The following is a 72,089-nucleotide window of genomic DNA, read 5'->3' as shown; positions in this document are numbered from 1 at the left end:
TTAAGGAGTCCTTTTACCAAATGGCGGTAAAAGGTGGCCCGCAGTGGCGCTGGGGTCACCTTTTAGTGGCATGGGTAAAAGGTAATTTTTTTAAAGGGCCAGTTAATGGCGATGTGCTAACCAAACAGACTGGTGCTCAGTCATTTGCTGGGGGGAGCCCTTACCACGTCCTGTTTCCTAGCGCCGGAAACAGCACATGCCGGAAGCTTGAACTAGTTCCGGGCTCCTGAGCAATCCCAGCGGTAGAGCTGATTTCCCGCACGCAAACCTGCTGGGTAGTAAAGGGGCCCCTAAGGGACCTGAACAACAAAACCCATACTAAAACATTTTAATGTGAATGCACCAAAAAATGAAAATGAATGCCAAAACACTAATTAACATGCTATGTAAGGAGGTTTTTCATCAGGATGTTATATTTTGCCACACTGGTATGGCCATGGCAGTGTATTCCTGATAGACCCCACAACACTACTGTGTATGCTGTTATCATTTGAAAGCTGCACTGCTAATCAGCCCAAAGTCAATGGGCTACTTGGGAGTGGGAAATTGCTCCATCTTTCAATCCATCTTTCTCATGGCAACATTCAACACCCACTTCAGCATCTTTCTCCTTCCCTCCCTTCCACTAACCCACAGTAAGAACAACATTAACATTTATATTCCACCATATGTCTCTTGGTTCAATGTGGCTCACATTAGCAAAGAAGCTGGACATTTCTAGGAATATAGGACATTTCTAGGAAAATACACGAACTAGTCAATATCATAAAATAATAATATACTGTATGCTGACAAAATAACAGTCTTACTAACCATTACCATTCAAAACAAATTTTCTAAATAAATAAATAAGTTTTTATATGCTTACAAAACTGAACGTAATTGGTTACAGAAAGCAGTAAATTGCGAACATGTTTGTCCAAACGAGTTGCCTGAAGTGAGAAAAGAATATCTAATAACCTAGTTCTTTTTGAATTCTTTAGGGGAGGATAAGTGAAAATAGGCACTTTTCTTGTAGCTCTAAGCTTTTATTTAAAAAAATGATCCAACAGACAAAGAGGAGCAAGGCCATGCAGTAGCTTAAAAATGAAACAAAAAAAATCTGAACTGCACCCTGGCATGCACAGGAGGCCAATGGAGCTTTATATAAAACATAGAAAAACTGCCAATTTTTTTCAATGAATAAATCAGACATAACACCACATTTTGAATCATATGCAGTTTCTTCAACATTTGTTTAAGGGGTCCTAGATAAAATATATTACAGTTGTCCAATAGACTCATGACTAAAGACTGCACCACAAGTCGAATGTGATCCTGGTCAAAGTATTTCCCTGTGCATCATAAATTACGCATCATTAAAAAAGAGTTTTGAGAAAAGGACCCTTTGCAGTAAAAAATGACCTGCGGTAGTGTGGGCACGTCTTTTAGGCGTGCGCTGGGCCGGGAAATGGGCCTGTGCTAATATTAAAACTATCATCCACCTAATTAATGCCTGAGCCCTTACTGCCACCCATTGACCTAGCTGTAAGGACTCATGCACTACCGACACCAGCGTGGCTGCACTTCCGGTTACTGTCAGGAATGTCCCAGCGGTAGAAAATACAAAATTATTTTCTACCACGGAATTTGGCATCTGCCAAAAACAGAATTACTGCCAGGTGCATGTGTTACCCCAGTGGTAGTGCCAGTTGGACACACACTACCCACGCATTAGCCATCTTGCATCTTTGTTAAAGGGCCCCTAAGTTTATTAATCTAATAATCTAAAGATAACTTATTGTCTAGCAGGACTCCTAGTATTCTTATGTAAGGACAGAACTGATACTGCGTCTGATTGAACATTACACTAGTTTCATTCTCATCTATGGAATGACTAACCAACAGAAATTGTTTTTTTTTTAGAATTTAATTTAAGTTTATGCTTTTTCATCCATACTTCTAAGGTGCCCTTTTACTAAGCCACGTAGGCACCTACACCATTTATAAACATTTCCAGTTATTCCTATACTATTTGGTATTTGAAGAAGAATGTCATGATCAAAATTCAAATGCACTAGAAAGGTCAAATTGAAGCACCAAGGCTCTTTTATCTTCAGAGAGTAATATACGGATATTATCAACAAGTGAGCCAATAACAGTCTCCATGCTAAAATTTGATCTAAAGCCTGAATGAGAAAAGTATAGTACATTATCTAGCTCATTTTCAAAAGAGAAGGGTGCCCATCTTTCGACACAAATCGGGAGATGGACGTCCTTCTCTCAGGGGCGCCCAAATCGGCATAATCGAAAGCCGATTTTGGGTGTCCCCAACTGCTTTCCGTCTCTGGGATGGCCAAAGTTCATGGGGGCGTGTTGGAAGGGTAGCGAAGGCGGGACAGGGGCGTACCGGGGCGTGCTTAAGAGATGGGTGTCCTCGGCTGATAATGGAAAAAAGAAGGGCGTCCCTGGCGAGAATTTGGTCCACTTTATTTGGTCCCTTTTTTTTCAGGTCCAAGTCCCAAAAAAGTGCCCGAACTGACCAGATGACCACCGGAGGGAATCGGGGATCACTTCCCCTGACTCCCCCAGTGGTCACTAACCCCCTCCCACCCTCAAAAAAACAACTTTAAAAACTTTTTTTGCTAGCCTCAAATGTCATACTCAGGTCCATCGCAGCAGTATACAGGTCCCTGCAGCAGTTTTAGTGGGTGCAGTGGACTTCAGGCAGGCGGACCCAGGCCCATCCCCCCTACCTGTTACACTTGTGCTGGTAAATGGGAGCCCTACAAATCCCCCCAAAACCCACTGTACCCACATGTAGGTGCCCCTCTTCACCCCTTAGGGCTATGATAGTGGTGTAGAGTTGTGGAGAGTGCATTTTGGGGGAGATTTGGGGGGCTCAGCACCCAAAGTAAGGGAGCTATGCACCTGGAACCAATTTTTGAAGTCCATTGCAGTGCCCCCTAGGGTGCCTGGTTGGTGTCCTGGCATGTGAGGGGGGCCAGTTCACTATAAATGCTGGCTCCTCCCACGACCAAATGCCTTGGATTTGGCTGGGTTTGAGATGGCCGGCATCGGTTTCCATTATTGGCGAAAACCAATACTGGCCATCTCAAACCCGGCTATCTCCGACATTTGGCCGGCCCCAACCATATTATCGAAACAAAAGATGGCTGGCCATCTTTTTTGATAATACGGTTGGCTCCGCCCCTTTGGGCCAGCGCCGTTTGATTATGCTTCTCCACGTTGATCCAAGTAATCAGCAAACTGGGAAGCCACAACTCCCTCCATGAATTTATAGAACAAAGGGATGGAGGCAATAGGTCTATCATTTGTTATCAAATGATTGGATTCCATAATGTTCTTAATTATTGGAGTAATAATAATCTCTTCCATGAAAGAAGGAAAAACACCAGATTCTAAGGAGGACTGCAACCAATTTAATAGCAGCATTTTAAATCTGCTGGATGCTGCCTTCATAATGTAAGGAAGATATGAGTCTAAAATACAATATGATGAAGCATATTTTTTAAACAACAAGTTTACAGAAACCCAAGGAACAACAGAAAACCCTTGCCATATTTTATCTACCGGTGTAGAAGTAAAGATAGTTTCCAGGAGGTCCTGATCTGAGCTGCTAGTCTTAAAAAGATTTCTAATAGTAGTGATCTTTTCACTAAGATAATTTGCCAGCTGCGTGGCTGATAGTTTGTTAACAGCAGTCGAGATTGTACAAGGTTTAGTATTTGTAAGACTAGAAAGTATTTTAGAAAGCATCTTAGCATCAAAGATCTTACCACTAACTAATTTAGAATAATAGCCTCTATCAGTTGTGTCAACTTTCGCCATAGCAGAGAATGTCCCACAGAGTGAATAGCACCCCTCCCCACACACCGCTAATTTCTCAAGTTAATGGAGCTCTCTAAAATCTCAGAGATACCAGTCTCCTTATTCAATAAGCCACCTCCTCCCAACCATTACCTAAGTCACTGCATCTGTAAATCGACAATTCACCTCCCACTTTGGCATCAAATACTCCTAAGTTAAGCTATCCATTGATCCCCCTCTGAGCTCCTCTGCACCATTCTAGTGGTGAATTCATCCTTCTTCTGGAGCCCTGGTCTTCAATGACAAGAGTGAAGGAAAATTCCTCTTGCTCACAGTGTTGCTCAGAGTTGAATGGTGCCGCTAAAAGTCATTACTTCACCAAAATGTATTTTAAAGAGTCTATGACCCAGGTCACAAAATACTCTAATATTTAAGGAGACACCACAGTTTAGACTGTCGAGGTTAATAACATTGACTGAGTCAGAGGGAAGGGAAGGGAGAATAATTAGTATAGGGGTAGGGTGGGTGAGAGAGAGAAGGAATGAGGAAAGGGGATGAAAGGGTTAAACATTAAGCCTTTGGAGGGTAGCAACAGGAGCAGAAGTTTGATTGGAAGCTTGAGGAGATGTGAGGATTAGTGGTGGGCATGGGAACAGCTTAGGGTAAACAGAGAGGTTTTGGCAGGTTAAAATAACATAACCTTGAATCTGTTCTCTACCAGATTTGGCAAACGCCTTACAGTACTGTGTAAGCCACATTGAGCCTGCAAATACTGTAGGTGGGAAAATGTGGGGTACAAATGCAACAAATAAAATACAGTTATTATTTGGATGGGCAGGAGCAGGTGAGTGTGCATAAGGAGTTAGGAAATTTGTACCCTTCCTACCCACCCTTTGTTGTCCAGTGTGTCTTTTGTAATGGTTTCTTATAGTTGGTCAGGTTGTTGGGGAATTGTGTTGTTTGGGTTTTGTGGGATGGTTGTGTGGGTTTGCCTGGGGTCGGTTGCAGCTTTTAGTGTTGGCCGGATATGTGGGGATAAAGAGGCACCAGATGTGGTTAAGTAAATATTTCATTAAAAGTTTGATTGAAAAGAGTAACTTGTGGGCGGAACTGCCACAAGTGAGCTGTGGCTTGATGGTACCGTGAGTCATATGGACTGGAGGGAGAGAATTTTGGCTAAGGTAGGGAGCCAGTTTCGTTACCGAATGGCTCCGAATTGTTTAAATCCACTCTGGGGATGCCAACATTGTTCTGGAAGAATTGAATGTATTGGGTGAAAAGTAATAGCAATAAGTTGTATATGGTTAATAAAGTTGCGTCCAAATTTGATTCCAATAAAGAGTAGTGGTTAAAATATTAGGTTGGATGTAAGAAAGGTATTTCACCATGTACAAATGTCAATGTTATGTAAATGGCTCAGTGTTAATTCATTGCCAATTGCCTGTTCTGATCAATTGTGGTGTAGGAGTGTCATTTGCCATACCATAGGTATAAGAAATTCAAATGGGTGTGATTTTTCTAGCTAGATGTCCCCTCAAGGTGAATGTCAAAGGAGGAGCAAGAGACATTAAATTATAACAAAAGGATTTCTGGAGGCAACAACAGCCTGTTTATTAAAGTGCAAAAACTGTAAATATTAATATGTGAAGATAACACTAATACTACAGGGCACCCACAAAAAGCGTTGGTTATGGTGTCTATTGTAAGCATATTCTATTAAAAAAACAAAAAGTAGATATCTATTTTTCTTCATACAATACTGGTGCACATGGTCATAAGTGAATGTACATTAAGGTGAATCATACACACCAGCCCTATAGTTAGTGTAAATGCCTGTGCCTTGATATTAACAAGTATAACTGATAGAATTCTACAATTTATGTCCATGACTGTGAACTCAGCCCATGCTCTACCCAAACTCCACCCATGCACATGCCCAGCAAAGTATGCACCATTAACCCATGGCACATACTTTTCCAATATTATTACTACATAATTATTATTACTACAGTCTTATTACCCACAAAAATACCAAAGGTTCACTGCGGATAACAGACAAAAGCTGAACAAACATCAGGAATTGCAATATTTTGAACCAAATTATACAATAATTTTGAAAAATATACCATTACAACAAATTAGTAAGTTGGCAATTCTGTGCAAGTTATGCACCATTCACATGCACGAAAAATAAACACCAGGCTGCCCAGAAGCTTAGAATATGTTCAGTGGTATTCCAGAACAGCGAATTCTTAATCTAATTGGGATCACGGCCTGGTTTGGGAATGACCACAATTTGGGTACCTATTAATCAACCACCCTCAGTGAACACATGTGCAGTATGTTACATATACGTACTGTACATGCTCTGAAAGGGGGTGTGCTTGGGGCAGATAGTGGATGTGAATGTAGGACATATTCTATAAATGGAGTAGAGGAGTAACCTACTTACAGTACAGGGGGTTAATAACATGGGAAATTGGGTTAAATTCCCACTGCAGCTCCTTGTGACTCTGGGCATCTCAATTAACCCTCCTTTGACCCAAGTACAAAAACTTAGAGGTCCTGAGCGCACCCCCATGCACTACCATGAGGCGCACTCAGGCACCCTTCAAGTAGTTCAGGCATCTGCGCACACTTTCCCAGCATCATGAATTTTTTAGCAATGGGGGTGTGTTGGGGGTAGAAAGTAGGCGTGCCTAGTACTAATCTGATAGTGCAGGTACATTGCCGCACTCCAACTGATTAGTGTATGGTTAGCGTATGAGCCCTTTCAGCCTACTAAATAGGTGCCAGTAAGGGCTCACATGCAAATGGCCACATGCTAGTTTAGAAATTAGCACCTGGCTATTAATAGGAAAAATGGAAATGCGGCCATTTTACAGCTGCGCTAACCCCCAGATCCTATATAGCGCGCCTAGATTTACATGCAATTCTGCACGTAAATCCAGTCATATTCTATAATTACAGACAGAGATTAATTGTTTTAACAAGGTGTTAAGCATTGTTAACAGCTTTTAACAAGCAATAACTAGCACTAATTGACAAAAAATTGATTTTATATGAGTACATTGCTAAGCGTATTCTATAATGCACTGTGCCTAAATTCTAACACACACAGGCAAAAAGGGACGTGGTTAAAGGTGTGGAAATAGGAATTTTGTGGGCATTCCAAAATCTGTGTGCATTGTTATAAAATATGGGCCAGTGTGCATAAATCTATGTGCAGGGATTTATACCAGCTTTTTGTTGGCGTAAATTGACGTGTGTAGATTCAGTCGCATAAACTATGCTTAAGCATATTATAAATACCCTGCATAGATTTACACATGGTATTTAGAATACGCTTAGGCGTAATTGCTTACCACGCATTAATTTTAAGCGCCGTATATACAATCGGGCCCTTAAAATGGCCTCAGCATGCAGGGAAACCCACACGCTAAAGCAGGCTACCTTTTAGCACAGCTTAGTAAAAGGGCCCCCTTAGACTGTGAGCTCAATAGGGACGGAGAAAGCACCTGCATATAATAAATGTAATCTGCTATTGGTTGTACTACAGAAAGACAGTATATCAAATGGCATGTAAAAGATGTCCCCAAATGTACATCTCCTATAAATAGCAATCAAATGGAAGAAAATACATCTTTTTTCTTTAATAACATTTGAACATAATATACAAGTAGAAACACTAGTTTGAAATAATAAAGTTGAAAAAGGAAATATATGCTTATTCAGCTAGTGTTGATTCACATACAATAATAAGGAAAATTATTTTAAACATCAGCCTTATTATTAAAGTCTACAATATACTACTACTTATCATTTCTATAGCGCTACTAGACGTACGCTGCGCTGTACACTTGAACATGAATAGACAGTTCCTGCTCGACACAGCTTACAATCTAATTAGGACAGACAAACAGGACAAACAAGAGGTAAGGGGATATTAAAGTGAGGATGATAAGATAAGGGTTCTGAACAAGTGAATAAGGGTTAGGAGTTAAAAGCAGCATCAAAAAGGTGGGCTTTTAGCTTAGATTTGAAGACGGCCAGAGATGGAGATGGATATGGAGGTAAAGCATATAATAGGAGAAAATAATAGGAAATAAACAAAATGCAATAATAGAAAAAAAAAAGGATACTGGACTAGATGAGCCATTGGTCTGACCCAGTATGGCTATTCTTGTGTTCTCATGGTGCCGATAGAACTGATGCAACATATCATCAAAGCAGATTAATCTGACACAACATTTTACGAAACTACAGTAAAAAGTGGCCTTAGTGCACCCTTTACATGGGTCCTTCTCCTGCGCTAAAGCCATTCTTACTGCAGGGGTAAAATGACTCTATTTTCAGTATTACTGGTCATGTTCTAATTTTCCCATAAGCGTGTGAGCCTATTTTGTAGGCTGTAAGGGCTCACGTGCTAACCACATGCTAATCGGTTAGCACATAGCAATGTAGATGTGCTGATTAGCACAGAATACACCTACTGTCTGCCCCCCCAGCACTAAAAAAATGTTTAATGTGTGGATATCACAAGCACATCCAAATATTACTGCGGGATGCTCCAATGTGCCCCACAGTAAGGCGTTTTTTGCTGTGGTAAGCACCTGTTAGTGCTTACCACAGATTAGTAAAAGGATTCCCAAGTTTTTTGTACAGTAGTTGTGTTATTGATATGTTAGCCCCTGAAGCAGCTCAAAAAGGGTGAAATTTGGTCAAGTTGAGCATATGTATGTATGTTTACTCCCCAGTGCTGTTGTTTGATCAATAAATACTTCAGTCTGCATTTTTGGTCTGCTCATCTGTTTGCTAGCATTTTATGTTGTGCACGTGCAAATTCTAAATGTGATGACCAGATTGGCAGATAAGGTGCAGGCTGTGTTCTAATATGTCCTTCCTTTCCCTATACTTCCCAATCTAGCAGTGCTGACTAGAGGTGTGCAGATTTCATTTGGTTAGATTCCCATATCTATTAGGGGATTTTTCTATTTTAAATTTTAGGGGGCACTGGTGTGCCCTATTGTACACTAATGCATCGATTGCTAAACAGTGTACATTATACTGGGCCTAGCTGGGCAATAGTACACACAACTGATGACACAAAATCAACTCTTTTTCTGATTGTTTTGGGTTAAAAACAACATGAAAGGGCCCTTTTAATAGAGTGTTTAAGCCTAATGCATGTTTAGCATGTGAAAAAAAGGTTTTTGTTTATTTATGGGAGAGAGGGTATCATGAGCGGGGAATGGGTGTGGCAGCATTAGCCAGCAGTATGTTCTCAGCACACACTAACTGGTTAGCACAGACTTACTGAAGGAGCACTTAGTGCTTCCTAAAAAGGAGGTGGTATGTTACCCCTGTTAATGTTTTTGCAAGTCCAATACACTAATGGGAATACGCTAACAAAACCTGCAAAAAAAAAATTTAATTAAAAGCCCTAAATACTGCTGAATTAATTCTGGACTAAGCATTCAGGAAACTCCTGCATTAAAACACATTGGGCCCGATATTCAGACCATGGGAGTTAACCTGGCTAACTTCCATGGATGGCGCTCAGCCCAGATATTCAATGCCGGGCCATTTCCAGTGACCGGCATTGATAGGGTTACCATTCGTCCAGATTTCCATGGACATGTCCTCTTTTTGAGGGCACCATCGGGAGTCCGGGTGGATTTCAGCATTTCCTTGATTTGTCCGGGTTTCTCGGGTCATCACACAGTGTGATGACCCGAGAAACCCGGACAAATCAAGGAAATGCTGAAATCCGCCCTGGACTCCTGACGGTGCCCTCAAAAAGACACACACAATCCTCCGACGAGTCCAACCACCTCACCTAACTCCTCTGATGCATGCGCGGCGGCGTGGGGCTGACGCAGGCAGGCTAGAGGCAGCGTCTGTGCTTGTGTGTACCAGCCAGCACCTGCCTGCTGATCAGCATCAGCTGCAGTGATGATCCTGCATGCTGCACGCAGGCGCAGCGGCTTACTGCTACTGCAGCCTGCCACCTTCTCTTCAGCTGCCATAATAATAACCGGTCGACGTCAACGAGCACGAGGCTGCAGCGTCTGGACAGTCTGGTCTTCTCTTGTGCCCCTTGCTTGCTGCCCTTAGCCGCCACCATAACAGTGAAGTAAGAAGATTAACTGATCGACGCGACGACGACCTTAAAATTCCGATGTTATAATTCGGAGGGGGGAGGGAGTCAGGGACCCTGGAACTTGAAGAAGGGAGGGAGAGAGGGGGCGGGGGGGCCTGGAACTTGAAGGGAGGGAGGGAGAGGAGAGGAGGGGTTGCAACTCAGAGGGAGGGGGGCCCTGGAACTCAGAGGGAGAGAGGGAGGAGGAGGAGGAGGGGGCCTGGAACTGGGAAGGACGGAGGGGGGGCTGGAACTGGGAGGGAGGGAGGGGAATGCTGCATCACCTGTAAAAAAAAAAAAAGTCAGCACCCCCCCCCATGCTGCATTATCCTAGAAATAAGAAGTGGATTTTCCCAAGTCCATGTTAAGATGACTTTCACCTGCCAGGCAGTACCGATTCAGCATTCATCCTTTCCTCACCCTAGTTCTGTCTAGTTGCGCAATGGAAGTAGCTTATGTCTGTGAGTGAGATAAATAGAATCTGAATACCCAGCCAGAAGTAATCACTGTCCTTCTATCCCTTTGGTCTGTGCTTGGTCCTGTCGTAACTTGATAGCTTTTACCACAGATCTCAAAAATGAACAGGAAAAAGGTATGTGTGTGTCAGGGTGGTCTGGCAGTAGGGTTACCATGAGGCTCATTTTCAAAGCACATAGACTTACAAAGTTATGTATGTTACTATGGAACTTTGTAAGTCTATGTGCTTTGAAAATGAGCACCCATATGTCCAGTTTTACCTGGACATGTCCTCGTTTTGAGAACACGGCCAGGCATCCGGGTGGGTTTTGCCAGCCTGCCCGTTTGCCAGATTTGCGGATGAACGGGCAGGCTGGGGGGCAGACAGCTGGGTGGTCCTCAGGGTGTCCTATCCTCCCCTCCTCTCCTTTACCTTACTGTGGTGCCCTGGTGGTCTAGTGACCTCTTCAGGGCAGAAAAGAGCCCCCTCTTTCCTGCCCAGCACACCTACAGATTGCTCCCTTTGCCGTTTCAAAATTGCTGCTAACAGTTCAAGGCAGCGTCGCGAGACTTCCATTGAAGTCTTGCATAGGGGGGTGGGGCAGGGATGGGGAAGGGTGTGACAGGGGGTGGGGTATATGTTTTTTTCTTAGGGCAAATATGGTAACCCTAGGCATTGAATATCCGGTTTATTTTTGGTTGGTTCAAACTTAACTGGCCAAGCCGATATTCAGCACTGGCCTGTTAAGTTTGGATCGGCCAAAGATAGGCCTGTTATTCACATGGATGGCCACCAAATTGGTGCTGAAAATCAGTGGATAGCTGGTTATATTGCACGATATATCTGGCTAGCCTCTAACTGCAATTTTTCAGCAGGTCATGGTCAGCCGTGTCCTGCTGAAACTTCACAGATAGCAGGTTATGGGGCTTTTAACCGTCCAGGTGCTGATTCTGGCTGGTTAAATGCTTTTGAATCTCAGGGGAGGGGGGAGAGAGGAGAGATTAATCCCAGATTTTAACGTGTTTTAGTAAAAATGCCCAGAAATGGCATGGGAAATATCATTGACATATTGCATGTTATTTCAAATGAACACACTTCTCTACTGTTGAAACGTTTGCCAGTGTTAATTTATCCTTCTTTTCTTCGTCTCCTACATTATTATAACTAGTATAGCAATCAGCACTCTACTGGACTATCACTACTCAAACAAACTGCTCTAGCACTAGAACTGATTACTCACCCACCGCTCCAGCAAGATCTACACAATGAGCCCACAGATTATCTTATTATAGTTGTTCAGTATCTGTAGCCAGGCACAGAAACTTGTCTACAGACTACATCTGGATAAATTTATCTGGTTAACTTTAGAACAAAAACAAAGAACAGAAGGGCTACTTTCCACGAGTACAACACAGACAGAACAAAACAGTGGAGGAGACCATTAAAACCTCACGTCAAGGGTGTCCAAAAAGGTACTTTATTAGATCTCCACCAACTTTAAGGCAGCGATTTATCGTACCAGAATTACCTGCTTAACTTTAGCTAGATAGCGCTGAGCATTGGCCCTAACCAGCTAATATTTAACCATGTCACAAGAATGCTTTTAACCATATCTTTTGTCATGTGAGTAGATTTTTTTCCAGGTACTGATTTGAATGGAAAAATGTACACATTCACCAGAGGTTTATCTAACTTCCAGAGATAACCAAGTAAAGCATTTATATATCAATCTCAGTATACCTACAGAGCCATTGAAGTGCCAGTTATGAGGATATAAGGAGGGTAATATTCTAATAGGGTAGTTAGTATGTGAAAGCACATACAAACATATTTATAAATGCAGCATATGCACCTATGTGCCTTTATAAAATTGTTTACCTGAGAGCTTCTGCTGAAATTTGCACCTTCTCTGAGGCAAGTGTATTTCAAGCCTCACTTTACAGAGAGCGTTGTGATTGAAATTGAGTCATCCAGGTCAGGATGTGCTCAATTCCCCCTTGTATTTTTATAAAAGGCACTGCAGAGCCTTTTGTAACATACCTAGAAGGACATTCAGGAGTGCACGTCCTTTTGCCAGAATGTCCAGTGGAGGCAGTGAGAACTGGAGACAACGTAAAAAAAAAAAAAAAAAAAGCCAGGAACATTGTGGGGTTTTGGCTGCAGCATCCCAGATATGGGGCCAAAGTCAGGCCTGCTACCTGGTAAATGCGCCAGTGATAGGATTAGGCTCTCCCCTCTCTGGACCCCTTGACACCCACCATATTATGGGGAGATACACTATCCCAGAAATAAAGCTCCAAGTTGACGTATGTTTGTCCCTAGCCACAAGTTCACTCTGTACACTAGCAATAAGAATACTAACAGCAAAGGTTCGATACTCGTAATGATTTGTTATAGAATTGGAAGATAGCAAATAAAGCCAAGCTAGGATTCACCTTAAGAGTCAGCACCCAAGAAAAAGATCTAGGTCTCAATGTAGAAAATATGCTTAAATCTTATTCTCAGTGTGTGGCAGTGGCCAAAAAAAGCAAACAGATTACAAGGAATTATTAGGAAGGGGATGGTAAATATAATGCCTCTGCATCGCTCCATTGTGCAACCTTACCTTGAGTATTGCATTCAATTCTGGTTGCAGTATTACAAAAAAGATATAGCTGAATTAGAAAAGGTTCAAAGAAGAGTGACCAAAATGATAAAAGGGGATGGAACACCTCTCATATGAGGTTAGGGCTCTTCAGCTTGAAAAAGAGACAGCTGAGGGGAGATAAGATTGAGGTCTACAAAATCCTGAGTGGTGTGGAACAGGTAAAAGTGAATCGATTTTTTTATTCTTTCAAAAAGTACAAAGACCAGGGGACACTCAATGAAATTACATGGAAATACTTGCAAAACAAATAGGAGGAAATATTTTTTCAGTCAACAAGAAATTATGCTCTGGAACTTGTTACCAGAAGATGTGGTAACAGCAGTTAACATATCTTTGCTTTAAAAAGATTTGGACATTTTCCTGGATAAAAAATCCAAAGTCTAGAACATAAGAATAGCCATACTGGGTCAGGCCTAGGGCGGCAGCTGAGACAATAAATTTTCATTGGTGCTCCTCTATCTGCCCCATACTAGTCTCTGTCCACTGCTCATGACTGCAGCTCATCCAGCTGCTCGAGCCTCTGAGTGCTCTACAAAGTCCACCCTAAATTCCAGGGCAACAGCCATTCTCAGTCTGAAGGGAAAACCCCCTTCAGCCTTCTTTCTTTCCCCTTCCCCTTATAGGGAGTAGGGTGCTTGTATCTCTCCACCCACCCCTCAGGTCCTTTTACCTTTTAGTATTATCAAAGTCCACCCTTGTTCACAAACTCAGGTTAAACAGTTCCTGTCCTTTCTATTCCTCAAGCACAGTCCTTGGTATACACAATGCAATTGGTTCAGTTTCAACCCTTTCTTCACTTCCCCCTCTTACAACCTGGGAAATGAAAGGGTCCCACCCATTCTTTGTCAGCTCCAACACCTGACAACCTACCACTTGACCCAAGTTGAAACCTTTATTTACGGTTAGAGTGCTGCTGTATCCACTTCCTCCCTCCTTTCATCAAGTCAGAGAACCAAGCCGCCATGATCCCTTTCAACTGCTCATCTTTGACTGGAACCACAGCAGAAATGTCCATGGGTTCTCCCTCTCGGATCTCCTTTCACTAACCATTCTCCACTCTCCCTTCCCTGCCACTCCATGGGCTCCTCTACAGCACCCTCCCCCAGCTGTTTCACATCCTCCTGATCAATCCCTCCCAGATCCTTCTCCTTTCCCTTAGAATTCTGGGACTGGCAGTGTGGGTAACACTTCCTGGCCCTACCCTGTGTCTCCCTCAAGGGCTGCTGGGACTTGTAGTCTTTTGATTCCAATGACCTCACTGAGGAAGGAGACCAGCTGCTTTCTCGGACCGGCCTGGATCTTTTGGTCCTGGACCTTCTGGCTCTGTACTTCCATGGGGTTTTAGGTTAAAAAAGGGACTTCCCCCTTCCTGTTTCCTTGGGTTCCCAATCCACGCTCCCTAACTGATCACAATAGCTACCACAAATTAAAACTGGTACAAACAGGGTCTTGGGGTATTCTAATGGTTAGAGTACAATGTTATAAAACTTTGACACTAAATTTTAAAATGCACCTCTTTCTTACAGTATGAGCTTAATTGACTTTGGGCCCTATTTGTACAATGAAATCCACTTACTGTCACTTTGACTCTATTCCCTCGCCATGGCTTGATATCCCTGAACTAGGATTGCTTCCCACACTTTTATCAATTCTAACACTTAGCCTTACTACTGGTCAGTTCCCTGATCCATGGAAGCCACCCATAGTGCATCCTCCTTTGAAAAAGCCAAACTTAGACCCAACCATACCTGCCTATTATCGCCCAGTTTCCAATCTTTCTTTCGTGTCCAAAATTCTTGAGCAAATTTTCATACAACTTTCTGATTTGTCAGAGAAAGTATTAGCTCTACATCCCTATCAATCTGGTTTTCAAGCACATTTCAGCATAGAAGCTATCCTGGCATCTGTACTCAGTGAATTACACTGTCACGTTGATCAACATAAAATGGTTCTAGCTGTGTCACTTGACTTTTTAGCTGCCTTCGATCTTGTTAAACACACTCTTCTGCTTTCCCACTTGGCCTCTGGGAATTTCTGGTGAAGTCCTCTCCTGGTTCACCTCTTTTCTCTCACACCATTCATTCCAAGTACTCACTCCATCCTCTCTTTCTCAGAAACATGAACTCCCATGTGAGGTCCACAAGGTTCCATTCTTTCCCCTACTCTATTTAATTTGTTTCTGAGTCCCCTAGCAGCTCTCATTAAATTATTTGGCATTTCAGCTTACTTCTATGTATATGACATCCTTCCTATTTCCCCATAGATTCTTCTTCTCTCTCAATCATTCTACTACAGACCTGCCTTGACTCAGTAGTGAACTAGCTTTTTGAACATCAGTTAGTACTTAACAAAGATAAAACAGTATAGAGCTTTCAACTTCCCTCTTTTCCCTTCTTGAATCATTGATCCAACTAGTCTCATCCTTCCGCTATTTAGGAGTAATTCTTGACTCCCCCCTTTCATTTCTATCTCACATCTCACATTTATCAAAGCTTTTTTTTTTTTTGGGGGGGGGGGTTAATCAGTAGCAGATGGTTTGCCGCTTCTTTGATCATAATAACTTTCATACCCTTATCCTCTCTTTTACTGTATATTTAGATTACTGTAATGGCATGTACGCTGGTCTACCATGCTCCATTCTAAAAAAAAAAAAAAAAAAACACTATAGACACTGTAAAACTTTGCCATCAGATCTTTTTTTTTGTTACATTTGTACCCTGCACTTTCCCACTCATGGCAGGCTCAATGTGGCTTACATTGTGCAATGGAGGGTTAGGTGACTTCCCCAGAGTCACAAGGGGCTGCCTGTGCCTGAAGTGGGAATTGAACTCAGTTGCCCAGGACCAAAGTCCACCATCTTAACCACTAGGCCACTCTTTTGCTTAAATGCCAACACTGACTTTGTGTGAAATACCAGATTACTTACAAAATAGCTCTCCTAACTTTTAAGACTTGTAGGATTCATTCTCACAACTATCTTTCACGTATTACCATACCCTATTCTCCTTCTACAGTTCTTTGTTCTATAAACGATCATCGCCTAGTACTACCTAGCCCAAAATTTGCCCATTTAGAAATTATTAGACACTGCCTTTTTCTTCCTATCTCTCCATATTTGGAATACTCTACCCCTTCCTCTTTACAATGACCTTTCACTTAAGTCTTTCAAGACTAATTTGAAGACCTGACTCTTTAAACAAGCCTTTGGAGACCAAACTTCATCAGGTAGTCCAGGGTGATATAGTAAGGACCTCTTAAACCTTCTCTTGTTTATGTCTTATTTTTTTTATACTCTCTCACTTTCTCCAGTTTTGCATGCACATCTGTCTTATCATTAATGGAGTTCCTTTCCTTTTTCTATTTGTTTTTAGATTGTACACTGCTCTGCTCTGCCATGGCAGCTAGAGCAGTATAGCAAATTTTAATAAACCATAACCATAAACTAGAATGATACAGTTCTGCAGTTACCATACAGTTGTCAAAATTGACATGTGGTAACTCCAAAACCTCTACATTAACTGCTAAGGAGTATTCTCTGCATCTTCCCAAATAGTTACTATAGAGGCAATACACTGATCATGCATTAACTGCATTGCAGATAATGTGATATATTTAGCTCAACCTACTAAACTAATGTTAACTGTTCAACATCATCTGCTGTGTTAACAGTTAATTTACAGGAGGAGCAGCCTAGTGGTTAGTGCAGCGGATTTTGATCCTGGGGAACTGGGTTCAATTCCCACTGCAGCTCCTTACGACTGTGGGCAAGTCACTTAACCCTCCATTGCCCCAGGTACAAAATAAGTACCTGTATATATGTAAACTGCTTTGAATATAGTTGCAAAATACCACATAAAGGTGGTATGTCAAGTCCCATTTCCCTTTCCCTCCCCCCCCCCCTTATTATCATAAAGGCCTAATCCCTGCCAGTTTATCACCTATTCCACACCCTTGTGGTCTCACACTCTCTCCTCCAGTGATCAGCAAGACCTTTAGGCCTTCCAGGAAAGTGTACAAATCTTAGGCATTATTTTGGATTGTTTTCTTTTGGTTAGTCTTAACCAAATTTGACTTTTGCAATTCAATTTATGCAGGTATTAAGTGGAATCTCCCTTATGTAGGTATTAAGCGGAGTCTCCTAAGAAAACTACAAGCTGTACAAAACATGGCTGCCCACCTTATATATAGATCGCCATGTTACGTTAAAGCATCTCTTCTTCTTAAGGATCTATATTGGTTACTTATCAATGAAAAAGTTTCATTTAAGCTCTGTGTTCTTGTTCATCAGATTCTTTATTGTATTTTACCATCTTATATGATAGAAATCTTTGTTATCACCATGAAATGCCACCTCATCTAGAGAATATCTCATATTACATTTCCCAAGTTGTAAAACCTTAACCTATAATGCTAATTTTCTTACCAAAGTACCAAACTCTGGAACTCATTACCCAAGTTGATTATACGTAATTTAGAAGTTTGATAAAGCCCGTTTCTTTAGATCTATGTTCAGTTAATAAGAAAAGACATTTTTAATAGTTGTATTCTTATATTCATATTGTCTTGTAATAGTTCTTCTTAATTTGTTATGTAAGCCGCATTGAACCTTAGTTTTCTTGGGAAAATGTGGGGTAGAAATGTCATAATAAACTGGACTCAGTAGTACATTCTTCATTCCACTCCTTACGGCATCTTAGACCTGTCAAATCAAATTTCTCTTTGGATAATCTCATTATTCCTTTCTAGACAATTGTAATGCCCTCTTTCTTCTCTAAAAAGATTCCAACTCATTCAGTCTTTGGCCATAAAGTTCTTGCTCAGTGCTCGTCACATTGACCATTCCTATGCACAGATTTCAGAATTTATATAGTCTCTGCTTCTGTTAAACTAAAATAATCTTGGTCCATTGTGCTTTATATTCTGACATACCATCTTACCTCTCTAGTTTATTGACTCCTTACCTCCCTGCTTGCTCTCTTCATTCTTCCTAGGCTTTGTTGCTCTTTCTGCTACCTCCTTCCCATTTTCACTTGGACACCTCAGGCATCTCAGCCTTCTCTTACTTTGGAATGCTGTGCCCTGTACATCCATCAGGAACTCTCCTACCTCTAGTTCAGAATGCCACCAAACTATGGCTATTTGATTTAGCTTTTGAGAATGGGGCAATAATACTTATTCTTTCTCTTTGGCTTCTTCTCAAACTTCTCCTTGCTGCTTTTTTTAACTTTTTCTTCTTCTATAGGCCTAATTAACTGTTACATTTGTAAACTATATTGCTGTACTTCTGGTGGGAAGGACAGTATACCACATATTCATAAACAAATAATTAAATAAAGTTAACATGGCAATTAACATGTGTTGTCAAGCCAGTACATTGTTAGCATTTATCCATACTGTTAGCATACTCTTATCTCACTGTTAAGAGTTTAGTACACATTAATAACCTGCGCCTTTTATGATTTATTTCTAACGTTTATATTTTAGCTCTTATTTTTTGTATTTATCCTAGCTAGTCTATGACTAATAGCTACTGCAGTGCATGATGGTTTGAAATACAGATGGCAGGAAAGATGCTTAGACACCAAGAGGAAAAAGGAAGAGTGATTCAGATATGCACCTGCCTATAGTTCCCTTTCTTCTCAATTGTCATTTGAGGATGAAATGCTGAAAAGCTGTCTGACATATCCTGACAAGCTTTATACACTGAGACACATTCTGATTGCAGGACACTGAGTGCATTTTTAACAAACTATAAGAAAATCAAACTCCATTACCAAATTGCACAAAGTGAAGGGGTCCTTTTACAAAGGAGTGCACTGAAAAATGGCCTGCGGTAGTGTAGGCGCGGGTTTTGATAGCATGCAGAATCATTTTTCAGCGCATCTGGCCGAAAATGGACATGCGGCAAAATCAAAATTGCCACGCGTCCATTTTGGGCTTGACACCATACCGCCAGCCATAGAATTTGGGCGGTAATGACTAATGTGCGTCAGGTGCCACTTGGCATGTGTCTGCTATACGCATCAGAAAATAAAAAATATTTTTCAGATGCGCGTAGCGGATGTGCGTCAAAATTTAAATTACCACAAGGACCACACGGTAACCGGGCAGTAACTCCAATTTGGCGCACGTTGGTCGCACGTAGACGCCTACATGGCTTAGTAAAAGGGGCCCAAAATAGACATTTTGGGCCCCTTTTACTAAGCCATGTAGGCGTCTACGTGCGACCAACGTGCGCCAAATTGGAGTTACTGCCCGGTTACCGTGTGGTCCTTGTGGTAATTTAAATTTTGACGCACATCCGCTACGCGCATCTGAAAAATATTTTAGGAGGAAAAAAGCCTCAGAATTCTTGTAAGCACCTTTAAATATTTTGGTGGACCCTTGATTCAAGAGGTAAGCAGGAAATTCTTTTGTTTCTATATTGTATTATATTTGCAATTTTTTTTAATTGAGTGGACATGGAATACTTTTGAAGCTGCAAACTAAGGGTTGTTTGCTCAGGGGCTTTTTTTTAATGCCAGTGACTGCAACAGTTAAGCACTGAAATATTTAAAGATACTTAGAAAAATTCTAAGGTTTTTTCCCTCCTAAAATATAAACACCCGATCTGTGTCAGATAGTTTGATAATGGAGTTTTCTTGTATTTTGTTGAAAATGAAGCCCTCCATTCTTCTTTGTGATCTTGTTTGTGATTATTGGACACTAAGGAAAGAGGAACCCGAATTATAACTACGTCATGCAAGGTTCCACATTAGGAGTCACAGACCAAGAAAGGGATCTAGGTGTTGTCGTTGATGATACGTTGAAACCTTCTGCTCAGTTTGCTGCTGCGGCTAAGAAAGCAAATAGAATGTTAGGTATTATTAAGAAAGGAGTGGAAAACAAAAATGAGGATGTTATAATGCTTTTGTATTCCTCCATGGTGCGACCGCACCTCAAATATTGTATTCAATTCTGGTCGCCGCATATCAAAAAAGATACAGTGGAATTAGAAAAGGTACAGAGAAGGGCAATGAAAATGATAAAGGGGATGGGACGACTTCCCTATGAGGAAAGGCTAAAGTGGCTAGAGCTCTTCAGCTTGGAGAAAAGGCAGCTGAGGGGAAATTTTATAGAGGTCTATAAAATAATGAGTGGAGTAGAACGGGTAGACGTGAAGCGTCTGTTTACGCTTTCCAAAAATACTAGGACTAGGGGGCATGCGATGAAGCTACAAAGTAGTTAATTTAAAACAAATTGTAGAAAATTTTTCTTCACTCAACATGTAATTCAACTCTGGAATTCGTTGCCAGAGAATGTGGTGAAGGTGGTTAGCTTAGCAGAGTTTAAAACAGGTTTGGATGGCTTCCTGAAGAAAAAGTCTATAGACCATTATTAAATTGGACTTGGAGAAAATCCACTATTTCTGGGATAAGCAGTATCAAATGTTTTGTACTTTTTGGGGATCTTGCCAGGTATGTGTGACCTGGATTGGCCACTGTTAGAAACAGGATGCTGGGTTTGATAGACCTTTGGTCTGTCCCAGTATGGCAATACTTATGTACTTATGTAAGGGGCCCTTTTACTAAGGCACACTGAAAAATGGCCTGCACTGGTGTAGCTGTGTGTTTTGGATGCGCGCAGGTCCATTTTTCAGCGCACCTGCAAAAAAGGCCTCCTTTTGTGTGGGGGCGGAACTAAGATGGCGGCGTGACAGGGTGTGTTGAGAGGCAGCTCTGAGGTCCCGCTTGGAGCTTGATTACGTTTGCTACGATGCCCCATACTAAACGAAAGGGGACTTTGAGATTAGTTCCCCCACCTACCTCGATGTCCTCACCGCTCCAGATGGGGCTTGAACGCTTCTTTTCGCCACTTTCCCACACAAACAGAGATACAGATCCCGTTGCAGGGCCATCGGGAGAAGCGGAGACCCTGCTGGGAGAGGAAGTATCTCTCTCCCCACCATCAATGCTGAAACCTCCGTGCCCGGTGTCAATGATGAATCTGGTTGGAAAGCAGCAGCCTACCAGAAGTGTTTCGGCAGCTGCTTCCAGTGAGGGTCAAGAGACGTTGCGAAAGACGCTGAGAGCAGAGGCAAATGCCTCTGAAAAAGAACCGGAGATAAACCTCAAAATGATATGGAAGAAGCTGAATGAAATGGATGTTACCTTGCAACAGACCTCAGGTGAAGTTAGAGCCTTTAATAATAAATTTCAAGAATTAAACTCTAAAGTGGATTTGATTAAGGAGGAAACTGCTGAAAAAATTCAAAATATACAAAAGAATGTTGACTCTCTGCAGGAATTTAAGTTATCTGTGATTAAAGACAACACTGACATTCGAAAAAGAGTTGAACAGATTGAAAACTTTAATAGAAGATTAAATTTGCGCTTGTTAAATTTCCCCAACCTTCCTGGGATTATTCCCTATGACATGTTTAAAAGATACTTAAATGAAGTATTAAAAATTCGTCTGGATGCAATTCCGCCTATAAATAAATTATACTATATTTCTAATCCTAAGGGAGTGGAAGGGAAAAAACAAGAATCTCAAGAAGTCAATTTGGACTTAAACAATATTTCAGCCATACTAGAACAAACATTGGATGAAAGTACTGAAAGATCCACTTTGATTGTGTCATTAATTTTTGAACAGGATTTAAATAATATTATGAGACTCTATTTCAAGAATTTAAAAACCTGTTTCTGTGGAATTAAGGTTCAGATCTTCCCTGACGTAATGAAAACAACCCAACATAGAAGAAAAGCCTTTTTAGCATTCAAATCAAGAACATCTGATGTAGGAGGACTTTCTTCTTAGCATTTCCATGTAAATGTATTGTTAATTGGGTCAGGTTAAATATACCTTTCATTCACCTGAACATCTAAAATCATTTCTTGATTCAAAACAGCAGTAATATTACAATATAATGTGGGAAACGCCACTGTTATTTTTTCGTTAGAATTATTTGTGATAACCTTCTCTAAGTTTTACCGACCCCCCACATTAACGTGGTCTAGGGAAGCAAAATTTATATGTTAATAGTTAAAGGAACGTGAAAAGATAATGATTGTATAAATGTATGTTTATTTGCTTAAATCCTCATGGAATAACATGGCTGTATTTCAATAACAAGTATATGCTTGTTGTACTGTTTAAAATTAATAAACAAATTTAAAATAAAAAAAAAGGCCTCCTTTTGTGCCCGAAAATGGACGTGCGGTAAAAATTAATACCAGCACGCGTCCATTTTTGGCATGAGACCTTACCGCCACCCATTGACTTAGCGGTAAGGTTTTCACACGTTAACTGGTTGGTAATCGTCAGCGTGCGTACACTGCCAATTACCAACCATGCAATAGAAAATTTCTACTGTGTGTTTTGGACACACGTCAAAAATGTTGTTGCACGTTGTAAGTTCATAGGCACCTACGCACCTCAGTAAAAGGGCCCCTGAGTGCATGCCATTGATTATTCAGTTGCTGCTGCTGGTGCACATTCATGAATTGCAAAATCAAGGCCTCAAACAAGACTTAGTATCAAATGCAAGAGGATCTTGCAAGTTAGATAGAGGCAAACTCTATTTCCTAATTAAGCCTTGCACGTTCCTTTTAAGTGGCTCATCTCTCTTCTCTTTCTGATTTTTCCCTTGTGTGACCTTCTTTGAATGGAATAATGTTCTACCAGAATATTTCTCTGTAATCCATTAACACATAAATCTGGCTTCTTGCAAATCTGGACAGCTTCCAGTGCAGCATATGAGTGTACAACTGGGACAGGGAGTTGAATCAGACACACATAATAAGAAAACAAGTTTCATAAGTTTGAAAGCAGACTTTCTTATTCATAAAATCAAAACCTTGGCAAAGTTTTGAAAATGGAAATGCATAATTGAAAATGTCTATGAACTTTTCTGACCCCCAAATGCTGGCATAATATTTCCTCCTATTTGTTTTAAAAGTATTTCCATCTAATTTCCTCAAGAGTCCCCTAGTCTTTGTACTTTTGGAACGAGTAAAAAAAAATCAATTTACTTCTACTCATTCTACACCTTTCAGGATTTTGTAGACCTCAATTATATCTCCCCTCATCCGTCTCTTTTCCAAGCTGAAGAGCCCTAACCTCTTTAGCCTTTCCTCATATGAGAGGAGTTCCATCTCCTTTATCATTTTGGTCGCTCTTCTTTGAACCTTTTCTAATTCCGCTATACCATTTGAGATACGGAGACCAGAACTGAATGCAGATTCTATAACAGTGCACGTAAATTTTGGAATACCTATGAAATGCCCATTTCCTCACTCATAACCATGCCCCTTTTTGGCTCAGTGCATTAGAATTTACAGAATATGCTTAGTGAGTTATTTATTTATTTATTTGTGGTACATTTATACCCCACATTTTCCCACTAGAGCGAGCACAATGCGGCTTACAATGTTACAGAAGGTTACAAAGCAATGAGGGTAATGACATGACAAGTCAGAAAGACAGGAAAGAACAGGAGGATTATACAAGGAGGCTGAAATAGGTTGGAGTAGTAAACGAGTAAATACAATTAGAGATAGAGAGGGATGAAGTGTTAAATGGTAGAATAACCTGTCTCGAATAAAAATGTTTTTAATGTTTTTTTGAAGAGCTGGTGATCTTCAATCTCCTTTAGATGCCTTGGTAGAACATTCCAGGACTTTGGGCTGACATAGGAGAAAGATGAAGAAAAAAGCAGTTTATATTTAACTGATTTGCATCTTGGATAGTGTAGATTAAGGTAGGATTGAGCAGTTACCAAAGAATTTCTGGATGGCAGATCAATGAAATCTAGCATGTAAGCAGGGGCTTCCCCATAGATTATCAGTTATGCGTGTATATTCTAATTGCCAATTAGTGCTCATTATTGCTTGTTAAGTGCTGTTAAAAATGCTCATTGGCATGTTAAGCCAATTAAGTTACATGCATTGTTATTGAATACGCTTGGATTTTGACATGAAACACTAGGCGTGATATATAGAATCTGGAAGTAAGTGATTCTCTGTGTTGCACTCTCCACAAATATCTGCATTCACAGAAATTAAAAAAGAAAATGTAAGCTTAGCATCTGCATATGCTTGTGAGAAAGCCCATATAAAACTTAGGGCACTGTTTACTAAACAGCACTAAGGGTGTGTTAGCATTTTTAGCACAATAAACACTAACCAGCTCATTTTCGAAAGAGAAGGGCGTCCATCTTCCGACACAAATCGGGAGATGGGCGTCCTTCTCTCAGAGCCGGCCAAATCGGCATAATCGAAAGCTGATTTTGGCCACCCTCAACTGCTTTCCGTTGTGGGGACGCCTAAAGTTCAAAGGGGCGTGTCGCCAGTGTACCGAAGGCGGGACGGGGGCATGGTTAAGAGATGGCCATCCTCGGCCGATAATGGAAAAAGAAGGGCGTCCCTGATGAACATTTGGCCGACTTTACTTGGTCCCTTTTGTTTCACGACCAAGTCTAGAAAAGGTGCCCGAACTGACCAGATGACCACCGGAAAGAATCGGGGATGACCTCCCCTTACTCCCCCAGTGGTCACCAACCCCCTCCCACCCAAAAAAAAAACAATTAAAAAAAACCTTTTTTGTCAGCCTCTGTGCCAGCCTCAAATGTCATACCCAGCTCCATGACAGCAGTATGCAGGTCCCCGGAGCAGTTTTTAGTGGATGCAGTGTACGTCAGACAGGCGGACCCAGGCCCATCCCCCCTACCTGTTACACTTGTGGTGGTAAATGTGAGCCCTCCAAAACTCATCCAAAACCCAGTGTACCCACATATAGGTGCCCCCCTTCATCCCTAAGGGCTATGGTAGTGGTGTAGAGTTGTGGGTAGTGGGTTTTGGGGGGGGGGGTTGTGGGGGCTCAGCACACAAGGTAAGGGAGCTATGCGGCTGGGAGCAATTTGTGATGTCCACTGCAGTGCCCCCTAGGGTGCCCAGTTGGTGTCCTGGCATGTGAGGGGGACCAGTGTCCTATGAATGCTGGCTCCTCCCATGACCAAAAGCCTTGAATTTGGCTGTTTTTGAGATGGGAGTCCTCGGTTTGCATTATAGGCGAAAACCGAGGCCACCCATCTCTAAGGTCGACCTAAATGTTGAGATTTGGCCGGCCCCGACCATATTATCGGAACGAAAGATGGATGCCCATCTTGTTTCGATAATATGGGTTGCCCCATCCTTTACGGAGCTTTCCTTAGAGATGGGCGCCCTTATAGATGGGCGCCCCGTTCGATTATGCTCCTCCACCTTGCTTATAAGAATATATGGGTGACTCTAGCATTTAGCACAGCTTAGTAAACAGGGCCTTATAAGTATAGCCAAGAAAAGCCAGTGGAGTCCAGATCACCAACTAAAGTCCCACTCTTCCCAGCAGGTCAGCTTTATCTCCTGATCACTGCATAAACATGGAGCTAATATATGTCCGTAGCTCCTCTGGGTTCAGACAGGTTATGATTTATTATTATGGATAACTTTCATCCTTGCAGGATACTTGAGGCTGGAATGAACTCTCAACTCTTTACATTGCTGTTTCATCCATCTAGAGATATTCTCTCTATTTCACCACCGCTGTTTCAACCAGATTTGTCAATATGAGGAGCCTTCTTCCCTGATAGAGCACTTCCAGTTTACTCTTAGTTGCAGTCAACAGCTAAAGAATTAACAGATAACACAATAGTCTTACACTACTGGTCTTTGGTGTTCATAGGCGTAGTTTGACTGTTTCATTTGGGGGGGGCAAAGAATGGGCGGAGCATATTAGCATATCATTTGCATATATACATATGAAAATGAATATGCTAATGTGGAGGAAGGAATTGAATTTACAGGCAAAATATCACAGATGCACATTTCAAAAAGCTGACACATTTCAATTAATAAATTATGAATAAAATACTTTTATCTACCTTTGTTGTCTGATCATTTAGTTTTTCTATTCGCTTTGGTCCCAGTGTCTTCTGTTTTATTCAGTGTCTTCTTTCCAGTAGGCTTCCCTCTGCTTCCCACCCCTCCCAGTCCCATCCATCTCTTGCTCCTTCCTTCTGCTCCCCACCCCTCGCAGTCCCATCCATCTCTTGCTCCTTCCCTCTGCTCCCCACCCTCCCAGTCCCATCCATCTCTTGCTCCTTCCTTCTGCTCCCCACCCCTCGCAGTCCCATCCATCTCTTGCTCCTTCCCTCTGCTTCCCACCCCACCCAGTCCCATCCATCTGTTGCTCCTTCCCTCTGCTCCCCACCCCTCCCAGTCCCATTCATCTCCTGCTCCTTCCCTCTGCTCCCCACCCCTCACAGTCCCATCCATCTTCCCTCTGCTCCCCCCCCCCCCGCGAGGTCCAAGATGGTGACTCCGTTTACCCCCTCTCTTCCTCCCTCCCTCCCTCCCTCCGCCGCAGGCAACAGTCTTCAGCTTTTTCAGCATTCCTGGCAGCGGTAGCGATGTACACGCTGCCTTCGGTCTGCCCCGGAAGCCTTCTCTTCAAGTTCCTGTTCCCACCTATGCGGGAACAGGAACTTGAAGAGAAGGCTTCGGGGCAGAGCCAAAGGCAGCGTGTACATCGCTACCACTGCCAGGAATGCTGGAAAAGACTGCTGCCTGCGGCGGAGGGAGGGAGGGAGGAAGAGAGAGGAGTAGACGGACACGCTCCTCTCCGTCCGCTACTCCGCTTGGCTTCCCTGCCCTCTCTGTCTGCGTCCCGCCTTCCTCTGACGTCAGAGGAAGGCGGGACGCAGACAGAGAAAGCAGGGAAGCCAAGCGGATGGAGAGGAGCGCGTGCGTGCATGTGTTTTGTTTTTTTTAACTAATGGCGCGGCGGCGCCTCATCGTCGTTTGGGGGGGCATTGCCCCCCCTCGCCCCCCCCAGTCTACGCCTATGTTGGTGTTTAGTGTTAAGCATAGGCCATGAAGAGACACTTTGTAGCCTTTCATCTCCAAAAGGGCACCATCTGGAGTTCCAACTGTTTTGGCAACAGATTTCAGCATATTCCCCCAGATTCTATAGCGTGCCTAGAGATCTGTGCTGAAATCTTTTTTTTTTTTTCATATTTTTATTAAGGTTTTTACAAGTATAACACAAAACAACCAAAAAGAAACAGTAACAATAATCCATGGCAAAGTTAATAACCAAAAATAAAAAGGCAGAACAACATACCATGACAATACCCATAGCAAATCAGCAATTATACAATTATCAGGTAGTGCTATTAGGAGTCTGACAAAATGAATCCAAATGAGCCCAGGTCTTCAAGACAGATTGAACACAACGGTGCCTATGGGCTAGTATAGTTTCATATTTCCTAATCACACACACGTTACTCCACCATTCATTATAATTGAGATGTACATTATTTTTCCAATTTAAAACAATTAAATGTAAAGCAACCGCTAACAAAATGTTAAACAATTTCTTATCGGATTCTAAAAGAGAGAGGTTAGGAGAAGAGGCTCTTAAAAGCACAATATCATAAGAGATCACGGTTAATGCAGGCAACTGAAAAATAAGGCGCAACTTAGCCCAAATGAGTCGCCAGTATGCTCTTACATTCTTACAGTAAAAAACCATATGGGAAAGGGATCCATCTGATTCTTGTGCTGAAATCTAAGTGTATTCTATAACAACGTGTGTAACTTAATTGTCTTAACGCCAATCAGCATCGTTAACTGCACTTAGCAAGCAATAATTGGCAATAATTAGAATTTATGCAAGTAAATCATTAAATGTATGCTGTAACTCACTGCACCTAAATTCTAGTTCACACATCCAAAGGGGCATGGTTAAGGATGGGGAAATGAGCGTTCTGTGGACATTCCCAAATTTACACGCATTGTTATAGAATATGGTCCAGTCAGCATAAATCTACACTCAGGCATTTACGCCATGTTTTCATTGGTGTAAATGGATGCATGTAGTTTTAGGCGCTGGGATATCAACTAAGCATATTCTATATACCATGCCTAAATCTTATAGAATACGCTTAGGTGAAAATGATTTCCTTGTGGATTTTCCAGGCACCATATATAGAATACACCCCTTTATCTCTTTCCACACCTTCCAGCAATCCTTAAATGAGGATATTGTTCCTATGAATTCTGATTAGCCAGATCTTAAATTTGTAAAATGTTCTCTAGCTCTGATACCCTCTGCACCTCTTTTTCAAATTGATCAGCTCTTAACTCTAGCGCTCCTAGCCTTTTCTGAGAGCACAATAGTTGTGCATTTAAGATTTCCAATTCTGACTGAGGGTCTTTTGTTGCTTCAGTTTGTTTTTTTTATCAAGTCCTTTAAGTTTGCAATTCTTGTAGGAGTGGATCTGGTTGCTGGGCCATTTCCCATGCTGCCATCTTGTCTGGGTCAGCTGATTTGTGCTGTTTTAGCCCAGAGGAGACTGCTTATGCTCCATCTGATTTTGCCAATTTGTTACCTGATATCAGCAAAAAGCTATAGGACCAGAGAGGAGTGGTAATAGAGGGTTAAGATAGGCTTGCTCTTCTTTTAATTCAGTCTCTTTAGAGGAACACTCTGCTTGTGTGTCTATTTGGATCCTGTGCTAGGCTCAAACCTCAGTCATAATTATTCAAAAGTTGGGAATGAAAGGGGTTTGCTAGGAGATTTCAACCTACCAGATGTGGATAGAAGTATCCCACCTGCATAACTAGAAAGAAGAAGAGAGATTATGGATGTCTTTCAAGGAGCTTTGCTCAAGAAAATGGTGATAGAACACATGAAGAAATGGGTAATACTGATCTAATACTCACAATGGAGACTGTGTTTTTCATGTCCAGATTGGGGCTCACATGGCCAGCAGTAATCATCATACAGTACCTAAAGTTACATCAAGGCACACCAGGCTCAAAGTGCTGGATTTTTAACATGCTGACTTTCTATTAATGAAATCTTTATATATGTTATTAAATTTAAGACTGTAGATTTGAAGATGTTACCTGCTCTGAACCTGATTGATTAATGATGTTGGCAGGATACAAATCCTTTACATAACATGAAAATTAGCTTGTCCAAATGCTTTGCCCCGGTGGTTGGCTAACCAGAGATGATAAATCACATGTCTCTTTCTTGTTTGGTGATTCCTGCTTCTTCCCCTCCAAAACTGTATTTGATCATTGGATTTCTCCATTCCACATGGTTGAATTCACTGTTTTTTTAAACTGAAGTATAGTTGACAGACATTTTAACTTTTTTTTTCATTTACGTGGACTTCTCTCACATCTACCCTATTGAAGATTTTCATATTTTTATTGTCTTTCTTAATTTGAAAGCCACCTCCCCTACCAATGCTCAATGACACTGGCTCCGTCAATATCGTATCCATTTTCACCTCACCATAAATGAGTTTTTCAACTAATTTCAATCATCAACTGATTGAGTGATGATTAGATGTGGTACTGAACATACATAGGAGCATAGAGAAATGACATAACTACAGATCTATGGTGGATAGGGTGGAGTAGAGGCATAACCTGTCAGACCAGCAAACTGAGAGCCAGGGGAGCCTAGTTCAAATCTCACTACAGCCCCTTGAGATCTTGGACAAGTCACTTAACCCTCTAATGCCTCTGATACAAACTTAGAACCAGAAAAAAGTACCTGCTGTATGTAAATCACTGCAATAGCTTTTGGGTTTGTAGGCAAGATATACGAAATTAATTAAATAAAGGACAGAAGGGTATAAAAGCCAATGGATTACAGGAGTGGTTCCCAAGCCTGGTCCTCGAGGTATCCCAGCCAGTCAGATTTTCAGAATATCCACAATGAATATTCATGAGAGAGATTTGCATACACTGCCTCCACTGCATGCAAATATCTGTTATGAATATTCATTGTGGATATCCTGAAACATGACTGGCTGGGGTGCCTCAAGGACCAGGTTTGGGAACCACTGCTCTAGTCCATTGACTTTTATACCCTTCTGTCTTTTATTTATGGATTGAAGGATACTAGGCAACATGGCTTCAGAAGGGGAAAATTTCAGCAATCAAATTTAATCAACTTATTTGGCAAAGTTAAGAGAACTGTAGATCTTGAGGGAGCAGAACTCAATAGTTGAGGTCTCTCTGGATTTCAATAAAGCCTTTGATATTTATTTAAACCAAAAAAATACAGAAATGTCTACAGATCATCTGTTTCAAACTGCTCATCTGCAACACATCTGCTTTTTCACATGGATATGAAAACAAAACTCTTCCAGAAAATTGTTGAAAAATGTATTTCTCTTGTTCTTCTTATAGGGGTCCTTTTACTAAGGTACAACGAAAAATGGTGTAGACGCATGTATTGGACGTGCGCAGATCCATTTTTTCTTCTTTGTGCTTAAAAACAAACAAACCCATATTTATTTATATTTATATCACTACTTCTTCTTCATTTGGATGTGCCGTGGCACAGACCAAATCAGTCCTCAGGGCCTGTCTGACTTGCAACAGATAAATAGCCAAGCAAAATACTCACAAAAGATGTGTCATCTGCCTGAGGCCTACTCCTCAAGGGGACAACCTCCATCATGAACTGCAGATGAATGCCCTCTAAGGTAAAAAAAAATAGCACCTATTTCAGCTCTGAAAGAATTATGACTGAGACAGAGGAACCACTCACAAAATTGAAAAAATGTTTTTGGCATAGAGGTCAACTGACTGCACAGACCAGGTTTTCTTCTCTGGATGTTGCCGCCTTCTCCTCGTGCAGTGACCTAAAGAGTCCTGTCATGAGAAAGGGGAGCACCATACCTCTTCAAAGCAGGTGTATGTCTCAACTGAGGCTATTGTGACAGAACATGCAGCGCTCCATAGAGCTGGTCCATCATTCTGAGCATAAGCAACATGCCAAAATGCATACTTCCAAAGAAGTCTCTAAGGGGTTGACATTCAGCCCGCAAAGGTAAGCAGCTTATAAGCTGCTTCCAGCCATGGGCTGACCTAACCCTAGATATTCAGTGCTGGGGCATTTGCTGCTCCTTGCATTGAATATCTAGGTATGTCTGCTGACCAAGAAGCTAACCAGGCACTGGTCAATATTCGGACTAATGCCCAGTTATCTCGCCACATGAAGTTAGGACCAATATTGTTGCTAGCCAGCTACATTGGTGCTCCATCCCTTGCCTGCCCCCTAAACTAGCCTATTTGTGGATGGTCGGTTAGCAGAGATATTCAGTGGCATGACCCAATTAAGTGCTATTGAATATCAGCAGCTAGCTCATTTGGTGGGATTTAAATGGGCAGGAGTCTCTCCTGACTGGTTAAATCTTTTTGAATATTGACTCCTAAGCACCACCTAAGCAAAGATGGTCACCAACTTGGTGAGCATTAAAAGAATGAAAGCTGCTGCCACTTCCACTACTTGTCCAGGATTAAAGAAAATCCATCATCATCATTCTGGCCCAGAGCAAAAGCCCACACATCCTTTGGTACCAAAGTCCATCAGGATCAATATAAGTCATCCTTCTAGCCATTGATACCTGAACAGGGAGATACTTCAGCTGCAGACCAAGGTGGGAAATATATATAAACTAGGCACTAACATGTACATGCACATTATCTAAGAGGTCCTTTTATCAAGTTGCGGTATAACGGGCCCTGAGGTAGCAGCAGTGGCCATTTTTGCCGAATGCCAGGGCCCTTTTTACTGCAGCGGGTAAAAAAGGCCAAAATTAGACATGGTCATGCGGTAAAATTGCATTTACCATGTGGCCATGTGGGGGGGGGGGGAGCACTTACCACCACCGAGGTAGCGGTAGGGACTTCCATGGTAACCCAGCGGTAACCAGGCAGCATGCGGCACTGCCCAGTTACCGCCAGGTTAGTACTGGAGCTAATAAAATTTTCTGTAGCACTGGAAATGGTGTGTACTTGAGGTGGAGCTACCACCGGCGGCCACATTGGGCCTGCGGTAGTTCTGGGTTGCTGAGCGGTAAGCCCTTTAGTAAAAGGGTCCCTAAGAAATTCTATAAATGGTGCCTGAAGTTAGATGCTAATTCCACACCCAACTTTTGACCTGGAAACATGTTCTAAAGGATGCAAGGTGCTGAAATGGAGCTGAAATGGCAGATCGTTACACTCAGGGCTTTTTTTGAGGCGGTACTTGGAGGTACTGAGTACCGGCACCTTTTCCATTGTCTGCTAAAATTGACCCATGGTTCCAAAGTTTTAATGAAACAGCTCAGGCTCTACACAACAATTCTGCCTTGTCATAGATTCTATGACTGGTTGCAGGGAGCCTGGCTATTGTGGGGTGGGCCCCTCAGTGATCACCCCGCCCCTGAAGGGTGACCTGGCATTTGAGTACTGGTACCTTTTTTGCTAGAAAAAAAGCACTGGTTACACTTATGCACCCAGTGGAGTGGAGAAGTAGCCTAATGGTTAGTGCAGCGGCCTTTGATCCTGGCAACCTGGCTCTTTGTGACCTTGGGCAAGTCACTTAACCCTCCATTGCCCCAGGTGCAAAATCTTAGATTGTGAGCCCTCTAAGGACAGAAAAAGTACCTGCATAAAATGTGTACAGCGCTCTGTATGCCTGGTGACACTATGGAAATGATAGGTGTAGTAGTAGTTATAGGTTAGCACCAAAGTGTATCCAAATGCAACTGCAAAGGGGTGTTTCAGAAAATTGTACACAGTATTTTAGAATATTGTGGATGTGCGCCCAACTTGTGTGCCAGGATTTACACCTAGCTTCAGTTATAAGCCCTCATGCCTAAAACTGGGCATGGAATTCATCATTCAATGCTATTCTATAAAGAGCGCTCATCTCAGAGTGCCATTTATAGAGTAACAGTTGGTGCCATTTACTGAATCTACCTTTGACGTGCATATGTGCACACTTATGAACATAAATGCCAACATGCTGCCTAAACAGTATTCTATAAGTACCCGCTTGACTTACATAGCATGCATTTTCAAGGGGGAAGGTGTATACAGAGGTGAGCATGGACAGAACATAGGCAGGGCTCCCACTTAAATATGTAACTTACAGAACACTGTAAGTTCTGTGGATAATTGCCAGTTCTATGGCTGGCATAAGTGATTGTCCTTAAATGTTAAAACAAATTGATACCAGATTAGTCTAATATTCTATAAAATAATATAAGCACCTACATTACTTCATAGACTAGGCTCTTACAAGGTGCTCTCCAGATGCCTACTAGTAGATGCTCTTCTATAAAACTGTGGGGCCCTTTTACTTAAGGGTTTGCACTTGCCAACAGGCTTTCTGTGCGCCAATCTGGAACTGCCAGCGCCATTACCAGTGCTACAAAAATATTTTCTATTTTTGTAGCACCAGTGCTTAACCGGCAGTAGCGGCGCTGCCTGGCTACCGCCAGCTTAGTATGGGAGCCCTTACCACCACCTCAATGGGTGGCGGTAAGTGCTCCCCGCCCCCCCCCCCCCCCCCAAAAAAAAAAACAAATGGCTGTGTGGCATGTGGTTCACTTACCACATGGCCATTTCTTTTTCTGAAAAAAGACAGCCTTTTACCCACCGCAGTAAAGGGGGCCTCAGCGTACATCAAAAACATGTGCTGACACTAGCACAGGCCCCCTTTTACCGCAGCTTAGTAAAAGGACCCTTATGTCTCTTAATCGCTGCTGCTTCTACAAGTCTCTATGTAGTTATCACATCCTTAGTATAGGGATCCTGCTTAGGAGAATCCACAAGTTCGTTCTTCTACTGTAAAAACACTGAATTCAATTCCAGTTTTAGTCACAGTAGCAGATGAAGTTGGCTGTTCAATATTCATTCAGTTAAAATTGTTTATCTGATAAAGAGACTCAATTCTTTTTATAAAAATTGTTCAGTGATTTTGTAACAAGCTACTACAATCATATTCCAGAAGTTACTTATCAAGGTTCATGTCAAACTGGACCACAGCCTTCTCAGTCCACGGCAATTACTTTGGTTAAAAGAGGAGCATAATCTTCCGAGGGTCTAGTCATTTATATCATGCTTTTATCTAATTCTGTGTCACAAGAAGATCATTCCTTGCATCGTTCATTGCTTGCTCTGGAAGATTTCAGAGAACCACAGTCATCAGCATATGACCCCCTCCTCCCTCCACAGGGATGATTTATAATCTGGTATCCTGTCTGATCCATCTCTGCCTTCTATAAGAAACACCTTTCCATGTGAGGACTTTGAATACTCCAGATCCATACAGAGGATAGCAATGAATTACTGTTTCTACTGCAGTAGGAGACTAAGCCAAGACCTGATGTCTTTGAGATTCTGAAATGTATTGAAGTTCCCAAGGATATAGTGGCTGTTTCAGCCAAGTAGACTGAAAATATAAGGTATGTGATTTTATAAAAGCCTGTTTCTGTAGAGAAAGCAATGCTTTAGCCACAAAAAATGCATTTGAAAATTACATTCCTGGTATCTACTTTGTCATCATACTTTTCATATCAACTTAATAGAATCTAAAATTTTAGTAACTATGTTGGAATGATTTTTTGTGCATCCATGTACATTACAGCTTTTTTCTCTGCAAGACACTTTTCAAGTCTTGCTATAATCTGAATAAATTTTTTTTAATGCACAGTATTCACACTGCAATCAATGATCTGAACAGAATAACTCAGGGGGTCTTTTACTAAAGATTACCTCAAGTTATTTGCAGCAGGACCCATTTTATTCCTATGGGTCCCGTTGCAGATAGCTCGAGCTAAGCCTTAGTGAAAGACTCCCTTGGTGACTGAACATGTAATAAAAAAAATAATATTTACAGAAAGTCCCATAGCAATGCACAGTTTGTTTGCCCATCATAAACAAATGTGAAATAAAAATAGGTAGTTACCAGGGCTACCCATTTCAGTTTCCTTTGTGAGACTGTTCTCAGTAGCTATTCCTATTTTACTTAAAGCTCTTTCAGGGTTTTTTTTTTCCCCAGCAGTGAAAAATGCTATTCTCTTTCATTCAATAATCTATAGTGTTAGTCCAAAATTCCAGGAATAACATGTATAGAATGTTTGTACGTTTGAGAAGCTCGCCAGGTGCCCTTGGCCTGGATTGGCCGCTGTCGTGGACAGGATGCTGGGCTCGATGGACCCTTGGTCTTTTCCCAATGTGGCATTACTTATGCACTTATGTACTTTGGGGCCCTTTTACTAAGCTGCACTAAAACATGGCCTGTGCTATCTGTAGCGTGTGGGTTTCCTGTGTGTTAAGGCCACTTTTAGCATGGCAGTAAAATGGCCACAATTTCTATTTTTCTATTTATAGCCACACATTAATTTCCCAATTAACGTGTGGCCATTAGTGCATGAGCCCTTACCGTCATCTATTTACTAGGCAGTAAGGGCTCCTGCACTAACCCTACATTCATCAGGCAGCGTGCAACTTACTTGCGCTACCCAATTAGCACAGGGCACACCTAGTCTCCACTTTCAAACCTATCCCTGTGCAAAAAAATATTTTTAGCATGAGATTGGTGTGCGCCAATCCCAGAACTACTGCGGGACTCCTGAATGCGTCCCACAGTTGTGCCTTTTTAGCGTGCGGTAAGCACACATTAATGCTTACCGCCGCTTAGTAAAAAGGCCCCTAATGTCAATGATCCTCTGCATGGTAATGAATAGAGTAATTACAGAAAATGCAGGTTAGTTAAAAGGCATCAAACTGACTAATCTTTTATCAATTGCATTTGTATTATGTTCTTGGCTGTATTTAGAACTATGAATGAAAACACATATGTTGTCCCAACTTTATAATTGATGAAGTACTATAATACTATAGAATATTAATCTCGTATTTTCTATAGGAGATCTCCTTAATCTTTTCTTCTAATTTCTTGTTCTTCTATTGACCTTTATGACATGCAGTGTGGGTGGGTACAGCTTTGAAGAACAGAAGACCAACTTTAAGTCAGGCATCACCAGGGCTTAATTTATAGACAAAAAGGAAGTAGAACTGGGGAAGGGTGCAGGCAGGCCAGGGTCAGGAACAACAGGAGGAGTGGGGGCTGGATTAGAGAGCAGAGTAACTGTTCTTTGATCCGTTCCAGACTTATCCCCTTCTCTCTTCTCTGCAAACAACAAAGAAGGGAGGGGCTAGAGTTTCACACCTCTGCTGTTCTGGAGTCTGAAAAGAAGTGGTGGAACTGTGTTTCAGGCCATTTCCCCATAAATTAAGCCCTGGGCATCACCCGTAAATTTGTAAAAGCAGTGATGCTTTAGAATTGTCAATCAAACAGGAATCAAAGAGTTGACAGCACAGACCAAAAGAAAATTCCCAGAGTGGACGAGTAGTCTAATGGTTAGTGCAGTGGCCTAAGAACCTAGTGAATTCAATTCTCACTGCTACTCCTTGTGACTCTGGGCAAGTCACTTAACCCTCCATTGCCCCAGGTACAAAATAAGTACCTGTATATAACATGAAACTGCTTTGATTGTAACCACAGAAAAGCAGTATATCAAGTCCCACGCCCTTTCAAGATTTCCCTAGAACATTACAGGCAGCACTATGTAAAGAAATTAGTTTCCACTGAAAAACTGAGTATTGACTTTTATAAAATCAATTGTTCTTCAATCTGGAAGAAGCAGTATTTTGCTACCAGATAATGATACTCAAGGTGAGAGAGTTCCTTTTGTGGATTAAGTTTTCTTCAGTACCCAAAGATGAAGTCTTCTACTTCTATTTTGAACCCTTGACCTACCTCACTGGTGAAATCTCTTACTCCTCTGCTGGGGAGGTTCTTTGTCTACTTTCTGTTAGGAGAATGGTATGATGCCTTCACTACTGAAACAGTCCTGTATTTGTCCTATTTTGAAGAAAAAAATTTGGATCTTTCTGATCCATGTTCCTGTTTTCCAATATCTAGTTTACCTTTTTTGGGAAAGGTAATTGAACAGATTGTTTATTTTCAGTTGTAGGAGTTTGTTGATGAGCATGAGTTCTTGGATTCTTAGTAGCATAGGTTTTGCATTGGTTATAGGGTGCAGACATTATTGGGCTCATTTTCGAAAGAGAAGGACGCCCATCTTTCAACATAAATCGGAAGATGGTCGTCCTTCTCACAGGGTCGTCCAAATCGGTATAATCGAAAGCCAATTTTGGACATCCCCAACTGCTTTCCATCGCAGGGACGGCCAAAGTTCAAGGGGGCATATCGGAAGCGTAGCGAAGGCGGACCTTAGGCGTGACTAACACTAGGAAGTCCTCGACCCATAATCGAATGAAACAAGGACGTACCTGACGAACACTTAGACGACTTTACCTGGTCGTGTTTTTCTTACGACCAAGTCACAAAAAAGTGCCTGAAATGACCAGATGACCACTGGAGAGATTCGGGGATGACCTCCCCTTACACCCCCAGTGGTCACTAACCCCCTCCCACCCTCAAAAAATATCTTTCAAAATATTTTGTGCCAGCCTCTATGCCAGCCTCAGATGTTATACTCAGGTCCATCACAGCAGTAGGCAGGTCCCTGGAGCAGTTTTAGTGGGTGCAGTGCACTTCAAGCAGGTGGACCCAAGCCCATACCCCCCACCTGTTACACTTGTGGTGGTAAATGTGAGCCCTCCAAAACCCACCACAAACCCACTGTACCCACATCTAGGTGCCCCCCTTCACCCGTAAGGGCTATGGTAGTGGTGTGCAGTTGTGGGTAGTGGGTTTTGGGGGGGGTTGGGGGGGTTGGGGGGCTCAGCACACAAGGTAAGGAAGCTGTGTACCTGGGAGCAATTTATGAAGTCCACTGCAGTGCCCCCTAGGGTGCCTGGTTGGTATCCTGGCATGCGAGGGGGACCAGTGCACTATGAATGCTGGCTCCTCCCATGACCAAAGGGCTTGCATTTGGTTGTTTCTGAGATGGGCGTCATTGATTTCCATTATCGCCGAAAATCAGAAACGACCAAATCTAGGGACGAACATCTCTAAGGATGACCTAAATGTCAAGATTTGGGCGTCCCGACCATATTATCAAAATGAAAAATGGACGTCCATCTTTTTTCGATAAATACGGGTTTCCCCGCCCCTCCACCAGGACATTTTGCGAGGACGTCCTCTGCAAAACTTGGGCGTCCCTTTCGATTATGCCCCTCCATGTTACTATAATTATATGTGAAAGTATTAACATATAGAAACATAGAAAATGTAGGCAGATAAAGATCACATGACCTATCCAGTCTGCCTCTCCCTTAGGGATCATATGTACTTGTTCTAAGCTCTTTTGAATTCAGATACTGTTTTCATCTTTACCACTTCCAGCGGGAGGCCATCCCACGAGTTCACCACCTATTCTGTGAAGAAGTATTTCCTCGGGTTACTTCTGGATCTATCTCTTTTCACCTTCATCCTATGCCACCTTGTTCCAGAGCTTCCTTTCAATTGAAAGACTCGCCTCCTGTGCATTTATGCTGTGTAGGTAATTAGATGTCTCTATCATATCTCCCCTCTCCCACCGTTCTTCCAAAGTGTACATATTGAGATCTTTAAGTCTGTCCCCATTTGCTTTATTAAGAAGACCACTGACCATTTTAGTAGTCATCTTCTGGACTGACGTCTTCCAGTTCATATCTGTTTGAAGGTGTAGTCTCCAGAATTGTACACAATATTCTAAATGAGGTCTCCAGAGTCTTGTATAGGGCATCATTACCTCCTTTTTCCTACTGGCCATTCCTCTCCCTATACACCCAAGTATACTTCTAGCTTTCACTGTTATCTTTTCTACCTGTTAGGCCATCTTAATATGATCACATAAAATTACACCCAAGTCCTACTCTTCTTTCATGCACAAAAGTTCTTCACCCCCTAAACTGTCCCGTTCCCTCAGGATTTTGGTGCCCAAATGCATGACTCGCATTTTTTAGCATTAAATCTAAGCTTCAAAATTCCTGACCATTCCTTTAGCTTTGCTACATCCTTCCTCATGTTATCCACACCATTAGGGGTATCTGCCCTATTGCATATTTTGATATGACCTGCAAAGAGGCAAACCTTACCAGACAGTCTTTCAGCAAAATTACTTACAAAAATGTTAAAAATAACTGGACCAAGAACCAAACCTTGCAGCACACCACTGGTAACATCCTTTTCTTCAGAATGAACTCCATTTACCACTATCTTCTGTCGCCTTCTAGTCAACCAGTTCCTAACCCAATCAGTCACTTGATGGCCCACACTGAGTGCACTCAGTTTGTTTATTAGTCATCTATGCAGAACCATATCAAAGGCTTTGTTAAAATCTAGAGCTCTCCCTCAATCCAACTCTCTGGTCACCTAGTCAAAGAAATTAATCAGATTTGTCTGACAAGACCTGACTCTACTGAAACCATGTTGCCTCATATTACCAGGGAATCAGGAGTTCCACACACTGCATAGGCCCCCAATTTTTCTTCCTTGCCTCTCTCACTGCAAGATGTTTATTCCTTTATTTTGCTCCCCCAGGGCAATGAATATCTGCTGCATAAGAGGCATCAAGCAACTGGCTGACATGGTGCCTTGAGCATTTGCGAAAGCTCAAGGCTGACCGGATTCTGACTCCTCCAAAACAGAAAGGTAGGAGATGGTGGGAACTGGCAAGTTGTGAGCATGTGCATAAGCTCAAGACTTCATGCTGGCCAGCCAAGCGATGCCTCTTATGTGGCTAGTAGTCATCGTCCCTGAGGAGCGAGGAAAGGGAATAAATGCCTGGCGGTGGCAGGGCAGTAGAGAAGGATAAGAGAAGCAGTTTATGTCATTGACCATGAGATACTTCTGTGGATTCTGGATGAGATTGGTATCGCAGGTCCTGATTTGAAATGGATGAAAAGGTTTCTGTCATTGAGAACATACCAGAACAGGAAAGGAATGAACTTTGTTCCCCTTGGAGCCCGGACTGCAGTGTCCTCCTGGGGTCACCTTTATTGCCCATTGTATTTAATATTATAATGTCTTCCTTAGCTAAGACTTTAGATAATGCTAGAGTGAAAATTGTATTTATGCAGCTAAAATCAATCTATTTATTCCTTTGAAGGTGCGGTGACTGATTTAGATGCTATAGTTAAATTTTGTGATAAATTGTTTGAGGATTCGGTAACTACTTACAAACTGAAGTTGAATTTATATAAGACAAAATTTTTCATCTCGGCCAACCCTCAACAGAATGCTCTGTGCCAGATTATAGCCATTTATCAGACCTGTTTTCCAGCTGAATCTGAACTAAGAATATTGGGAGTGGTATTGGACACCAAATTATCTTTTGAAAATCATGTGGCCCAATTATTAAAAATAAAAAATGTTCACTCTAAAAAGATTGAAGAGGATTCAACATTGCTTTGATCCTCTGCAATTTTGATTGGGTGTTCAGGGGTTAGTACTGAGTCAATTAGACTATTGTAATGTAATGTACTTTTTGTGGATTGTTCGCAATTAATTTTGAAGAAATTACAGCCTTTACAGAATGTTGCGGTTTGGTTTATTTTGAAAAAACATTTGATAGTGTTACCCCACTATTGATTAGAGCACATTGGCTTCCAGTTCAAGCTAGGGTGCATTTTAAAGTCTGTACTATCACAGTTAAGATATTACATGGTCTTGCACCAGGGCATATGGTGCCTTTGCTAACTTTCCCATGTTACAATTCCATTGTGCAATTTAGGAATAGTTTGACTTTGCATTTGCCTTCTTTTAAAGATGTTAGATATAAAAGTCTTCGTTCTTTTTTTCAAGAGTTATGCTCTGGAATACTCTTCTTCTAACTATTAAATCCTTTGTCTGCCTTCTGCAGTTTAGAAAGTTTTTAAAAACTTATTTGAGAAGTTCTTGTACTGAGGTTTTGAATGTATATTTTAATTTTGTTATTCATTGTTATTTGTCTATTCATTGTTTCCTTTTGATTGTAATTTCCCAGGTATGCCTGGTTTTATTTCTATCTCTAATCTACACAGAACCCACAAGGTTATTGTGGTAAAGAACTATTTTTTCTTTTAGCTTAATTTGGTTTTAGTTTAGTTTATATGTTAGAGACTGTGGACGGGGTAGGGATTAGAGGAAGGTAAGGACAGGGATGCTGGCTACCAGGGATGGGGTGTTGAGAGGGAGGTAAGGACAGAGATGCTATAAACAATTTGGGGGGGGGGGCGATAGAAAGGGAAGAAGAGAGATATTGGAGTCTAGAGATGGGGGAAAGAAAAGAGATGCTGGAGATCAGCAGAGGGGTAGGGTTGAAAGGAAGGAAAGTAGAGACAAGCTGGAGACTGAGGGGGAGGTTTGAAAAGGAAGGAAGGACTGAGAGGCTGGAGGACATGAAGAGGGGTTAGAGAAAGGGAAGGAAAGAGATTCTGGAGACCGGAGGGGAGAGGTTAGAGGGAGAGAAGGACAGAGATGGTAGAGACCACAACTGGGGGTGAAATGCAATGAAGTAGAGAAATGCTAGACCCCATGGGGGTGGGAGGGAGTGAAGGACAGAGATGCTGGACACCATGAGGGGGAATATGGGATAGTAGCAAAGGGTTGGGGGCAGAACTGAGTGTGGTTTGGGGCAGGAGCTTAGGCACTCCCCCAAAAAATGTTGTCCCACTGTATCAGTATTTCTAGCTATTTTGTTAAAAACTCTGAGATTTTTGCATTAATACTGCAGGATTATCCATATGGGTGCTGCTTCTTGGTCCCCCCCCCCCCCCCCCCTTAACATGGGGGTATCATTTCACTGTGAAATGTCTGGATGAATTCAGTCTGTCTCTCTAGGTTTCTGTCTTTCTAGGTTTCATATTATCCCTGTGAATATATAATGTTCCTAGCTCTTTCACTTGTTTGAGTTCTATTTTTGTATTTACTGGCACCAGATAAACTGGTTTCTCATTGCATGAATTCTATTTACCTTTACTTTTTGAAGACAAAGAGCATTATTTTATAGATTAGCTCATTTACAAGTACCTGTCATGTCAATGCCACCGATCTCCCACATGTATAATTATTGAAGTTTGAAAGGTGACATACAATCAGCATTTTTAGCACAGGATATTGGAGACTTGTTATTCAGACCCAGGGAAATCCACTTGCAGCAGTTGCTCATGGCAACCAAAATGATCATATTTGATAACAGGGGGCTTCTGGTTTTCTGTCTAACTCATAGTGATACTCTTACTGTGAACAAATAGAAAAATGATCAATTTAATCATTCTAGGTTTTTTTCATATAATTTGGGTAAAACACATGCATTTATTTTATGGTAAATGCAAGTAATAATAGTTTTTGTTTAAAAATATGTAAATAAAAACCCAAACAAACCAGCATCTGATTACTTTTTATGGTTTGTGAAGTCTTTATTATTATTATTACTAGTAAAAAAGGCCCGCTTCCGAAACCAATGAAACGGGCGCTAGCATGTGGTTTTTTTTTTGTGTGTGTGTGTATGTGTCACGGAGTTATTTTGTGTGTGTGTGTGTGTGTGTGAGTGTGTGAGGGTGCGGTGTGTGTGCAGGTTGTTGATGTGTGTCTTTTTTTGTTTTATTTTGTTTTTTGCTTGGGGGTTGGGGGATGTGCTGTGCTGTGCTGTGCTGTGCTGTGCTGGCAAAGTGGGTTGGATTGATGTGTGGCTTTGAGGGTGTGTTTCTGTTGTATTGTGTGTGTGTGGTTTTGTCTGTCAAGGAGGTTTGTGGAGGGGGGTCTTTCTGTTGGTGAAATGTAAATGTGGTTGTAGGGGGGTCAGCCTTTGTTGAGTGTTGTTTTTTTTTCCCATGGTTTTTTTTTGTGTTGCGCTGAGGCAGCAGTGTTGTTTTAGATGGGCGGAAGGTAGAGGAGCACATTCTTTGTCTGTCGGTATTTTTTGCTGTAGGGGAATGCTGGAAGAGAAATGTGCTGTTGGAAGCAGCGCCATCTTTTTCCATTGGGCTGGGGTTCTGGGCATCCTGGAGGTGGGTGACGGCTTGCCTGAGGACGGGGATGGTTGTTTTAAGTTGGTGGAAAGGAGAAGAGCACGGTCTCGGGCCGTCGGGGGGGTGATCCGATATGTTTGGTCCATTTCAGGCCGGCTGCAGGGGAATGCTGGAACATTTATGCACTGCAGGAATCAGCGCCGTCTTTTTCCGGGTGCTCGGGGAATCCCTGAGGTGGGAGACAGCTTGCCTGAGGCTGGGGATGGTTGGGCACATCCTTGGCCGCTTCGGCAAAAGGGGAAGAGGAAGGGGGTGGGGAGTTACCTGCAGCTGCCTGAGAAACCATGTATTCTTTGTTTGTTTTGTATTATTAGTTTGCATTTCTGTTGAAGAAAGAGTGGATGCCTTTCGAATGATGGAGGTGGTGCATCGGTGTGCGGTTGTTTCGTTAGTTTGGCAGCCAGTCTCCAGCGATTCCTGGGCAGGGAAGGAGTAGGGAAACACGCTCCGCGTGTTTCCCTACTCCTCCCCCTTCCTTGGTCGCTGTTTGCTGCTGGCTGGGTCATGGGTAATCCTTCCAGCTGGGCCACAGCTTGTCCTGTTCGCCCACGTCCCAGATGGTGACGGGCACGTTGTTTTCCGGCTCCTCTGACTCCATGTCAAGCGATCCCAAATATAGTCTGTGCTATCCAGGTGTATTTTATAACAACGCACTTAACTTAATTGGCATAAACGCCATCCACTGTTTGTAACTGCACTTAACAAACAATAATGAACACTAATTGGCAATAATTAGAATTTACAGGCATAACTCATATTCTGTAATGAACTGCACTAAATTCTCATACATACAGTTCAAAACGGACATGGCTATGGGTGAAGAAATGGACATTCTTTAGGTGATCCCAAATTTGCTTGCATAGTTATAGAATATGGCCTAGTGTGCATAAATCTACAAGCAGGGATTTACGCCATGTTTTCATTGGTGTAAAAGTATAGTTTTAGGCACTGGAATATCAACCAAGCGTATTGTAAAAATATTGTAACCTGGGGATCAAAATAAAATATCAAATTTTTTTTATTTACTTACCTGGGGGGCGGCTGTGGACGGCGGTCAGCTGAGGCCTGGGGCTCCAGAGGACTCTGGAGGCTGCCATCCGGAGAAGGGGGTGGTTCTGAGGGAGAAGCACTTTAGGAGGCATTGCTACTATTTTCGGTGGCCCGGGGACGGTTGGGCACGTCCCCGGGCGTGATGTGGTGAACCGGGCCCTGTTTAAGGCCGGTGTCGGCTGCTGATGGCAGTCCAGGAAGGCCTGGGAGTCTTTGGGGCTGATTCGGGGTGTTTGCGGCTGGCAGTAGCTGGGGGGACTCGGGAGTACTCCAGTTCTGGGAGCGCCGTCGGAACACGTGTTTTTGGGTCGAGGGGGCTGGTAAATGGGGGTCCGGGATGCTCTGACGTTCAGGTGCAGGAGTGTGGTTCTTCCACTCTCAGGAGACTGGAAAGGGAGCAGCATCCACTAGGGGATTAAAGAGGGGTAAAGTCTTAATCCCTCCAGTGGTCAGCTGGTCAGTCAGATCATGTTTTTGTAACAGTGATGGAAACAGATCCAGATAAACATGTCCTTTTTTTGCCTTAGACATTTCTTCCTTTTCCATTATTGCTGAAGCATGTTCTAAATTTAGGCCTATCCTAGTCCTGCTACTCAACATGCCTCCAGCACCCCCCTTATTATTTGGACAAACTTAAGTGAAATATATCCTAATTTTGTATTTCAAAATTTGTGATTTAAATGTTTTTGGTAGATGGATTTTTTTGGCCATTTTGAGTCATCTATGTGCTTCAAAAATAAGCACCTTTGAGGTGCATAATCGAAAGGGATGGCCAAATTTTGATGAGTACGTCCTCGCAAAACGTCCCCATCCAGGGGTGGGGAAACCCGTATTTTCGAAACAAGATGGACGTCCATCATTCTTTTCGATAGTGCAATCAGGGACGCCCAAATCCTGAAATGTGGTCGTCCTTAGAGATGGTCGTCCTTAGACTTGGTCGTATCTGAATTCAAAAGAGCTTAGAACAAGTACATATGATCCCTAAGGGAGAGGCAGACTGGATAGGTCATGTGATCTTTATCTGCCTACATTTTCTATGTTTCTATATGTTAATACTTTCACATATAATTATAGTAACATGGAGGGGCATAATCGAAAGGGACGCCCAAGTTTTGCAGAGGACGTCCTCGCAAAATGTCCCGGTGGAGGGGCGGGGAAACCCGTATTTATCGAAAAAAGATGGACGTCCATCTTTCATTTTGATAATATGGTCGGGACGCCCAAATCTTGACATTTAGGTCATCCTTAGAGATGTTCGTCCCTAGATTTGGTCGTTTCTGATTTTCGGCGATAATGGAAATCAATGACGCCCATCTCAGAAACAACCAAATGCAAGCCCTTTGGTCATGGGAGGAGCCAGCATTCATAGTGCACTGGTCCCCCTCGCATGCCAGGATACCAACCAGGCACCCTAGGGGGCACTGCAGTGGACTTCATAAATTGCTCCCAGGTACACAGCTTCCTTACCTTGTGTGCTGAGCCCCCCAACCCCCCCAAAACCCACTACCCACAACTGTACACCACTACCATAGCAGCCCTTACAGGTGAAGGGGGGCACCTAGATGTGGGTACAGTGGGTTTGTGGTGGGTTCTGGAGGGCTCACATTTACCACCACAAGTGTAACAGGTAGGGGGGGTATGGGCATGAGTCCGCCCGCCTGACGTGCACTGCACCCACTAAAACTGCTCCAGGAACCTGCATACTGCTGTGATGGACCTGAGTATGACATTTGAGGCTGGCATAGAGGCTGGCACAAAATATTCTTAAAGATGTTTTTTGATGGTGGGAGGGGGTTAGTGACCACTGGGGGAGTAAGGGGAGGTCATCCCCGATTCTCTCCGGTGGTCATCTGGTCAGTTTGGGCACATTTTTGTGGCTTGGTCGTAAGAAAAACAGGACCAGGTAAAGTCATCCAAGTGCTCGTCAGGGACGCCCTTCTTTTTTCCATTATGTGTCGAGAACACCCATGTGTTAGGCACACCCAAGTCCCGCCTTTGCTACGCCTCCGACACGTCCCTGGGAACTTTGGTCATCCCCACGATGGAAAGCAATTAGAGATGCCCAAAATTGGTTTTCGATTATGCCGATTTGGGCGACCCTGTGAGAAGGATGCCCATCTTCCGATTTGTGTCGAAGGATGGGCGTCCTTCTCTTTCAAAAATGAGCCTTATAGTGACCCTTTTACTAAAGGGCTGTTAAATTTGGGCTTAGCATGTTTTAACACTGTTTTTTCCTGTGTACTGAGCCAGATTTAATGCAGCACTTTTTAGGGCTGTTTTTCTTTTCTGTTTTTTATTTGCAAGTCTTGTGCTAATTTTCCCATTAGCACATGAGACCTGCAAATAACTTTAAGATGCAAGAGCCATGTGAGAATATGTATAGATCCAAAACCACGTAACCAGGTTCTCAACTGAAATCATTACACCATGCCATATTCTCCCAGATTAAGAAAATAGTAAGGTTTATTATCCTGCCTTGACACTAGTGGGTTTTGCCATGTGGTCCTAAATGAGCAGAACAGCAAATTTACTACATTTGATACTAAGGGAAATATATATGGTACAGACTTCCTTTTGGAATATCTGTAGCACAGAAGTTCAGAGATGACTTAATATTGCACTAACTGGCCTGAGAAGGGTGGTCTGTATTGTGGATGACCTGGTGGTCTATGTCTGTGGAGATACCATTGAGCAGGCTCAAGTGGATTATAATTATAACCTTGACACCATCTTAGCCAGAGGCAGCTAAAATAAAAATGTATTCATTTAAACCAATAGATGTTGCATTTCAACTGTGTAGAATTTATGGGAGATGTAGTGTCAGTGGAAGGACTGAATCAATATCCCTTGAAGGTTAAAATGATAGACAATATACTTGTGCCCACAGATAAACTTAGGGTCTTGAGAGTACTTGTGATGGCTATGTATCTAGCAAACTTTGTACCTGGATTTTTTTAAATATGTTCACTTATTAGAGGACTACTTAAGCAGGAAAACAAGTTTACTTAACATCCTGAGAGTCATGGCACAATGCTAGATGAGCTGAAGTGGTTGAGGGAGGCCCCATTATTGGGATTCTATGACACCAGCATTGATTTTGTGATATAATTACGATGTCAGCTAGTATGATATAGGGGCTTGCCTTCTGCAAAATGGAAAAGAAAACTCTTGCATATGCATCCTGAGAAAGGTAGAGCAAAACTATGCCCAAACAAAGAAAGAGTTTCTAGTGATAGTTTATTTTATGCACTAGAGTGTTTTCATATTTATGTCTACACTAGACAAGTGACTGTTTAAACTGATCAAAAACCACTGCAATCCATCTTCAAGAAACCCCATGGCCACTACACCTAAATGACTACAGAAAATGATACTTTGCCTACGGACATGTACCTTTGAACTACAGTACATACCAGGAAACAAAGTGGTTATTGCTGACATTCTAACCCAGGCTTTTCCACTGAAAGCTCAAATCAGATCATAATCAGAGACTTTTATGGGAGAGTTTGCCTTTCTGATCAATGAGGTATCTTACCCGGAGATAGCTCTGGTCCTAATGCTTGAAACAATAAATACTATTTGGCAAGCTGGAGAAAGTGATGAGATCTACCAGATCTGGAGAGGATAGCCCACTAATGATGAGCTTTTATACTGGATATTAGACATTTTCATAACTTCTGTGATGAACTGACTGTTGAACAGGGCCTGATTTACAAAAGATAGACTGTATGCTCTGTCCAGAGTCAGGAAAAATATGCTTGAAAGAGTTCAATTCAATAAAATTGAGTGTATGCATCCTAGTAGTGGACTACTTGAGCAATTACTTTGAAATTGATTGCCTGGGTAGAAAGAAGTGCAGTCATCATATATTGCCTAAAAATGAATTTTTCACATCATAGTATTCCATCAGAAGTGTTTAGTGACACCTTTCCATTCAACTCCAGAAAGTCTGCAGAATTTTCACACCTGTATGACTGTTGATATACAATCCCCTCCCACAGCCACCCTCAATCAATGGGGAAGGCAAAAAAACTCTAGCCAAACAGCAAAGCAATGCCTCCAATGCCTGAGCTGATCCATTCTTGTGCTTATTGGATTGGAAGGATAACCTATCTGAGGCATTGGGAGAATCTTCAGCTGAAATCATGTTTGGGAAATAGACCTGGACTCTTCTACCTACTATGAATGCTCTGCTGGAGACTTCATTGGCACAGATGTTTCATCCTTGCTTAGAGGCAGCAAAGAATAAACAGGCCTACTATTACAATAGGAAGGCCAAGGAAAGACCAGTACTGAAAGAAGTCCATACTGTTTTGGTCAAAATTGATGACAACAATGACTGGAGAAAGGCAGAGGTTACCAAACCACTCCCATATAATTTGTTCTTGGTCAAAACAGAGGATAAATCAGAGAGAAGAAGAATGTCCAGACATATTAAACTAAGACATGAATCCCAAGCTGCGGTGAAAGATGTGGATTGTGCTACTAGTGTGGGGGTATCTGTGGTTACCACCAAAGAAGTACCACACAGCCTGGAAATTCTATAAAAATATATTCCTACCAAGAGCCCAAGACACCCAGAAGTGTTGCACTCCCCAATGCTTGGGCCTCAGTCACCCACAAAACTGCTGCACATCATGGAATTCACCGGGACATTTTTTGGCAGAGTCCTAAGAAAACTGGCTTCACATATAGAAAACTGTTGGTTAAGATAGGGAGATGTGATGGGTCATGCTGGCTGTTGTGTAAGTCAGAACAAACAGAAGAACAATCATTCACACAAAGAGCAACTCAAAACAAAAACAGTGGAGAAGACAACAGCTAAACAGGATGAATAATTCAAAAAGTCCATTAAATTAAAGTCTTCACACAACTCTTTATTTAAAATCTTCACTTGTTGTGTAAGTCTCCATGATTCCTCTAGGAAGTGGAATATACACCTTGGTAGAATATATCACTTCCTATTGTTGCTGTGAGTTATAATAAAGAAAGTAGTTGAGAGTGTCATAAGGATGTGGGGTACCTCAAGGTTTCCCTTTGTCCTCTCTACTGTTTAATATTTTCCTTAGCTCTTGCAAACTGGGTTTACAAGCATTAGCTATTACCTTTTACTACTATGTCAATGACATTTTTGCTGATTGTCTTGTTTCCAATGTAGAGACTGTGGGATTTTCATATTATATTGAGGAAATTCTATATATGGGGTTCAAAATTCAGTGCCCAAAATATTATGCGTGAAATAGTATACTACATAGGGCGGGTTGAGCTGTATGCTCTTTATAGAATAACACTAAATGGGTTGAGTTGTGCACCATTTATAGAATAATGCTCAGTGTGGAAAACTGTGCACAGATTCAATGAAAGGCGTTGGATCGATCCACACATCAGTTTCAATGCTGTTTTTGGCGCCAGCATCAGTGTGATGATGTCATGCATGCGGTGCAGGGACAGTGAGAAGAATGGCAATGAACAAGAAGCAGCCAAACCTTTCAGAGTAGGACATACTCCCGCCTGCCAGGCTCATGATGGCTAGGGAGAGAAGACACTTTTATCATCCCTGACCACAGAAGAAGATATGGCTACAGAAGAGCATGGCAGAGGCTCACTGCCTCATACAATGAGTAAGCCTCCTTCCCTAGGTAGGAAAGTACAAAATGCAAACAGGATACAGTGAAAACTCCTAATTTCATCAGTTGGCTGTGACGTCAACACAACAATGCACTGTTTGTGTGCTTACTATGTACCTGCAGAAATGGAGGGTGAAGTGAACGGCTCAAGGTGATAGACAGTGCTGGTGGGGTTTGAATCTGTCACCCCTGAATATCAAGTCATCTATTCTAGTCACTAGACTGCCTCCTCTACTCCACAGCCCTATCTCTTACAATGAGCAAGCCTTCTTCCCTAGGGAGGGCAGTGCAAAATGCAAGCATGGTACAGAGCACAGTAAAATTCCTGATTATATCAGTCAGCTGTGACCCCAGCACAACAAGACATTGTTTGCATGCTTATTGTGTACCTGTAGTGCTGGAGGGTGAAGTGAGCAACTCAAGGTGCTGGGTGATTCTGGTGGCCTGAATGTCAAGTCAACAGTTCTAACCACTAGACTGCCATCTCCACCACATCCTCCCCAGACTATCAGGTCCATTAGGAGGGCAGCATGTTTATGTCACAGTGTAAGATTGACATTGCCATATATGTCATATCCCGGAAATAACACTGAAACAACCACAACAGCCTCTTCCTCCATATCATGAGGCAAAAATACAGACAACAGCATGGCAACCTACACTGTGGCATGTGGGGGTGGAGGCAGGAGGAGTAATCTAACATGGTAATGTCAATCCCCACTGTTTACAGCTAGATAGCATTGTGAAACATCTCCCATGTACCTGCTGCTCAACCTCCCTCTCCCTCTCCCCCCCCCCCCTCCTTGTCGTCATACAGACTGAGGATTTGAGGAAACACGGCCAGTACCTGAGGCAGTACAAGCAAAACTATCTCCATGAAGTGAGATGCCAGCTGGAGGTGCAGGCAGGTGAGTAACACTGCAGTGTCAAATGCATATGCCATGGGCTTCCTCTCACGTATAGCTCCTCTCTAAGATCCCCCTAATATGGTAAAAGACTCCGGACCAGGTGTAACATAGACAGTGCCACAGGTCCACAGGCAGTAGGTCCACATCCAAAAGCAGTGGTCTCCAACCTTTTTCATGTGAAGGGCCACAAAGTGGACAGAAGAAAGCTCCAGGGTCACAAAAAGATTTTAGACTTATATACATGTAATTTTAAATTCTAATTTTGATTCTACAAGGATATATTTTAACTCACTTTATTTCAGCTTATTAACCCATAAATGTAAAACCTGAGTAACACACTTAAGAGATACCTGTGTCTGCATATTGTTCACCAGCATAGAAAATCATGGTTCGTAATTTGTCTTGCACAATCATAACAGACTTAGGAGACTGATTGCAGATAAGCCTCTTCCTCATTTTTTACTTCAAAATGTTCATAGCTGAAAAAGTCTGTTCGCACAGAGAGTTCTGTTGAGCTTTAAAAATAAACCTGAGTGCAGGAAAAAGCACTTGAACAGCAGCCTGCAAACATTCTTTAACAACCAAGCCATCAGTAAAAGCTTTTTTGTTTAAAAGGAGAATTTGAGTCCATATCTGGAATCATACTATTCAGAAATGAAATTATCTCAATTAAACGCCAGCAGAGAGAGTGCACAACAGTAAAGCTGGTATGAATAATTCTATCCTGCTTTTGGAATCACCCTCTGTGACCTGCCTGTCAGACACATTGTCAGTGGATAGTGCTTAAAAATTGAACTTGCTCACTTGAAGGATGCTGCAAAGTCAGGAGGCAGGTAAAGAAAAGGCCCCGTGAAACTTCACTGGGTTGCGTGTGTGTAAATGTCACCATGCATGGCATGCAGGCATATGAGAATCAGTGGAGCTTCATAGGACCTTTTCTCTACTTGCCTCTCGACAGTGCTGCATCCTTCTGGTGAGCAAATTCAATTTTTCAGCTTTCGGTTATGGGGCTGCAAAAATGGACTACTGGGGCATGTTAGACACCACTGTCTTAGAGGGAGAGAGCTGCTGAATGAGCTTTCACCATACCTGAACAGTCTAACAGGGTTACTGGAAACAACAGATGCCAATGTATAGGCAAAGGTTGGTCACCAACCCCCATATAGCATGGTGAACTCCCAAACTCCAATGTCTACCTTGGAATATGTAATGGTCAACTGTGCAACTGATGGAGAGCATGGCTGTAACCAATGTCTATTTTTTCCCAACTTTGTAGCTCAGCCACCAGTTGCACCACCCCTCTGGATCTGCTGCTGCAGTGTCAGGTCCAGTGGCCCCTCTGGAGTGGGAGGAGTAGGAGGAAGAGGAAGAAGGAGAGGAGGAAAGTTTTGTTTGATTCTATATTTGATCCTTGCAATGTTTCTGTTAGTAAGGCCAATACGTTCACCACCCCACTTCCAGCTCTATCTCATAAATCCTGCAGGCCGCCCACACCTAGGGGCTCAACCTCTGGGGAATGGCGGTCAGCGCAGGTGAAACCTGGAGTTGTCCGGCCACCAAGCAGAACCTGGTCTGAGTACCAGGCTCAGCAGCGCTCTACTTGGTTCAAGAGCTCACAAGTCTGACACTCAGTAATCAGATTGCCCTTGCTAACCTTTGCAAATATTCCACTTCCTCCCATCTTAATTAACACCTAATTTAGATCAGTAGCAGTGCTACCTCTCCAGCAAACAAAGAACAGAAAACAACTGTCTTTTAGAACAAGATTTGAGCCTTCCTACTATCCTTTTTAACGTTCTCTGGCTGTTAAGTTTCTACCCCTAGAAAAAGTTTCAGGTTAAAACTATGGGAAAAGTGTCTACTTCTAGAGCAAATTTCAATTGCAAACTATGGGAAAAGGGTTGTACACCATGGAAACTAGTTAATAAGACTTGCTTTTCTCTCTTCCCCCCCCCCCCCCCCCCGATACTAAACTAGCCCCTGCTGTGCCTGCTAGAGGTTATCTGTTAATGCTGTGTTACAAAGTTCAAGTTTTAAAACTAGGGAGAAAAAAGTATGGAGATTAGTTGATAAAGTTTGCTTTTTATATATATTTTTATTCTGCCTATTACTAACCTACAATTCCTCCTTTAAAACTCAATCTTTAAGTTCCCAAAGCAGAAGGCAAAATAATGTTCACTTAACTGAACTAGTGCACGCAAACCTGGTTGCAATTAGGAGGGGCTACGTGAACCTTCACTTACTAGAAATGTAATGGTTAAAATGTGGTAAGTACAGCATGCTAAGTGTAGTATGCAGTCCATACCCATTCTATGACCAATACCTGCCTACTTCCCCACCTCCTAACACATAAAATGCCATCTTCACTACCAGCACATAGACAATAGGCAAAACAAAAAATGAAGTGATGTGTGGTCCAGTGATCCTGTACAGCCAAAAGGCAAAAATAAAATTTCCCCTTAGCCATCCCAGCCTCCTAGACCCTTTCTTACCCCTTAAATCAGGCATTTGTGATACCAAGTTAGTCCTCTTCAAAATGGCACAACCTCAGAATCTGTTTAGCTAAAATGGCACCAGTCTGAAGTTGAGTGGTTCCATTTTGAAAAACAGATGCAGAAGAGCACCGACCAGGGAAAAGATCTAGGTGTCATCATTAACAATTTCACCCTCTGCTCAGTGTGCAATGATGGCGAAGATAGCAAATATAATATTAGCTATTATTAGGAAAGGAATGGAAAACAAAAATGAGGATATTAAAATGCCTTTGTATTGCCCCATGTTGTTACCATACTTTGTGCAATTCTAGTCATCGCATCTCAGAAGATATATAGTAGTATTAGAGAAGGTACAGAAAAGGGCAACAAAATTGATAAAGCGGATGGGGAAATGCTGAAATGGCTAGGACTCTGCAGCTTTGAAAAAAGACGGCTGAGGGGTGATATGATAGAGGTCTATAAAATAATGAGTGGGGTGGAATGGGTAGATATGAATCACTTGTTTCCTAGTCCACTCTGTCTCCTCTTCCTCAACTATGTATTTCTCCTCTCCAGATGTGGCAATCACCACTTACGGACTATGTAAGCCACATTGAGCCTGCAAACAGGTGGGAAATTGTGGGATGTTATAAATAAATAAATAAAATACTAGGACTAGGGGGCACGCAATGATGATACAAAGTCATAAATTTAAAACAAATCATAGAAAATATTTCTTCACTAAATGTGTAATTAAACTCTGGAATTCATTGCTAGAAAATGTGATAAAAGCAGTTAGCTTAGTGGGGTTTAAAAAAGGTTTGGATCGCTTCCTAAAATAAAAGTCTATAAGCCATTATTAAGTTGGACTTGGAGAAAATCCACTGCTTATTTCTAGGATAAGCAGCATAAAATGTATTGTACCATTTGGGGATCTTGCCTGGATTGGCCACTGTTGGAAACAGGATATTGGGCTTCACATACCTTTGGTCTGTGTAGGTATGGCAATGCTTATGTTCTTATGCTTATGTTCTTAACTGGGGATTGCGTCTTCCAATTTATATATAAGATGATATAAGTGATAACAAGGAAGACAAAGAGAAAAGATACTATTGGTTAGAGCAATAGGCAAAGAACCAGGGAAACCAGGGTTCAGCTCCTTGTGATTTACAGCAAGACATAAAGGGATGGGGGGGGGGGGGGATTCTCTATATGTCATCTAAAAAATCCATGTGGAAAATATTTCCTCCTAAGCGTAATCTATAAGAGGCACCTAGATATAGGCATGGTGTATAGAATACGCATAGTTGATATCTGAGCACCTAAAACTATGCACCTGAATTTACTACACCAATGAAAACATGGTGTAAATCCTGGTGCGTAGATTTAGGAGTGGACGATCATATTCTATAACTATGCATGTAAATTTCATAATACCCACAAAGTGCCCATTTTCACTAATCCGCAAACGAACCTTTTCCGAAGATGCGAAGGAGGTAGAACGAGAGGACATGAAATGAGATTGAAGGGGGGCAGACTCAAGAAAAATGTCAGGAAGTATTTTTTCACGGAGAGAGTAGTGGATGCTTGGAATGCCCTCCCGCGGGAGGTGGTGGAAATGAAAATGGTAACAGAATTCAAGCACGCGTGGGCTAAACATAAAGGAATCCTGTTCAGAAGGAATAGATCCTAAGGAGCTTAGCCGAGATTGGGTGGCACAGCCGGTGGTGGAAGGCGGGGATAGTGCTGGGCAGACTTATACAGTCTGTGCCAGAGCCGGTGGTGGGAGGCGGGGCAGACTTACATGGTCTGTGCCCTGAAAAGGACAGGTACAAATCAAGGTAAGGTATACACAAAAAGTAGCACATATGAGTTTATCTTGTTGGGCAGACTGGATGGACCATACAGGTCTTTTTCTGCCGTCATCTACTATGTTACTATGTATGTTGAGTGTTGTTAACAGTGCTGATTGGCTTGTTAAACCAATTAAGTTACGTGTGTTGTTTTAGAATCCACATGGATTTCAGCAAGGGTCTCTAGGCGCGAGAATCCGGCAGAATTCAGCAAATAACACCCAAAGGTAGGCACTGGGATGATGCACCCTAAGCTAGTATTCCGTGGGAAATATTGGGAGTTCCCATTTATTATGTTATTTCTACTTTTGAGTATTTTATAAAAGGTGCTCTATGTAGAGCATCCTTTATAGAATACTGGCTTACCATGTATTTCACTCCTAACTTTGGGCACCAGCATTTACACCTTCCAAAATATTGGCGCCCAATTTATGGCAGTTGGGTGCACCATTGATAAGATCATGGCATGCTCCTCCCATAGCCACTCCCCTAGAGTTGTGCACTATGGGGTTCTTTTACTAAAGGGTTGCCGCGTGGCAACCCAGAACTACTACCAGCACAAAGCGGGTGCCAGTGGTAGTTTCACCCCCAGGGCGTTTGATTTCTGGTGCTAGCAGAAATATTGAAAAAATATTTCTGCTGGGGTTTACCCGGTGGTATTCGGGCAGCATCGCACGCTGCCCAGTTAATGATGGGTTGGCACAGAAGCCCTTACCGCCATCTCAGTGTGTGGCAATATGATCTCCCCCCCCCCCCCCTCTCGAATTGGCTGCACGGCAAGTGTCAACTTACCGCACGGCCATTTCATTTTTGGTTATTTTCACCTGCTGTGGTAAAAGAGACCCTGGTGCATGGCAAAAGCAGCTGCTGCCGCATTCAGGGCCCCTTTTACTGCAACTTAGGGACAAATTTTATAGAATAGCTCATAGGGCAGATGCTGCCAATTAACATCAGTTATTAATTGTTGACACCTCATTACCTAATTAATTTGTGTGTAGATCTGCCATTGACTCCCAACTTTGACCTTCCCCTGTAGAATCCAGGGGAAAGTGTCCTCTTGACTCAGGTACCCACTTAAACTGTAAACTCTTTGAGTAGGGACATATTGTACCTGTACACGTATCACTGTACATCCAGAGCACCCTTAAAAATAATAAGTATTATAGAAGAAATCAAGGAGATTTTGAGCGTTGCTGGGAACATCTTTTTGCTTGTTCCTTTTTATTTCATTTTAGTTAAATAAAACAAACAAAAAAGAAAGAATAAAACAATCTTGTTTCAATGTGTTCAATTGTTTATCCTTTTTTGTGTTTGTGTATCCAAAGCAAAAAAAAAAAAAAAAAAATCTAATGGATACTGTCTCTGAAGCTTCCTCCCTTATTCAGCTCCAACCTACAGGAGTGGGCACTTAAAAAAATAAATCATTTTACTTCAGTCTCCATTTTTCATAATACACATCTATGGGTAATTATTGTGGAAGGGAGGAGCTCTGGAAAAGATTTCTTTCTTTTCCTGTTTTTTTTTATTTTATTTTTGAGGGATATATGAAATGGGAAAAAAAAAACAGTTTCTAAAATAAATACCCCTTTGCATCCTGTCTGTGCCATGTGGGACTGCCCATTCGCCCACCTTTTGGTAAGAAGTCTAAACTAGGATGAGGGATACTCCCCCCCCCCCCCCCCACCGGAAAATAATTATACAGCCCTAGATATTCTCCTGGTTTTTAACATGGCCCTCAGTCCAAAAAGGTTCCCTACCTCTGTCCTAGAGCATGTCCTGAAAAGTATACTTTGTTAGCGTTATCACTCATGACTGCCTTTGAAAAACTGGTGTGGTCTATGTGTTCATTGGCCTCAGGTTTTACTTCTTCTATTTCTAGTAAGTCAAGAACAGTCAACACTGTTTAATAAATAGGCATTGCTTTGGGCAAATACATGCAGTTTAATCATATGTAGTTTTCTCTTGACACATTCTTGTGCAACATTTTGATGTTTTCCAACAAATAGAATGTTGGAAAGAGTTTCATAAAAGGGATGTTTGTCTGAAGACAAAACATCTCTCCAAAAAACAGAAACAAATTCATTAAATTAGGCATGCAGGAAGAAAATGTGAATATTCCAGTTGAGTTTGAAAACCAGAAACATTAAACTACTCTTTTCAGGAATCTCCATTGGTTTCTATGGGGAACTATTACATCTGTTAAATGTTGACCACTACTCCATTCTAAACCCCTCCTAACCCCCCCCCCCCTCCATGTTCCTCAAGCAACACAGAGGGAAATAACTGAAGCAAGCAGCAAAGTACAATTCAATAAGTCATCCTTGAAGTCACCTCTTCCATACTTCCAATGTTTATACTTATACCCTATACATAGATCCACACATACCACATACTTCATAATCTACACTTAACACACTCCCTCAAGCCCCCTGCTCATACCCATGAACACAGCTATCTATACACCTTCATACATTCCTACACTTGCAAGATCATCATCCACTCTTCACACACAAACACATCCAGACACCTCTACCCATTCCCAATAAGCCCTCCTGAATACAATCTCATATGTACAAACCCCTACACTTTCACATATTCGATAATCCATACATCTCCTACAACCCCCACATATAAATCCTATACATACACAGTCAAATACACACCCACATAACCATGGCCCCATATTCCTATACCCCTATACAAATCACCTGTTTACATACCTGCTTCTGGCATACTTGCATAAACCCACACCTACACGAATCACATAGAGGAATGCACTCTTACATCCCCCAAAACCATCCCCATGCACAGAAACACACACTCACATTCTACATCCTCCATTCCTCTCAAACACAATCTAACCTCTCCCCCTCCTTCCACCTCCCCCCCTCCCCACACACACACACACAAACTCAATCTACAAATCTGTGTTCAAAAGCATTCCCAAATCAATTCCTCTGTGTGCTTTCTTTAGTGGTTTAATGTTGCAAAACATATTTGAGCTAGTAGTAAGGTATCATCTCCCACTCATTGCATAGGATTTCTTTCTACATTTTGTGGTGCTAATGCAGCCACTACATCATTATTACTTTACAAAAATTGTTTATTTATAAGTTCTTACCATTCCATAATCCATTTATTCTCATGAGTTTTTTTACTAGGCTATACTTTCTGTAAATTTAATGAAGACGTTTACTGAAGAAAATGGAAGATATTTGCCTCTATCAGAGATGGTTTTCAAGGGTGACAATGCAGAGGAACTGAAAAAGAAAATCTTGGGAACCTGGACGATGTACTAAACTAAATTGACAAGTTAAAGATTTGTAAATCACCTGGATCAGATGAAATACACTCAAGGGTAAAATTGCAGATCTATTGTTAGTGATTTTGTAACCTGTTATTAAAATCATCCCTAGTACCTGAAGATTGGTGGGTGGCCAATGAAACACCTATTTTTAAAAAGGGCTCCAAAAGTGATCAGGGAAATAAGAGACCGGTAAGCCTGAAATCAGTGCTGGGCAAAATAGTGGAAAATATTATAAAGAATAAAATCACTGAACAGGGTAGGGTTAAGTGGCCAATTCTCTCAGTGGAGGAGGGTGAATAGTGGAATGCCCTAGGGATCGCTACTGGAAATGGGAACAATGAGTGAAGTGATTAAGGGGCCCATTTTACAAAGAGGAGGTAGCCGTACTGTTGCATCACTTCAGACCAAATTTGCCCTACCACCGGGCTTGCTCAGGAGCGCAGCAGTGGTTCTGGATTCCAGCACTTGGTGATCAGGGTGCTAGAAAATACTTTTGTCTGGTGACAAAATAGGAGGTGGTAAAGGCTCCCCCAGAAAAATGACTGCACATTTCCTGGGGGAGCCTGTCATTTCAGTCGCAGCGACTGAAATGACAGGGGCCTGGGGAAAGGAAGAAGCGATATGGATCACCTTAAAAAGAGATGATAGAACCTCTGTCCATGTGGGTGTTGTCTACAGACCTCCGACACAATCAGAGGAACTAGATAAATATCTGATCACAGATATTCAAAAGTTGGGAAAGAAGAGAGAGGTGCTGTTGCTGGGAGATTTCAATCTGCCGGATGTAGATTGGAAGGTTCCATCTGCGGAATCAGAAAGAAGTAGAGAGATTGTGGATGCTTTTCAAAGTGCTCTGCTCAGACAAATGGTGACAAATGTAAACAGAGACACAAATCGCAACAATACTATGCTCAAAGCTCTGATATTAGACTGCACCAAATTAAAATTTGTAAACATCATATTGAGAGTATGCCCTATTTCATGTGTAGAACCAAAAAACGTTTGACACCATCCTAATGAAGACAAAATTTCAGTAAAATCAGAAGCTATTCTATCTTATCTAAATTAATATTAAAATCCCCTAATAAAATGGTTTTAGCAGCAGTGATACTTCAAAAAGTGGCCAACATCAGGGCCTGTCTCCTCTTATACCCAATACCAATACCCCTAAAAAATTACCTAAGCTCCTTGGAGATCCAAAACGAAGCAAATCCTGGACCTCATTCATTACACCTACAACAATAGAAGTCCACAACTACCTAAAGAGATATGCCAAATCTCACTAGATGAATGCCCCTCCTACTTATTGCGAGATGCCCCAGCTTGATTCACAAACTTACTAACCACACACATCTCCTTCTCCTTACAAACAAGGAACTTTCCTACAACAAAAGGCAGTATAATGCTGATCCCATGCCGAAAAGTACCCTGACCAAACTAAACAATGTCACCAACTTCAGACAAGTTGCCTCCATCCCACTGTTAGTCAAAATCATGGAAGGACCTATCAGCCCACTCAATCCTGTAGTGTTCCTAATCAGGCTTCGGACCACACCACAGCATGGAATCAGTAATCATCTCCTTAGTAAACGACATCAAACTGGAAATCAGTAAAGGAAATAAGTTCCAGTTCTCCAGTTCAATACGTCCAGCACATTTGACATTGTGGACCACAGCACTCTCATCTACCTTCTGGATCTCATAGGACTTGGTGGGCCAGTACTGCTATGGTTCTCCAGTTTTCTCAAATCACGATCATATCAAGTCAAAGCAGCTAACCATACATCTCTACCATGAACCCCAGTCTGCAGGGTATCACAAGGAATTCCACTATCGCCTGTATTATTCAACATCATGATGGCTCCCCTCAGCAGCAATGTTGAGAGCAATGGCCTAAAAGCAAATATTAATGCTGATGATGTCACAATTTCTATCGTCTTCACAGAAGACCTAACAGACATCATAAATATGATCAAGAATACCCTAGACATCATGGAGACATGAGCCACGACATTCAAACTAAAACTAAATAAAGAAAAGACTAAATTCCTGGTTATAACAAGCCATTTCTGACCATTAACAACCATAACACAATCAGCCAAACCAGCTTCTGCCTTGTCACGGTTGTGGCCATGCCCTTATGTCCAGACCTACTGTTTCTCTATATCTAGCTCTGTGACCTCTCCAGTCTGCCTTTTTCCCTATTGTTGTTCTTCCTATAAGCCAAGCCTCGCTTTGGTCTCCCTGCTTCTGCTTCATTTCCTACTTGTGACATCATCAGCCTACTCCTTTCTAAGGACCCATGGAGTTTTCCTACATTGCCTTTGCAAGAGGTCTCTTAATCTTGTGTTACCTGTTTAGATCTTATCCATGCTTGGCTTTGTTCATGAGTCTTACTCCTGAAGGTATGTTCTGTGTTTCCCTTGTGTTTCAATGCTTTGTTCTGTTTCTGTGAGTTTGCTTTTGAACCTTGATCCTGAAGGCCTGGTTCTAGAACCGTACCCTGCCCTTGGTGTCTGTATCTGTTTGACTGCCCTTGGCTCCTGATTTTAGTCTACCCTGCTTTTGACTCTTGCTATAGTTAAGCTCTGTGTTTAAGCCAACCTCTATGTTTACCCAAGCTCTGTTTCTGTATTCCCTGTTCTGTTTCCTGTGTGTGTGTTTCTTGTCTGTTTATTCTGAGTCTGTAGAAGCCAGCATCATACCTGATTATTTCACTGCTATCCAGCTGTGGGTGCTGGTAAACACATTGCTTCTTTGTTTGTTTGTCTTCCCTTAGTCTGCTTAATCCTTTGCCTGCTATGTTTGCTTCTTGGCTCTTGAGCTCTGTTTCTGCCAAGTTCTGTTCCCGTGTGTGTTTGAGCCAGGTTGTGCTCCTGCTCTATGTTTGAGCTAGTTCTGTCCCAGTTCCCTGCCAAGCCAAGTCCCTTTCAGTATCCTATTCCAGCCAAGCCAAGTCCCTTTCAGTATCCTGCTCCAGCCAAGCCAAGCCAAGTCCCTTTCAGTATCTGGTTTCAGCCAAGCCTGTTCCAGAATCCTGTTCCAGCCAAGCCTGTGCGAGAATCCTGAATCCTGTTTGAGAATCCTGAATCCTGTTCCAGCCAAGCCTGTTCAAGAATCCCGAATCCTGTTTGAGAATCCTGAATCCTGTTCCAGCCAAGCCAGTTTGATAATCCTGAATCCTGTCCCTTCCTTGTTTATTGTCTTGTTTCTTTTATTCTTGTTGCCTAGCTCGTACCCTGTCTTGCCTGTCTAGTTGTGCTTTGTCTTGTCTCTTTCAGTCTAGTTCTGTCCAGATCCAGTCCTTCCCTTGTCCTTACCTTGCCCTTTTCTGGACCCAGTTTTAATCTACTACTGTGTTTTGCCTTGTCTTGCATTTCTGGGTCCCAGTCTCAGTTTTATTCCAGTTCTGAGTCTTGCCTTGTCCTATCTGGGTTCCAGTTCTGGCCCTTGCCTTCTTTCCTTGTCTCGTCTGGATCCGGTTCTTGTGTTGACCATTGTGTTTAGTTACCTCTGTCCTGTCTTGTTGAGTCTGCTAGTTTATCCTAGTCCAGTTTGTTCTGATTCCTGCCTGTGCTAGCCCAGGTGATTTGTCTGCCAAAGCTCCAGCTTTGGTCCAAGGGCTCACCATTCCTGACAGTTGTGACACCCCTATAACAAAACCTCAAAATATTAGGCATGATACTTGTCCAAAACCTGACATTTGAGACCAATTAGCAGTAGTCAACAAAAAAGCTATCAGGTCACTCTGGAAATGAAGAAGAATCAGGAACTTCTTCCCAATATCCACATTTCGGCTTCTGGTCCAAATCCTAATACTATTCCAACTAGACTACTGCAACATTATGTGCAGGTTGCAAAGAACTAAGATTAAAAAAAAGAAACTACAAACTACATAAAACACAGTGACACATTTGACTTTCAGATCTCCAGAGTACCAGAGGGTCTCCCCTCTGCTGCAAGAACTCCACTGTCTCCCAATAAAACCCAGAATTATCTTCAATTATCTTTCAAAAATCATGAAGACAACACTTGTCTTTATGATTTTTGAAAGCCTATCCATGAATGTCTTACAACACTAATCGCTCTCCACCTGAGGAATGCCACAGCAGGTTTTCACACTTTTCTGACTCTCCACCACCACCACAAAGGAATACGGTACAAATCTATAAACTCCTCCTGTTTTTTGTATCTCAGAAATATCACAGACTATTTAAACTTTTGGAAAATGCTAAAAGCATATCTGTTCAAACAATTCATCACTGACTCAGGACAATAACACCAAATTTCACAACTCCCTCCCCTTTCCAGCCTTCTCCCCACCCTACCAGGCACAGATTCCCATACCGCATCTCTGAATTAGGCCATACCCTCCACCCATTGATTCTTTTACCATGATCACACTTGTTAAATGTCAATTTAGTTACCCAGAATGTATTTCTTATTATCTATGCTCCCACCACTGTAAAGTTTCAACAGATACTCACACCCTTGTCTAATGAATTTGCATAAAGGTACTAGTAATCACAATGTTATATGGTTTAAATCTTCATGTCTTCTAGAACAGTACTGGCTAAATGTTAGCCATGTTATTATGTATGATACACATGCCTGTTCTATTTACTTTGGTTATATGTAAACCACTTTTTATTCCTGTTCCATGTAATTCAGATTGAACCAAATATGTTTTGTGATAATGAGGGATATAAAAACAAATAAATGAAAATGAAATGATGTTGTTTGAAAGTAAAGCTTCAAAGAAGAATAAGAAATCTTCATATAGTATCCCTGGAGGACAATATACTAACATCAACTTCATCAAAGATGAAGTAAGATATAATATTTCACATTGATCACTCAAAATGAGAGGTTTTCTGTCTGAAATTAAAATAATCTTTGTAGACCATAAGAACACCTTCACCCTTCTTCTCTCTGCTTGTTTGAAAGAATACATGATAGCCTGGAGGACAGATCTATTTAAAATAAATGTATCAGCATCTAACAACCAGGTTTCAGTAATACAAAGAATATAAGGTCTATCATCTCTAACCAAATTAACAATTAAGAAAAACTTATTCTTAATTGAGCAAGCATTTAACAATATTAAAGAAATGTCTATATTTTTACCACCTATCCAAGGAGGGGAAACATAAGACAAATTTTCCAGAGCTCTAAGGTGGTCAACAGACCTCACAACAACCCTTAAATCACCATATCTACAATTACAGTAGATAATCACTCATCATTTCAATATAGTCACTTCTTCTTCCTCCCCCAATCTCCTCAGTCTGCATGAAGAAGTGAACAAAGGAGCACTCCTTTGTTGTGCTCCTTCACTGGTGTAATGGCATTTACCCCTCCCTTTTCACTGCTTCAACACCCACCAGTGATGTCACTGATGGGCGGAGCTTTATGGTACACCGGGTCAGGGATACAGCAATGTTCCAGATAGCTTCTTTTCTCCCAGGACAGGCAAAAAACTCAGTCTGTGGGGCTCAAAGAGCAGATGGTAAAATGGCAGAAATAGGCTCTGGAGATGAGGTCCCTCCTTACAGCAACCCCTGCCCACTGACTCACAATCCTCACCTCCTCTAGGAAAACCCCAATCCCTGTCCTAGATACCTTACCCACCATTCAACTCTTCCCCCACATCCCCATTTCCTCCGGGACTCATTGGGGCTGTAGGAAGGGCATCTTATCCTCATCAGGACAGCAAAGGAGGCTCCTTCTCCTCTTCGGGGCTCCAGGGTGAGTTATTGGCTGCAACTGGGGGATTCTGATGTATGACGAGGATCATGGAATGGATGCCAAAATGGGGAAGAGTGATGATAGTGCAGCTGCACTTATTGCATTCTCTTGAGACAGTTGTCAATTCGGCTGCACTATCAGCCTTCCTCACACCTGATAGCTAATGCACGATAACCACCCATACACTCGTTATCACAGTTGGCCACTCTCTCCCCATTCATTTCACACCCAGATCCTGCCCTCTCCCCTGATAAGCAGCTAACACAGGGATTTTACTACAGCAGCTGCCTTTTTAACAAAGGTGACAGTAGCAAGGGTCTAACCCTGTGTCAGCTGTTTAACACAGCTTAATAAAAGGGCCTCCTGTTAGTGAAGCATGAGGCCCCTTGAAATGTGAGACCCTAAGCTGTAGCCTGTCTACTTTAAATGTAAATCCTACTCTGAATTATATACACAGCTTATATCTCCTGTTGATACCAAAACCGTGGACTTTGTTGGATATTCAGTTTTAGCTACTATTATTCATACATGCCAATAAATAGTTTAAGTGCAAGTGAAAGCACTTACTACAGTATTACATAAGAGAAGGACAAGTTAGTGTAAACCATGGACAAAAACTGATCTGAACCTTCACATAGGAAAAAAAAAAGGTGACATATAAGAAATTAGTCCGAAATCCTTTTAGAGGAGGGCTCACTGGAAAGTTTTCACATCTTTTATGAGACAATCTTTTATGAGTGACTCATTAGTCAACAACCTAAGGTCTGTAGGTGGTTGCAGAAAAATAAATTGGTTTGAGTAAAATAACATTCTGATTGAAGTTTTCTTCCTGCCCTTTAGTGATGTCTACTTTAAAAGTAGTTGTACCACTGGGCAAAAGGGGTAACTGTCCTGACCCCTGCATAAGGTGGATCCTATAGGTACATTCAGCCTGAAATACAAGGCTGCCATTGCTGTTATCATTACTAAAAAAAATTTTGCTTCAGCTCTTGTCCCCTCCAATGCTGATTTTATTTATTTATTTATTTCACTTGTATCCCACATTTCCCCACCTATTTGCAGGCTCAATGTGGCTTACAATGACCTGTTGTGGCATCGCCATACAGGGTGAAGTGTACATATGATGTTACAAAGTGTACATTTTGGTGTTACAAAGAAGTCAAGGAAGACAAAAGAATATGATCAAGTAATTGTAGAGAGATACATTCTGCCTGAAGTTGAAAGGTGCTGTGTTGAGGTTATCTATGGGTTCTCGTTGTAGTCTCTATCAAGTTAGTTAGTTAGTTAGTTAGTTCGTTGATCGTTCTCAGGTGAGTTGGAAGTGCATTCCACAGCTGTGTACCCATATAAGAAAAACTGGTCACGTGAGTTAGTTTGTATTTTAATCCCTTACAGCTGGGGAAGTGTAAGTTGAGAAAGGTGCAGGAAGATTTTTTTGCGTTTCTGGGTGGTAGGTCCACTAGCCACCTTATAATCGAAAGAGAAAAACGCCTAGATTTTGACCCAAATCGGGAGATAGACATTTTTCTCACAAAAACGAATAAATCGGTATAATCAAAAGCCGATTTTGGACGTTTTCAACTGCACTCCATCGCAGATGCGGACAAAGTTGATGGGGGCGTGTCAGAGGTGTGGCGAAGTTGGAACTGGGGCGTGGTTATCGGCCGAGGAGAGATGTACGCGTTAGGGCGATAATCGAAAAAATAAAGGCGTTTTTAACGAACATTTAGGACACTTTTGTTGGACCCTTTTTCACACGAACAGGTCCCAAAAATGTGCTCTAAATGACCAGATGACCATTGGAGGGAATCGGGGATGACCTCCCCTGACTCCCCCAGTGGTCACGAATCTCCTCCCACCACAAAAAATGATGTTTCACAACTTTTTATTTTCACCCTCAAATGTCATACCCACCTCCCTGGCAGCAGTATGCAGGTCCCTGGAGCAGTTGTTAAGGGGTGCAGTGGACTTCAGGCAGGTGGACCCAGGCCCATCCCCCCCCTACCTGTTACAATTGTGCTGCTTAATGCTTAGTTGTCCAACCCCCCAAACCCACTGTACCCACATGTAGGTGCCCCCCCTTCACCCCTTAGGGCTATAGTAATGGTGTAGACTTGTGGGCAGTGGGTTTTGAGGGGGATTTGGGGGGCTCAACACACAAGGGAAAGGTGCTATGCACCTGGGAGCTCTTTTACCTTTTTTTTTTTGTTTTTGTAAAAGTGCCCCCTAGGGTGCCCGGTTGGTGTCCTGGCATGTGAGGGGGACCAGTGCACTACGACTCCTGGCCCCTCCCACGAACAAATGCCTTGGATTTATTCGTTTTTGAGCTGGGCGCTTTCATTTTCCATTATCACTGAAAAACAAAAACGCCCAGCTCACAAATTGTCGAACAAAACATGGACGTCTATTTTTTTCGAAAAAACGGTTCGGTCCGCCCCTTCACGGACCCGTTCTCGGAGATAAACACCCATGGAGATAGATGTTTTCTTTCAATTATGCCCCTCCACGTCTAGCAGGTAGGTCGGGGCATCTCCGTAGATGATTTTATGAACAATTGTGCAGATCTTGAACGTGGTGCATTCTTTAAGTGGGAGCCGGTGTAATTTCTTTCTCAAGGGTTTTGCACTTTCATATTTTGTTTTCCCAAATATGAGTCTATCTGCAGTATTCTGGGCTGTCTAAAGTTTTTTGATGGTCTGTTCTTTACACCCAACATAAAGTGCATTACAATAGTCCAGATGACTTAATACCATTGACTGTACCAGGTTGTGAAAGATTGCCCTTGGACCCAAATTTTAAAGATTCTCTACTTCTGAATCCCCCAGAGATACCCTGCTCCTTATGATTTTACCACTGCAGTTATTGCAGAAGCCACCGGCATACTCAAAGCAGTAGGTATGCGAACACTGGATAGATATTCGCTCCTGGTTCCTCCAGTGGTCTTCTCCAGTATGGGAAAAGTGGAACTCATGACCCCATGGATATGTAACAGTATATATGCACATGTATATAGATGCAGTGCTTCAGCCTATGTGCATGGTGTGGGCAGCAGGGGAGTGCCATATTATCAATGTATGCAGGAGGAGAGAGAGATATCTCCAACTTCAGGTGTCCACTCCTTCCCTGCTACCAACTTCTGCAAGCTGCTGTAGCCTGAACAATATAGAGAACCATCTTTCCTTCCTGCTGCTGACATCACCTTACTGTATAAGTGTGCAATATGTATGATATGTTTTTATCACCTTCTTCTGGTCTAATGCTTTTTATGTTTTGTTTTTTGCTTCAGGGTGGGAGTGTAAACTAGATATATTTCTAGAAAAAAGGTACATATTGAGGGGCATAATCGAACGCGAACGCCTATCTCCATGGGCGTCTATGTCCGAAAACGGGTAAGTGAAGAGAAGGGACAGACTGTATTTTCAGAAAAAATGGACGTCTTTTTTTTTTTTTTCGAAAATACGGTTTGTACGGACCAAATGGCATGGATTTCTTCGTTTCTGAGCTGGGCGTTTTTTGTTTTTTTTTTGTAGCGATAATGGAAACTAAAACCAGCCAGCTCAAAAACATCCTAATCCGAGCCACTTGGTCGTGGGAGGGGCCAGGATTCGTAGTACACTGGCCCCCCCTGACATGCCAGGACACCAACTGGGCATCCTAGAGGTCAGTGCGGTGGACTTCAGAAACAGCTCCCACATGCATAGCTCCCTTACCACGGGTGCTGAGCCCCCAACCCCCTCCCCCAAAACCCACTACCCACAAATGTACAACACTACCATAGCTCTTAGGGGTGAAGGAGGCACCTACATGTGGGTACAGTGGGTTTTGGAGGCCTCCCATTTACCAGCACAAGTGTTACAGGTAGGGGGGATGGGCCTGGGTCTGCCTGCCTGAAGTGCATGGTGGTACCCACTAAAAGTGCTCCAGGGACCTGCATACACGCAGGCCTCTAGGACTTGTTGCTGCTGTAGAACCTTGGCACACCAGTTGACACCTGAAGACTAATGTCTCCGAAAACGTCCTTTATTTGAATAAGCATGTTTACTCACAGTTAACTGCAGATCAGAGGTTGTGCCCCACTGGCAAAGAGTCTCCCTGGTACTGAGATTAGCAGTAGGTCTGAGCTGGCAGAATGCTGTACAATGCCCACTTTCAGTAACGTGGGTAACACATGAAAGGGAGCTAAAACTGGCTTACAAAAATGGCCACTACCTCATGGACTACCGGAAACAAAACAGGGCACACTCTGACCCAGTAAGCAGGGGGAAAAACACCATGGGAGTTGAGCCTACCATCTACCAACATCGTTAGCTTTGAACACAAGCTATTGGAATCACAGAGCCCACTACCCTACACCCACCATAATACATTGCTGATGTGACTCTGCAGTGCGCATAACAGAAAAGGTGTCACACTCACCTGAGAGCCACATCAGAACCAAGGAAAGGCTGTCAGAGGATAGAACACATTCTGCTGTTATGGAGGTGGGTACGGCATTTGAGGCTGGCATACAGGCTGGGAAAAAAATTTGTAAAGTGGGGTTTTTTTTGGTGGGAGGGGGTTAATGACCACTGGGGGAGTCAGGGGAGGTGATCCCCGATTCCCTCCGGTGGTCATCTGGTCAGTTGGGGCACTTTTTTGGGACGTGGACCTGAAAAAAAGGGTCCAAATAAAGCGGACCAAATTCTCATCCAAAACGCCCTTCTTGTTTCGATTATCACCTAAAGACGCCCATCTCTCCTCAGCCGATAACCACGCCCCAGTACCGCCTTCACCACACCTCCACCATGCTCCCGTCCACTTTGTTCGTTCCTGCGATGGAGTGCAGTTGAAGACGACCAAAATCGGCTTTCGATTATACCAATTTGTTCGCCCACGGGAGAAAGACGCCCATCTCCCGATTTGGGTCGAAATATGGGCGTCTTTCACTTTTGAAAATAAGCTGGATTGTATAACAGAATCCTTTACAAAACTTGTATAACAGAATCCTTTACAAAACTTCAAAAAGCACTCATACATTTCAAAATCAATTTGTAAAAATCCAACACAGTGCACTTATAAGATACTTTGGATGGACACACTGAATTCCTTTTGGCAATACATTCCACAATTTAGAGGCTGTTAAAGAAAAGGCCCAATTCCTGTCATTCCAAAACCAAACATGAGGAGATACTTCAGCAGACAGTCTTCCATGGAGTGAAGCACCTTAGATGGCACATACACACCAACTTTCTCTTTCAGAAAAGCCAGGCCCTCCAAGAAAAGGGTGCTCGCTTAAATATGGACACATCTAAATGGCAGTACTAAAACCGGCCGATATGCAGTGCTATTTAACCGGCCAGAAACGACTCCTGGCCTGTTAAATAACATTTAATTGGCTATCTGCAAATATTCAGCGAGGCATACCCAGCTATCTTCTGCTGAATATTCATGGTCAGTGCATACAGGCTACCCAGCTATATAGCACAATATAGCAGGCTAAATGTGAATATTCAAACACTGGTCGGCTTTGGCCGCTATGAACTTAGCTGGCCAGAGCTGAATATTGACTTATTTGGCTAAGTTTATTGCAGCCAAAAATAAACTGGCTATTCAAAACTGGTCACCGGAAATAGCCTGGCATTGAATATCCGGGCTCATTGCCGACCGTGTGAGTTTGCTGGGCTGCCTCCTGAGGTCTGAATATTGGCCCTAAAATGTTTATGTGTATGTTATAAATGGTGAGCAGTCAGACACATTCTTTATAGAATAGGTGAATATACTGTAAAAAAAATGTAAGCACTCATATGAGGCAGGATATCTAGTGATCAGCACACACTGACCCATGTGTGCAAGTGGGGGAGAATTCACAAAATGACTGCAACTGTCACCCTTCTCCTGGCCAGGCTGCTCCTGCAAAGGAAACACAAATTGTTCCCTCTGCCTAGCCAGGGAAGGAACCACATGTTCATGAGGAGGGCCTGAGAGATGCTGAGGAGCCATTTAAATAGGCAAGCAACATTCCCCAGAGATGTAAGTTGCAGCAGAAGGACAGAACTGGGAGAAGAGCAGTAGACAGAATATGTAAGAAAAATAAATATGTCTGAAACTGAATCCATGCAAAACTTAGCTCATATGGGTTTGACTGACAGATGGGCAACAGGCATATCACCAGCAGATACTCAGAACAGGATAGGACTGGGGCTGGGAAAGGGATAAAGAAAGGATGCCATATGTGGACGGGGTACATATGACCCTGTAGCATGCACAAGGACACATCCCACTTTACCTGCCTAAACACAAGTCCCCACATGCAGTTATTACATATATATTGGGCAATGACAGTACATGAAGCCCTACATGAAAGAGGAGAGTAAGAGTCTTCCATCTGCCTGATCCACTAACCAGCACTATAGCCACATATCCCATCAAAGGAACAAGTTATAGGTCACACAGGAGTGACAGAGGAGGGTATCATGCTGGAATTGGGTAAAAGGTTTACAACTTGCAGGAACAAAACATATGCTTTAATTCTAATCCTTTGGCAATATTGCTTACCAACATGTTGAACAGAATCAGCCCCAGGATCAATCCTGGAGGCATTCCATGACTCACCCTTCTTTCCTCTGAGTGAATTCCATGGTTTTCCAGTAACCAGTTTATAATCCAGTTCACCACCTTGGGTGCTAACATCAGGCTGTTGAGTTTATTCATGAGCCTCCAATGAGATATGGTATCAAAGACTTTGCTGAAATCCAACTAGATCACATGCAGCACATACTCTTTTTAGTTCTTCTAGTTCATCTAGTCAAAGATATCAATATGATTCATCTAGCATGATCTGCCTTTGATAAAACTATGTATTGATAGCTCTTGGAAACCACTGGATTGTAGAAAGTTCAATATCCTTTTCTTCCAGTAGCATCTCCATTATTTTTCCAACCACCAAGGTAAGGCTTAAAAGCATGTAGTTTCCCACCACTGTTACAACTTTTGTGAAGAAGGGCAACATCAGCTCTTCTCCAATCCTGTAGAACCTCTTCTCTCTTCAAGGATCTATTAAATACATTATTAAGAGAACCTGCCAGAACTTGTTTGAACACCATTATTATACTTCTTTGAGCTCCATTAGAATGCTGGGATAGTATCTTATCTGGCCTTATGACTTTGTTCATTGTTAGTTTTTCAAGTTGTTCATAAACACTTTTTTTGTGAATAATATAATCATCTGTAGTCTTTCTCCAGGATTTTCTTCCATGAATATGGAACAGAAATATTAGGTTAGTATTTCTGCTTTTTCCTCATGTTCCACATAGTAATGGTTAGCATCCTTCAATCTTACAATTCCACCTCTGACCTTCCTCCTCTCCCAATAAAGCTGAAAAAAGTCTGATCACCAACTTTTACGTCTTTAGCCATTTGTTTTCTTCTATCCAAGCTTTTGAAATCCTGATTGCTGTATCTGTCTCTAAAGAAAAATAATTAAATCTAAACTGTTCACAAACATTTTGGAAGATAACTGGAGTACACCCCTTCAATTATCCTACATATTGCTCTATGTTATCCCCCTTTCTTATTCCTGCATCTTCACCCTTAGTTGAGAACAATCTGACCAGTTTATTAGTTCTCTGTTTTCCACATAAAACCCATAATCCTCACACAGTCCAGCTGAAATTAGAAACAAATCAAGGGTACAGTCCTTAACATGCATTGGGCATGAATAAGTGTTCTAAAACTGCAGTAGTCCGTGTTTTGTTTTATTTTTAATTCTGGTCACCATGAATGTTTCTAAGCCTGGATATTCAGTACCAGACCATATTTGGATACCAGCACTGAACATCCAGTTCTTTTGCAGCTGCCAGAAGTTACTCGTATACTGTCAATATTCAGAACTGGTATACAGATACCTAAGCGGGCTAGTAAAGACAGCTTTTCTCCAGCCTCACTTGCCTGGATACCTCTCTTGCTGAATATCAATGGTGCCTGGATAACTCCTTTGCTCTGTCCCTAGACCATTCCAACAGATTCCAGAAAGTGCCAAGGCGGATGCTCGGCTTCTTGGACCTTAGGTCTGTCTCAATATAGTTTATGTACTTGTATACTTAAAGATTGACTCTACTATTCACAGCTTTCAAACTTGTGCTAATTCATCCCCTTTTTGTGTCTGTCACCAGATGTTCAATTTATGCATTCATATCTTAAATATTCTAAACAATACAAAAATGTAGATTATTAGTT

The sequence above is a fragment of the Microcaecilia unicolor genome, chromosome 3 (genome assembly GCF_901765095.1).
Source record: "Microcaecilia unicolor chromosome 3, aMicUni1.1, whole genome shotgun sequence".
Lineage (NCBI taxonomy): Eukaryota > Metazoa > Chordata > Amphibia > Gymnophiona > Siphonopidae > Microcaecilia > Microcaecilia unicolor.
Note: the sequence above shows the minus strand (reverse complement) of the source record.